Source organism: Aquarana catesbeiana, linkage group LG12 (assembly GCF_042186555.1).
Source record: "Aquarana catesbeiana isolate 2022-GZ linkage group LG12, ASM4218655v1, whole genome shotgun sequence".
Lineage (NCBI taxonomy): Eukaryota > Metazoa > Chordata > Amphibia > Anura > Ranidae > Aquarana > Aquarana catesbeiana.
This window is the reverse complement of record NC_133335.1, coordinates 16,063,276-16,135,364: the sequence shown is the minus strand read 5'-3', so window position 1 is coordinate 16,135,364 and position 72,089 is coordinate 16,063,276.

Sequence of the window (72,089 nt, the reverse complement as noted above, 5' to 3'; positions counted from 1 at the left end):
TTATATATTCTTTCTGCTATAAAACACATAAAAAAAGTAAAAAAGATCATTTCTTCATCAATTTAGCCCAATATGTATTCTGCTACATATGTTTAGTAAAACAAATCCCAATACGCGTATATTGATTGGTTTGACCAAAAGTTATAACCTCTACAATCTATACTTACTAGTAATGGCAGCAATTAAATTGGGAATGCGATATTGTGGCGGACAAATTGGACACTAATTGACACTTTTGACACTTTTTGGGGACCGGTGACAGTGATCAGTGCTAAAAATATGCACTGTCACTGTACCAATGACACTGGCTGGGAAGGGGTTAACATCAGGGGAGATATCAAAGGTTTAACTGTGTGCCTAAGCCAGTGCTTGTGTACTGTGGGGGAGGTGCTTTTACTAGGGAAAGGCATTAGTCCACGTTCCTGCTTTGCAGGAACAAAGGATCAATGCCTTTCATATTGACAGAACGACGATCTGCCTTGTTTACATAGGTAGATCGCTGTTCTGGCTCTCAGCCTAATGGTCGGCCTGTGCATCCACTTTAACCGCAGTCAGCTCCCACTATGTATAATCATAGTGGGAGCGGGTCGCCGGGAGATCGCATGTGCGCCCCAGACCCAGAAGTGATGTACAAGTTACGTGATCCTGAGCAGGAGAGCCGCCTTGCCACCGTATATGTAAGTTATACGGTTGGCAAACGGTTATTTACAGTGACCCTACTCCAATTATAACCAGATTCCAAAAATTGTGGGACGCTGTATAAAATCTACATAAAAACAGAATGCAATGATCTTCACATCTCATAAACCTGTATTTTATCCACAATAGAAAATCAGATGTTTAAACTGAGAAAATGGACCATTTTATGAAAAAATAAGGTCATTTTGAAGTTGATGCAACATGCCTCAAAAAAGTTGGGACAGAGCAATGTTTAGCACAGTGTTGTATCCCCTCTTCTTTTAACAACACCCTGTAAACTGGAACTGAGGAGACCAGTTGCTGGAGTTTGGGGCGAGAAATGTTGTCCCATTCTTGCCTCATGTAGGATTCTAACTACTCAACAGTCCTGGGCCTTCTTTGTTGTTTTTTTTTTCGTTTCAGGATCAGGCGAATATTTTAAATTGGTGAAAGGTCTGGACTGCAGGCAGGCCAGTTAAGCACCCGTACTCTTCTACTGTGAAGCCTTGCTGTTGTCATGAATGGCAGTATGTGGTTTAGAATTGTCCTGCTGAAATATGCGAGGCCTTCCCTGAAAAAGACGTTGTCTGGATGGGAGCATATGCTGCTCCAATACCTGCATATATCTTACAGCATTGATGGTACCTTCAAGCTGCCTATTTCATACACGCTAATGCATCCCCATACCATCAGGAATGCAGGCTTTTGAACCGATAATAAGCCACAAAATTCCTTCTTCTCTTTAGTCCAGAGGATGCAGCGACCATGGTTGCCACAGACCATGTCAAATTTTGATTCGTCTGACCACAGACCGGTTTTCCACTTTGCAACAGACCATTTTACATGAGCCTTGGCCCAGAGAAGACGGCGGCGTTTCTGGATCGTGTTCGGATATGGCGTCTTCTTTGCATGATAGAGCTTTACCTTGTATTTTTGGATGTCACGGACAACTGTGGGGTTGATTTACTAATACTGGAGAGTGCAAAACCTGGTGCAGCTCTTCATAGAACTCAATCAGCTTCCAGGTTTATTTGTCAAAGCTTAATTGAACAAACTGAATTTTGAAGCTGATTGGCTACTATGCACAGCTGCACCAGATTTTGCACTCTTCAATATTAGTAAATCAACCCCTTTGTTCACAGACAGTGATTGAATTTTGGGAGCATTCCTGGCCCCATGCAGAGATGTTCATCACAGAATCATGTCTGTTTTTACTGCAGTGCCGTCTGAAGCCCTGAAGATCACAGGCATCCAATATTGCGTTTCTGCCTTTTCCCTTGTGCACAGAGATTTCTCCAGATTCTCAGAATCATTTCATGATATTATGTACTGAGGATAATAATATATTTAAAGTCTTTTTAAAGCAATTTTACCTTGAGGAACATTATTCTGAAATTGTTCAACAATTTTTTAGATGCAGCTTTTACAGATTTTACAGCCTCTGCCCATCTTTACTTCTGAGACACCCTTACTCTCTATGATGCTCTTTTATACCCAATCATGTTACTGACCTGTTGCCAATTACGTAATTAGTTGCAAAATGTTCTTCCAGCTCTTCCTTATTAGTGCCACTTACTTTGCCAGCTTTTTGTTGCCCTGTCCCAACTTTTTTGAGACATGTTGCTGCCATCAATTTCACAATTACCTTATTTTTTTTCTTAACCATTTGCCGTCTGCACCATAACAGTTTTACTGCTACAGGGTGGCAGCTTTGCGCCGGTTCATGTGTGTATATATACGTGATTTGCCATTCCCGTTTGCAGGGGGCGCACACACTGCTTTTGTGGGTGCCGGGCACTTGGTGCCCTCCCGCAGCCGCCGAACGATAGTAAATTACACAGAACGGTGATCTGCCTATGTAAACAAGGCAGATCGGCGTTTCAATTCAATGGAGGGGGGGATGGAGCTTGTGTCTCTGCAAAGCAGGGACTAGAATCCGTTTCTTCCCCTAGTAAAAGCAGCACACAGTTTACACTAAAACACTGGCTAGACACACATTTAACCCTTTGATCGCCCCTGATATTAACCCCTTCCCAGCCAGTGTCATTAATACAGTGACAGTGCATATTTTTAGCACTAATCACGGTATCACTGGTTCACTGGTCAGTTGTTAATGTCTGATTGTCTGCCGCAATATCGCAGTCCAACTATAGGTCGCTGATTGTTTGCATAAACCAATATGTAGCAGAATATAAATTGGTCTTAATTTATGAAGAAATTCGATTTTTTTTCCAGTTTTTTATTGGATATGTTTTATAGCATAATGTAAAAAAATATATATTTTTTTTAAATTCAAAATTGTCTGGGTTTTTTTGTTTATAGCACAAAAAATGTATTGCCTAAATACAAGAGGAATGTGTATTCTTTTTTTGATGTGTTGAGTCCCTTCCACAGCTCTGCTCTCTGCACAGGCAATGTACATGATTGTGTCACTGCTATTTTTTTACAAAGTAATAACTGGGTATGCAACGGCATTTGATGTACACAAAGTGGATTTATATCCTTTATATTTCATTACACAGAGCAGGTAAGTATAATATGTTTATTAAAAAAAAAAAGAAATAGAAGCCTTTACAATCACTTTAAAGTGGTTATAAAGTCAAAACTTCATTGCCTTAATGCATTTCTTACATTAAGGTAAAAAAAAAAGTCCCACTACTTTTTCTGCCCCTCCCTAAACATCTACCTGTCTCTTCAGGCTTAAACCGGAGTTCCGCCTGGGTAAAAAAAAAAATTAAAAGTCAGCAGCTACAAATACTGTAGCTGCTGACTTTTAATATAAGGACACTTACCTGTCCTGGGAGCCTGCCATGTCGGCTCGCCGAAGCCGACCGGTCCCTCGGCTCTGGGTGCAGGCGCTGGCATCATTACTAAGGGAAACAGGAAGTGAAGTCTTATGGCTCATGCGCAGGCATGTACTGGCCATTGGGACTACCGGGAGATTCCCGGTGGGCCGATGGCTCAGTGGGCCGGTCAGGTGCAGTCCTGGAGCTGCTCCTCTCTGACAGTGAGTGATCGCAATTTCACTCCTGTCACCAAGGAGCAGCTGCCGACACTTGCTGGAGAGAGAATTAGGCTTTCTGCTCCCTCCAGCCTGCAGGGGGAGATAGACAGCCGGCAGACTTTCCTTTCACTCTCCCCTTATCACCTGTCACTTATCACGTGACTGGAGAGAGAAACGAGATGCTGCCTTTAGAACTGTGAGTACACGTGGGAGGGGGAGGAGAGGGGGGACACTGATGTAAGGGGAATGCTGATGGGGACACTGATGTAAGGGAGCTGCTGATGGGGACACTCTGATGTAAGGGGGCTGCTGATGGAGACACTGATGTGAAGGGGCTGCTGATGGGGACTCTGATGTGAAGGGGGCTTCTTATGGGGACACATTGATGTGAAGGGGGCTTTGGATGGGGACACACTGATGTGAAGGGGGCTGATGATGGGGACTCTCTGATGTGAAGGGTGCTGCTGATGGGGACTCTCTGATGGGGACACACTGATGTGAAGGGGCTGCTGATGGGGACTCTGATGTGAAGGGGGCTGCTGGTGGGGACTCTGATGTGAAGGAGGCTGCTGATGGGGACTCTCTGATGTGAAGGGGGCTGCTGATGGGGACTCTATGATGTGAAGGGGGCTGCTGATAGGGACTCTCTGATGTAAGGGGAACGCTGTTGGGGACACTCAAAATTAAAGTGGGCCGGTCATGATGAAGTCCAGGGCTAAATTTTTGTCCCAGTCCAGCCCTGCTTATGCGTGAGTCGCGCTGCGCTTTCTGAATGGTCCCTGCTGTCTTCTGGGACCTGTGCGTCTCCCAGAAGGTAGCGGGGGGAGGAGGAGGGGCCGGACATTACATAGTTTGTCGCACAATGTGCTGCGATCTTTCCCCCGGAAGTGGGAGCAGATACCTGGATTTGACTGCTCCCCCCTCCCGAAAGGTGCCAAATGTGGCAGCGGAGAGGGGGAGGAATCCGATCAGCGGAAGTTCCATTTATGGGTGGAACTTCCCTTTAAGCGCTGTCCCTGGCTACAGCAGTGCTGATTTCTCTTTCTGGTCTCACAGGATACACTGAGAGCTGTCAGTGAAATCTTCGGAGGAGGTAGCGAGGGGCATGGCCGAGCCGTGCTGTGCGTACCTAATGGACGCACCCAGCCCAGCTGGGAAGCGTGCCCACATGGGTGCCCCCATAACACATGGCTTGCTATGGGGCACTTGGAAGAAGAAGCAGTGGACAGTGCTGGTGGGGGATAACCAAAGAAGAGGTAAGGGACAGAGCAGGTTGGTATATCCACTTTATTATTTTAATTTTAAAAAATTGCCTTTAATGGTTGTACAGTACAGTAAATGATTTTTTAATCTGAATATCCTTCTGTAACTCTTATACATAATTTATAAAACAACATTTCGTGTGTTTGTTGAACTACATACTGTAATATTACATAATCTGGAAATATAACATAATGAATACTCCATTAACATATTCTATTAACATATAAATTGCATTAACATATTTTTATTCTAGAGCAAAGTCCCAGGATGATCTAATTTCCTGTCTAATAACAGAGTGAAATATAATCACAAGAACAACACAATAAGAGACAATCTATTACCTAAAGTCACTAAAATTCAATTTCCAGTCTAAACATAGACGTCTCCATACGTTTTCAGGTGAACATGATGGTATTTATTTAGGAATTGTTACAGGATCCCCAAATGGTAGAATGAAAAATGATTTATTGCTATTTTATTATTTTTTTTTTAAAGAGAAACTCCAGAGGCATATGGTTTTAATGATTAAAGTGAGCCCAAAGAATCATTTTAATCCAATTTTCATGGGTCAGCATGAGCTTTCTTTCATCAGCTGCATTACATCGTTGGCCTTGCCTTACCCCATTGTTGACATGATGGGCCGAAAGAACCTTGCCTACACCCAGTGCCAGGACAAGGTCAACCAGTGCCAGGACAAGGCCAAAGATAGCAAACTAACCCGCCCAATTGAAGAAGGGATGGGGATAATTGTGGCGCCTGCAGCACACTGCAGAATTTACTTAAAGTTTGTGGCATGCGTTAAAAATATTACCAATAGTCGCAGCTATCAGAAGAGTTTTAAATTGTAATATAGGGCTTAAAGTGGAAAAGGGAAAAATGTCCCTGCATCAGTGGTATTACTAGAAGGAAAAGATGTCCCTTCATCAGTGGTGTCACTGGAAGGAAAAGATGTCCTTTCATCGGTGTTGTCACTGGAAGGAAAAGATGTCCCTTAATCAGTGTTGTCACTGGAAGGAAAAGATGTCCTTTCATCAGTGTTGTCACTGGAAGGAAAAGATGTCCTTTCATCAGTGTTGTCACTGGAAGCAAAAGATGTCCTTTCATCAGTGTTGTCACTGGAAGCAAAAGATGTCCTTTCATCAGTGTTGTCACTGGAAGGAAAAGATGTCCCTTCATCAGTGTTGTCACTGGAAGGAAAAGATGTCCTTTCATCAGTGTTGTCACTGGAAGGAGAAGATGTCCTTTCATCAGTGTTGTCACTGGAAGGAAAAGATGTCCTTTCATCAGTGTTGTCACTGGAAGGAAAAGATGTCCCTTCATCAGTGGTGTCACTGGAAGGAAAAGATGTCCTTTCATCAGTGTTGTCACTGGAAGGAAAAGATGTCCCTTCATCAGTGTTGTCACTGGAAGGAAAAGATGTCCCTTCATCAGTGTTGTCACTGGAAGGAAAAGATGTCCCTTCATCAGTGGTGTCACTGAAAGGAAAAGATGTCCCTTCATCAGTGTTGTCACTGGAAGGAAAAGATGTCCCTTCATCAGTGGTGTCACTGGAAGGAAAAGATGTCAATCACAGGCAGTGAGCCAATGAGTAGAGAGCAGAGGCGGGGCCGAGCCGTGGCTCTGTGTGTCTTATGGAGCAGGATTTAGGAGCGAGCATGCACCAGTGCCCCCAAAACAAGTGGCTTACTATTGGGGGCACTGGTCAAGGGGGAGGAGCCAACAGCGATGGTGGGGGACCCGAGAAGAAGAGGATTGGGACTGTTCTGTGCAAAACCACGCCATAGAACAGGTAAGTATGACATGTTTGTTTGTTTTGTTTTTTTGTTTTTTAAAAAAGCCAAACCTTTAATACCACTTTAATACAACTTCTATTTCCGCAACTGGACTCTGAGTGTTTACTGCTGCCACACCATGCTGCACCTCCCCACACGCTAATACCATGGATGGAGGTGCCAGCTAATGTATTCAGGCAACCATGGTACCCAAAATTTCTGCAACTGTTGCAGGGCAACCCACATCTCAGATGTGGGTTGACTTGCCAGGAATCGGTCCATCTTGGGGGCTTTAAGAAAATATAGATAGGGATAGATTCTAAAGTTTTTATACCGGAGATCTATTAAAGAAAACTTTGTTGATGCCAATGGCTCCCGCTGCTGTCTCAGCCAATGAGGAGAGTGAGTCTCGAGATGAGCTGAGGCTTTTGTGCAACATCGCTGGATCATGAGGGGGCTCAGGTGAGTATTAGGGGGGCTGCAGGGGGAGCAGCACACAGAATTTTTTTTACCTTCATGCATAGAATGCATGAAGGTAAAAACCCCTCAGCTTTTACAACCACTTTAATGTTAAAGTTCACAATTTACAAAAAGCCCGGCGGGAAGGCACCTGATCGGGTAGACTCATGAAATGTAACACCAATGTGTAGCAGAGCAAGTCTCAGAGGTGCCGACAGCATATGTCTTGAGGGATAGAATGTGGCCTGGCCGGTTTATGCCCAAATGTGGAGGCTTCCAGGAAGGATGGCATATCTCTATCTTTTCCCTACTTGTCTGGAACCTTTCCCTACCACTACAGTATTCACTGTCCCTGTCAGACGGATGACCTGACCCTACACTACCCACAGGCGAAATACGCCTCAAAGCCCAGGAACAAGGGTCTTAAAAAGACACTGCATGTCCGAAGATGGTCACTAGAGTCACATGGAGCAGCAGCATTCAACCAGATAGCTTCCCCAGTGACCCAGGAAACCATAGAGGAACCATGCTCCTCTTGACTTCCTCTCTACAATTTCACTGCGGTTGAGCACCACATGCAGTGGAGAAAGTAGAATGCACGTGCCTAAAAGCTTGCATGGGGAATTTCATTGCTTTTCTCTCATTTAGCCCATGTGCTGAACAAGAGAAAATCGAGCTGTGTATGGTGGCTCTTTTGTCGGGATTTCTGAGTCGTCCTAGCTCTCTAAACTGTCCCACAGTTCCTTGCTTCATACTACCAATGGGCAGTTCCTGCTGCGTACATTGTCTCTTTCGGGACCCCTCCTCTATAATGCTTATACAAATCACTTTCATAGCAGCTGGAGAGCCAGTTTTGGTAACAGACTGCTGTAAGCCCAGTGTTAATACTTGCAGGACCCGGGTTGGTTACATTTCCAGCAAACCCCTCCATACTATATGAATTACCTTAGAGAGGTAAATGTATTGGATCTCTTGTCTCTTGACTGCACTGAAGCCTGTTTGTTTATGTGCGCAGTCCACAGGTGATCGATCTGTGGAGGGATAAAAAAAGAAACCTGATTGAGCAGTTTAATATACAGTAGCGATTATTAATATACATTACCTAATGGGTGAGGCTGGAAACTCGTAATTGAGGTTGGCAGCAATGTAAATAGTTCATCTCACTAAAAGGCTGTGACTGGATGACATAAGTTGTGGTTGAACCAGAGCAATCTCAATTCTTAGCAGGCTGTAATAATACGCAGTGGATTTAAAGAGGGCCTCAGAATGAAATAATAAGTAAGAAGTGAAGCATTTTCCCCGTGTCAGGGGATTCAGTTTACAAAATTTCAAGTGAAAATATTTTGTGATGTCTTGTGTCTATAGCAGGAATTCAGCCTATTGCCTCTGTTAAAGAGTGGCCCGGAGTAAAAAGAAGAAAAAAATGCGCGAAGTGCCGGCATGACAGGGGTTAAAGAGGTTTGGAGCTAGAGTTCTACTAGTTTGTAGAAAAATACGTTTGAAAAGATCTACGTGATTGGTTCATAGGTGTGAGCTGGTGGAGACACAGGGGGTGGTCAGACAGGGTGTGGCGGGGGGTCTTCAGTTTTAAGGAAGATTAGGCAGGGGAAATTTCCCTCCCGCCTGACCGCCCCTTGTTTTTTTTGGTTGTTGGGTGCTTGTTGTCATGCAGCCAGTGGGGTGCAAGGTCCTTGTAGGTTACTGTGGGCACAAAGGTACTTTATAGGGACCCGTTTGAGGTACGGCTCCCAGTTGTTCTAATGGAGGTATCTGCGGTTGGTTGTCTCCCTGTCCGTGATGTTGTGGCTGGAGGCCTGTTTTAAGTAGGACGCAGGTACTTTCTTTTTCTTGATGCCTACTAATAACTTGAGGCTACAGTTATACTGTGTTTACGTTGTCACGATTATATGTTATTTATTAATTTTGTTAACAAAAGGCTGCTTTGGCCATTTAATTCCAGCTTTTCACCCGAGTGGATACTTAATGGTGGAGGGGGAGGTAATGGTCAGAGGGGACTGAGATAAGCCATCTTTAGTACCCTAGTCATGGACTTTCTCAATTCAAAAATGGTGCATTGGATAGAAACTTTTCAGAAGCAGCATTTGAGGGAAAATGTCATTGTAACACCAGTCATGCAGCTTACCCCTCTGTTTGCTTTTTAGTGGGTCAGGTTTGTCGGTCCAGAAGATAGGCAGGGGTCATACACAGACTGGTGGAGGAATGCAGAATTGTCAGGCTAAAGAGTAGTCCAGAAATCAGGCAAAGTCCAAAAATCCAGAAGTGCAGCAGGAGAGCATATACCAAGGGAACCAGGACTGCCGTTAAAATCACAGGGTCTCGTACAGCCTACCTGACAGGGCCACAGGGCTTACTAACCCCCCCCCCGAATTGTGACATCTCACCTATCTCACCTTTGAGACAGAGAAAGGACACTGATTCTTCAATTCCTTTCTCTGTAGCCTCAGCTGCACTGCAGATGAAGATGAAGGAGAATTGAATAGAATTGCTCCTGTGTCCATTCAGTTATGAATGGACACAGGAGCAATTCATACTGATCACTCACTGTATCCAATTCAGAAAAGGAAGGGCCCCTTTCCTCACTCTCCATCCACGCAGCAGCTGGCGGGAGAGAGAAGCCAGTGGTGTGGAGGGGCCAAGGGGGCCCGGGCACACAGGGGGGAATCAGATGTGGGCAGCCCAGGGAGGGGGATCTGTGTGGTGGGATGGGAGGACAATTACAAAACAATTCCCTGTGTCTGGGTCTGTCCCTCCAGAAGCTGAAAGCTGGCGGGAGGGAGAAGGGGAGAAACCGGCTTTCAGCTGCTGGAGGGAGAGTCACATAATGCATCATTCTGTAATCGTCCTCCCGTCCCGGCGCACTGATCCCCCTGCTGTCTGGGACCCCTGTGTGCCCGGGCTCCCTACAGGAGGGCCCGTGGTACTTCCCTGTCGGCGGACCTGCAGGGATTAAATCCAAACGGGCTCAGAGCACAGGCAGTCTTGCTATTTAAAAGATGAGCTGATTACAGATTGACTGCAGCTGGAAGACAGTTGGAGCCAAAGAGCCCCAGGGGTAGAAGCACCAAGCAGAGTATATGCTGCAGAGACTTAGACCTGGTGGCAGAGTGGACAGAGCTGCACACAGAACCAGTAGGGCCCAGAATCAAAACCAGACAGGCACATGACACTCGGCTCATTCTCTTTTCTGAGTGCCGCTTGCTGTGGGGGCATTTATGCAGGCTTTATTACTTAGCTGGGCTGTGTGCATCTATAGACACACACAGTGCAGCTCAGCACCGCCTCCTGCTCCCTCCTCACAGGATTTGACTGACAACAGCAGGAGCCAATGGCTTCATAGACATACACAGCAGTGGTAAACCACGCCCCCACTCCCTCGTCACAGGTGGTTGACTGACAGCAGCAGGTGTGTATGGCTCTGCTGCCCTCAGTGTCTCCTGTGTGACAAGGAAGTGAGGAATATGAGATAACAACTAAGAAATGACAACTGAGAAGAAATAACTAAGCAGCTTACTGATGCAAATATGAGAGGTGAAGGGATATTGCTCCAATCCCTTTGGCATCGCCCCTCCTCAGCTGCGAGCAGGACAGAGAAAAGGGGGGAGGCAGTTGGAATGGGGGCTTTGGTGTTTTACCACCTGGGAGGGAGGCAGTGGCACCAAACCTGTGACCCAGAGGGGACTTGTTATCACACAATATGGTTTAAAAAGGTATGTAACTATGAATTTTGGTGAAGTATATACTTTAGCTCAGAGACTATGGATGGATCAGAAGCTAAGGAGAAACACATAGAAGGATAGGGTACCAGGAAGGTCGTTGGTTGGTAGTGTTGTACTGAAGAAAGCGGACCATTTGTGCTGGAATTGGGGTGTTGGTCCATGCCTAGATAGGCATGCATCAAGTTTTTCTTTGTCCAACAGGGATGTGAGGTCATTTTCTACATCCTGGATTGTAAGGGGGCTTGGAGAGGCCATTTTTTTAAGAATCACTCATATAGCTGGCATGGAGCATCTTGACAGCCTGGCCTAGTTATGCCGACCAGTTGTTTTTTGAATGTTGCAGAATTTTGAGGTGGGGGAATCCAGGTGTCCAAAGAGCAATGGGAAGATGTTATGTGAAGGGGGGTGCCCCATTACCCTTAAGGCAAGTTGTTCTACTTATTTCCAAAAGGAAGAGATATGAAGGCAAAGGCAAAGTCTATAGAGCAGAGAGGGTCTTTCCAGGCATCACAAAGGACATTGGTGTTTGTGAGGTTGATGTGTTGGAGACAAGAAAGGAATGTAGGCACAGTGCATTATCTTGAACTATTGTTCACGCCAGAATTAATTGTTAACAAATGAGCAGGTAGAGTTGTATCCGTTTATGATGCGACTCACTGCATCTGGTGAGATGAGATCAGAGTTTCAAATGCGACAGATGTTGCCAATAGGGAGTTGCAAAGAAGTGCATTTAGAGGCTTGTAGATGTCCGAGATCTTGAATTGTAGTGTTCCAGTAGGGTGTCCAGAATGGAGTTGCGAAAGCGTTGAGGTTTGTTCGGGCATAGACTTGAGACATGTTGAACGTTGAATCTTGATGTATAAACAGGAAGTGGTGCTGTGGGAGCTCAAATTGGGCCAAGATTTGGGAGACCTGTCTGACATGACCTGTGTTTGAGTCGAAGAGTTGTGTAAAGTGCAGTAGCTTCTGATGAGCCCAGGTTTTGTATTCTGAGTGAGACGTGGTATGTGATGGATTTCCGTGGATTGGAAGGTGTAGAGATACCCCAGGGTAGAGGTTTATTTGGCGTTGAGCCTCACGCCATGCAATCAAAGTGTCTCCAAGTAGCAGGTTTTGTCCGAGGTGAGGGGGAATGGACCACATCTTGCAGTGAAGAATAGCCAGCAGACTGTAAGGGGTAGCCAATTGGGCTTCCAGGGCATAATTGGAGTATCTGGAGGTTTGCGAAATCCAGTCTAGACATATTCTAAGGAGGCAAGATAAGTTATACACTCTAAAATTTGGGGGGCTGACACCCCCCTTGCTTCTCAGGAGGACTAGTTTGTTCAAAGAAATACAGGAGCGACGTCTCTGCCAGAGAAAATGGGATAGGGCTTTTTGTAGGTATTGGATATCTTTATGATGTTAAATAGGGGTATGGTTTGGGGGGGGTATAAGAGTCTGGCAAAACTGACCATTTTAAATAAGTGGTACCTCCTGAAGAGCGAGATAGGGAGATCCATCCATGTCTCCAGTTCGTTGATGATTCTAGAGATCACTGGAGTGAAGTTATGATTATAGAGAGATGAAGGAGTTTTACTAATTTTTATCCCTAGATAAGTAATGTGGTTTTTAGCTACAGTGAAGATGGAGGAGATAGCCCATGAGGGGGTTCTACAGTGAAACAGCGTAAGGATCTCACTTTTGCCGAAGTTGCTGCATAGGCATAAAAGACCTCTGAACTTAGTGAAAACATCTTGGATAAGAAGCATGTAAGAGGCAGGGTTGGAGGTAGTTCAAGGGCTAAGTTAAAAAGTAGTGGGGAGTACAGTTTCACAGATTTAGAGATGCGGCCTGCTGCCACAATGTTTGCTGTAGGGACTGCGTACATGATGCCAATTAGGTGGAGAAAGTGACCTGAGAAGCTGAAATGTTGCAGGGCAACAGCTGACGTTGTCAAAGGCTTTTTCCATGTCAAGGGAATTTATGTCATTATTGGTGTTGGATTTGGAGTGTTTGAGTACCGTCAGAACTTTACGGATGTTTGAGGAGGCAGATCAGCCCTGGGTGAAACCAGCTTGAGCTGGGTGTATAAGGGTGGCCATAATTTTGGCCAGTCTATTGGCAATAATCTTAGAGAGGATTTTAGAGTCTAGGTTGAGTAATGAGATGGGTCTATAGGAACCAGACTCTGATAGATCTTTATCTTTCTTGGCTATCAGTTTAATGTGGGCTTGGTAGCTGGACAGAAGGTAATTGACGAGGACCATCTCAGAGCAAGTTGGGGTCAGAGCGATGTGGGGCGTTGGTTGACTCGTATTCAGACCATGTCTAATGTAAGGTTTTCTGGAGGTCAGGATTTCTGGCCAGAAATTGGAGGAAGCGCCAAATTTTCATGGGGGGTGAGGTGCTAAAGTCACGCAATGTTATTAATACCGGGGCATGGTCAGATATAGCAATGTTGCGTATTAGAGTTTCTGAGGTATTGGTTAACAACGCAGAATTGCATAATGGGTAGTCAATCCTGGACAGAGTGGTGGGGGCAGAGAAGAATGTGTGTTCTCTGCCTTCTGGGTGGGCTAAGTGCCATGGGTCATTGCGCTGGAGAGCTGTGGCAAAGGAAGTTAGAAGAGTTGTGGTGGATTGGGACGGAGAATGTGATCTCTGGGAGGGGTGTGGAGTAATGTATGTGTATTGAGTACAATGATAAAGAATAGAAAAGGTATAGAAAAATTAACTCACAATTTATAGGAAGCCTTGACTTCGCTTTTCTACCACACATAGCAATCACCATAGGACAGCGTTACCGGAGAAGGGGACTTGGTTGGTTAGCCAGTTTGCGTCCGCCAGGTGGCCAAATCAGCGGAAGTGGCTAGGCATTAGAAGGTTACCTAAAGGTGCAGGTCATTGCTTATGAATACTGTATCACACATCTACAGAAGGCTGTCATAAAGGACAATAAAATAGTATAAATTAAATAACCAGAACTTAAAACAAGCAACCTGAAACATTCAAATATCTATGTTGAGCATTTGTTTTCCCAGGAGGTTAGGAAGAGGCTCTCAGGTTCTGTGAAGGGCTCTTCAGTGGCGTTTCGGGGATCCTGGGTTATTGGAGTAGCATATCCTTTTTTTGTGGATCCTTGCGGGGGGCTGCGCTGCTCCCTGGGACCTTCGAGGCACCGATTCGTATCCATAGGGGAGAGCTCCTGGGGTATGTGCAGATGTGCCGGAAGGTACGTGGTCGCTTCCTCCGGGTGGGTGAAAGATTTTGTCTCCCCTCCCTGGTCAATGATGCGTAGAATAGCTGGGTATGCCAGGGTGAATTTCACCCCCCATGTGATGGAGGGCTGAGTAGATAGGCTGAAAAGCTTTACACTTGCGTGAAACTTCTTGGAAATAATCTGCAAAAATTAGCAGCTTATGCCCCTCAAATTGAAAGGAGTTAGCATTTTGGAAGGATTTTAAGATGGCTACTCTATCCGAGTAGTTTAGACTTTCCACTACGCAGAGTGAGGAGATGCCTAGGGCCGCAGGGATACGGGTGTTGCACAGGTCTGTCAGTGAACACGAGTTGTAGGTCTCCAGGAGGCCTATAATTCTAAGGTTGTTATGGCAGGAATGGTTTTCCAGGTCATCCATCTTTTCCAAACGGTATTGCGAGGTTTGGGATGCTTGGTGTGCTGATACTTGGGAGCTCTATACTTTCCCTTTTAAGTATGACAGGCGTTGCTCCACTTCAGTAATCCTGCCTGCCTGCCGTCTTCACTCTCTCCGGAGCTGGTCAATAACTGAGGTGACAGCTCTGTCCACAGCAGCAGTGATTGTGGAGAAGAGCAGAGCCGCCTCTGCCCCACCATCTTGACATATTGGTCATCTGCAGTAGCCTGTGATAGTTGTGCAGTGCGGGCTGCATGAGAGACAGAGCCTGTGAGAGATCCATCTGCCATCTTGGCAGCCTGGGGGACTAGCAAGGAGGGAACAGGCTCTGCGGCTTGTCCAGGGCCACCCGAGATTAGGTAGCGATCTATCGGCGGGTGACCAGGAGACGTGCCTGGTGGACCGATGCCGGTTTTACAATCAGTCCCTGCCAGAGCGGCCATTTCGCGCTTCCACTACATGAGGCCCCAGAAACCGAAAGGTGCTTTTTTTTTATATCTTAATACAAAGAATGCATTAAGGTAAAAAAAAACTTAATCTTTATAACCACTTTAAATTGTAAGTTGGAGTTTCATCATCTACATGCTTCTTACAAGGGGCAAATGTTTTTTATAGATATTTAGAAATGTACCATCTAATAAACCAGTTTTTCCCTAGCTGATTGTGTCGTTCTTTAGCATTTCATTAATTTTCATTTACCTCTCCTGAACGAGGTGGGGGTAAAAAACCTTGGGGCTTTGTCACTCTACATAATACGCACATGTATACATGGTTTTGCTTTTAAAAAATGACAGATCCTCTGGGAAACCCACTTCTCCCAGGCCAACAAATAGTTATTTTCATAAATTTGAATATTCATTTATTCGCTGAATGGGACGGCGAAGAAATTAGCTGCACATTTTCATTCCAGCAGGCTCACCCTCTGCAATAGTGCTAATTACTCTTGTTTGTATACGCCGAGGGTTTTTAAATTTTCTCCCATAAGATCTACAAATTGGTATTCGAAATGAAAAGGTGAAGACGTCTTGCAGATACAAATTGATGAGGAACGAAGCAGAGAGCTAATGCGGAGGGATGATCGCCTGCTATTAGACTTCTACAGTCTTAAACAAACATGAAGTTGTTCATGATGGTAATTGCAGGAATTCAGCTCAGAAGTGTTCTGGTGATGGTGTTGTAAAGATTTTTAAAGGAACTTCGGGCAAATTCATAAAAACTCAATTTAGACCTTCTATTGATATTTCTTGAAAATAACCCTAAGGTGCCTTCAGAATCATTTATTAGCCAAAATATTGGTTGATACTGGGAGGTCACACATGAAAACATTAAAGTAGTTCTAAAGGCAGAAGGTTTTTTTATCTTAATGCATTTAATGCATTAAGATAAAAAACCTTCTGTGTGCAGCAGCCCCCCTATTACTTACCTGAGCTCCATCTCGATGTTGCACAAGAACCTTGGCTGCCTGGTACTCTCCCTTCTGATTGGCTGAGTCATTCAAAGTCAGTGAGCCAATGGGGAGAGAGAGAGGACGGGACCGAGCCGCAGCTCGGTGTCTGAATGCTGCTTGCTGTTTGGGCACTCGGCAGGAGGGAGGGGCCAGAAGCAACAAGAGGGACCCAAGAAGAGGCTGATCTGGGCTGCTCTGTGCAAAACCACTGCACAATTAATTAGAAAAAAAAGGAAGTAAGTATAACACGTTTGTTATTTTTAAACAAAAAAACACAAGACTTTAATATCACTTTAAATGTATATTTTTTAAATGCAAGCAGTGTAAGTATCTGATTTGGTATACGCCTTTCTTTAGATATGCCAGGACCTACATGCACCACTTTAATAACTTCAGACCAGAAGCAGATCTGGAGCAGTTAACATAACTTTACTGAACAGACTTTAACATTACAGCCAACAAGAACAAGTCCAATTCCTAACCCTAACTACAGTTGTGTGGCTGCCCGGGCATACCTTCTGTCAGGTGGTAGTCCATACTGGTATTCTCCATGGCTTGGATGTCCCCCGGAATCCTCTGTGTTTTTAGTCGACAGCAGTCTCAGTACCACAGGTTGAGATCGGGAACAGAGCCACCTGAGTTCCTGGACCTCAGCCTTCCCACACATAACACATAACTTAATCCTTTCTCTCAGCCTGGGCTAGCCACTAACTCCCTGAGCCAGCTTACACAGTTTCTAATACACAGGTGTGAATGGACCCCAATACAGTGCCTTGAAAAAGTATTCATATCCCTTGAAATTTTCTACATTTTGTCATGTTACAACAAAAAACGAAAATTTATTTTATAGGGATTTCATGTGATAGACAACACAAAGTGGCACATAATTGTGAAGTGAAAGGAAAATGATCATTGGTTTTTAACATTTTTTACAAATATATATCTAAAAAGTGTGATGTGCATTCGTATTCAGCTCCCTTTACTCTGATACCCCTAACTAAAATCTAGTGGAGCCGATTGCCTTCAGAAGTCACCTAATTAGTAAATAGAGTCCACCTGTGTGTAATTTCATCTCAGTATAAATACAGCTGTTCTGTGAAGCCTTCAGAGGCTTGTTAGAGAACAATAGTGAACAAACAGCATCATGAAGGCCAAGGAACACACCAGACAGGTCAGGTGTAAAGTTGTGGAGAAGTTTAAAGCATGGTAAGGTTATAAAAAAATTATTCCAAGCACGGAGCACTGTTCAATACATCATCCAAAAATGGCAAAAAAGCCAAAAAAGCCAAGAGTATGGCACTGCAAACCTACCTAGAGATGGCCGTCCACCTAAACTGACAGGCCGGGCAAGGGAAGCCTTAATTAGAGAAGCAGCCAAGAGGTCCATGGTAACTCTGGAGGAGCTGCAGAGATCCACAGCTCAGGTGGGAGAATCAGTCTACAGGACAACTTACTTGTCGTGCACTCCACAAATCCAGCCTTTATGGAAAAGTGGCAGGAAGAAAACCATTGTTGAAAGAAAGCCATGAGAAGTCCAGTTTGCAATTTGCGAGAAGCCATGTGGGGGACACAGCAAATATGTGGAAGAAGATGCTCTGGTCAGATGAGACCAAAACGTAACATTTTGGCCTAAAAGCTAAACGCTACATGTGGCGGAAAACTAACACTGCACATCACCCTGAACACACCATCCCCACCATGAAACATGGTGGTGGCAGCATCATGTTGTGGGGATGCTTTTTTTCAGCAAGGACAGGGAAGCTGGTCAGAGTTGATGGGAAGATGGATTGAGCCAGATACAGGACAATCTTAGTAGAAAACCTGTGAGACTGGGGCAGAGGTTCACCTTCCAGCAGGACAACGACCCTAAACATACAGCCAGAACCACAATGGATTGGTTTAGATTTGAGATGAACCAAGACCAGCTTTTTAAGACCGAGTACGAGTACTGATACTTTTCCTCCAGTACTCGCAGATACCAATTACTGATACCTATTTTTAAAATTGTATTATTTATTTTATTATAATTTTTTTTTTTTTTTAACACTGTACCTTTTAACTTTTTGTTGATCAACTTTATTGCTATTACAAGGGATGAACAACATCCCGTGTAATAGCATGGGCTGTGAAAGTTCCCTTTAGGGAGAGATCTGGCCTCCAATGCAGTCAAGTAAAAAGGGAGAGAAGTTATAGGTGCAATGGTTTGATCAATAATCTGCTATGAACAATGTTCATGAAAGTATAATGTGTGAGTCAATATTACGTCCAAGCAGATCCAACACTAGGGCAAGCTTCTTGTAGAGCTGTAGCAGACGCCAAATACATGAAGGACAAAAACAAAAGGAGAGAAGCGCCTCTAAGTGCAGCAGAACATGTAAATGCTTTAAAGGGGTTGTAAACTTTTGTGTTTTTTCACCTCAATGCATTCTATGCTCTAGCTGGTGTCTAGTGTCCTGATTGGCTAGATTGATAGCAGCGCAGCCATTGGCTCTCGCTGCTGTCAATCAAATCCAATGACGTGGGCACCAGGGGCGAGTCATAGATTTGGCGGCTATGGCTGCCGAATGCTGGACTCCGGAGCACACCCGCAAGGTAACCCCCTCAGGGAAGCGCTTCCCCAAGGGGGTTATCTGATGCGGGGAGGAGCCATGAGAGCTGCCAGGGGAACCCAGAAGAGCAGGTTCGGGGCCACTCTGTGCAAAACGAGCTGCACAGTGGAGGTAAGTATGATATGTTTGTTATTTTAAATTAAAAAAAAACTAACCCTTACAATCACTTTAATCACCCCAATAGAGGGCTACTCACAATTCAACAGTTAAAACAGGCACATCATGTAGTGTAGGTCCAGAACGCCAGGTGAGGTGGGTCGCGGGAGCTGCTGGTGCCGTCGGATGTCAGATGAAAGATGCCCCAGGACACCTATCCCTACATGCGGCAATGGGTTCTCCTCTCCAGCTCCTTCTCTTCATGGTCAGATGACCTAGTCTCTGCCCCACGGCCCTGATTGCCGTGCAGTGTATTGAATGGGTGGCCGGCTGGCCGAAGGGACGAGCAACCCAGTTACCGTAGCTGCCTGGGACATGCGGGTAGCGGGTGTCACCCGGGTGTGGCCTGCACCCACCTAGTGAAGCCACTGTCCGCCCCCAAGGTGACGTCACTTCTGGTATCTGTCTTAGATATCGGAGCATTTTCGCGAGTAGAAAATGCTTAATATTGGCACCGATACTGATACTGGTGTTGGTATCGGTACAACCCTAGTTTAGATCAAAGCAGACTGTGCACTTTACAAAATGCAATTGCGCTCAGCAAGAGCAGTTGCTCCAGAGCTTAGTAAATGAGGTAAAGTTTCACTTTGCAAAGAATACCCAATCAGGTGCAGGGAAAAGGAAAAAAACAGCATTTTTGCTTGCACATGATTGGATGATAGAAGTCAGCAGAGCTTCTCTTCATTTACTAAGCTCTGGAGCAACTGCACTTGCCGAGTCCAACTGCCCTTTGCAAAGTGTACAGTCTATTTGCCTTTAATAAATCAACCCCTTTGTGTTGGTCTACCACATATAATCCCAATAAAAAACATTTACGTTTTTTGTTGTAACATGACAAAATGTGGAAAATTTCAAGGGGTATGAGTACTTTTTCAAAGCACTGTAGAATACATATTCTGCCCATTCCCATATTATATAAGTCCCAGATATAAATAGTCTTGTATTTCATATCCTTCATTCAAGGGTTCCAGCTCAGTGTTTCCATAATATCAACCCCGAAGAAGTGGTATTTGCAAACCCTTAAATGGATTTTTCTTATTCTCAGTAGACATGACCTGATTTCAGTTGTTTCAAATCTATTCATTGTCCTTATTCTACATACATTTAGGGACCTTTAAGTTGTGGAGCAATGGACACGTGGATTTGAGTAAAAGCAGAGGAAAAATGGGACCAGGTCCTTACTGACAAATTCAATCTGTCAAGTATGGGACTTTCCAAAGAGGGCTGTTGCATCTGAGAGGATGTCTTGGTTGGTCTGAGCTATCACTCTCTGCTGATTCTCAATTAAGCCTTTTAAATGATCCTCCATACAGCTAAACATAGTCAAATACGTAACCACTACTGGTCCACAGGCTTAGCAAACTTTTGTTACACACATATGCAGGGTCAGGACAAAGGGTGGGCAGAAGGTGAGGCTGCCCCGGGCACAACTTATATTGTAGGGATGGAGGTGCCGCAAGTTCCTTCTATTATAAGGCTGACAGAAGTAGTGACAGCAGCATCACTACTTCTGTCACCTCAACGCTAGAAGCTGCAAGGAGGGAGCCGGGAGGAGGTGCGGGCTGTGCTTTTTCTCTCCCCCCTCTCCACATAAGCGCACACATAATGGGGGGGGGGGGGTCAATTTAGCATTTTTGCCCTGGGCAGTGGATGACCTTGTCCTGGCACTGCACATATGTCCTCCACTTTCCAAGCTTGAACTATACTGTTAGTATAGATGTGAGTGGAAGCTATACCTCTTGGTATGGATGACAGGTGAGCCCCACCTAGACCAAGAACCAAAAACCTTTTATTCTCACCGATATTAATGTTGTTTAAAATCAGTTTGTCCCAGCTGTGATTTAAACATGGTGTTAAATCTTTGCATCCCTATAGAATCAATGAACTTTCTCAGGTACTGACTGTTCTCCCCTCTCACATGGCTAATGAAAAGATGAAAGATTAGATAGGAGACAACTTGATGGATCTGAGCAGCTTCATGGCCACTAGGAGACTGGAGAGAAATATAGAAATTATACTGGTTGAAGAACAGTCTCTGTTGCTGCATGATAAAGGCAGATTGTAATCCTGTGAAGTCTAGAGTTCTTGTCTGTGTAGGGATCTGCCCCATTAGTAGATCTGTTACAGCTGGTAGATCTCTGTTTCTCTGAGGGGCTTCTACTATGAAGACTTTACAGAAACTTCCTTGATTTTATTTATTTTTTTCTATTGTTTTGTTTTTTCGTTTTTCAGCATGCTATTGCAGGTGTGTGTCTACATTCATATGCATTTACTAGATCTATTGTTATTTAACCTTGTTGTCCCCGCCCCCCGGCCAATCCACTGCCAGTGTGCTTGTATATATCCTCCCCAGCCATCAGTGTAATCCGAGGTTGAGAAAGGAACGAATGACGGTTCCGAAACGCGTCCCTCATTGATGACATCACATCCCCTCTCTGGCCTTTCGTTTGCGGTTCAGGCTGGTCACAGAGCCGCTCATCGGATGACATCACTTCCGGGTTCGCAGCCCTCACACGCTGACGACGCCGGCTTCCCAGCTGTTCCCTGTGTTTTACACCGCTGCTGACAGTGACTACATCCATCCTCCTGAAGGCTTCCTTGATCGTGACCCCTTCCAATGCAGCCTTACCCACGATGTGCCTGTTTTCTACTCCTATTTTGTAAGTGTTTTTAACCCAGTTGGGGTATTAAAATTGTTTATCTTCTGCACTTAGAGGCGCCTTTGTTTGTTTTTATGTCATTTTAGACCCTGCTTCAAGTCTTTTAAAGTTGCAGCCCTTTTTGCTGAAGATTATCATCCTTTCATCCCTTCCTACCAACATTTCTTCCGTTCATTTTTGGACTGCCGACCCCTAATAGAGACATCACTTGGACTACGCTAGTCCTGTGCGCCCTATACTACTTTTTATTTCCACTGTTTTCATATGAAGCTAATTTTAGGTTGACGCACGGACTCCTGTATTCAGCATTAGATTGTTGGTCTCTTCTTACACATATATCCTGAATTTATATGCCACCTGCTTACATGTGTCTCCCATATGCATATTTTTCGTTTATGTAAGTTTATTTACTGCACAGCTGTTTTTTAATAATTTTTTAACAATTTTTTTTTTTTTTTTTTTAATTAATTTTTCATTTTTTATATCTAATCCTTTTTCATTTCTTCGGTTTTCCACCTATTTTCTTTTCTGAGTCATGGATTTTCTGTCCGAAATAGATTCTTTAAAATACTCTAAAATAAATGACATTTTAGCAATCATACCCAAAGGTTTTTTTACACCTATACTACAATTTTCCCATGTAGAATATAAATCTCTCTGTTCACTGTTCCGAAAATTAGAAAGACTAGTTATCTTTGCTAACCAGCAGTGGTGGGATGAATTTTTTCTTCTCAAATATCTGTCTGCCCACATTACCCCTAGAGGCCTGAGAATTTTAAAAACATGCTCTTTCCTAGACCCAGAGTCACAGAGAGAATGGTCCTCCATATCTGAATTCTGCACCAACAAATGGATCAGAATTATCTCTGCACAGAGACATATTAAATATGAACAATGTCTCCACCAAATAAAAACAGTATTTTCCCACATTGCAGATCTCACCACCCACTTACCTTCCTCATGGCTGTCCATCTTAACCAAACTTTCCCACAAAAAAGAAGACGCTCTGATAAAACAAAAATTGGGGAAATTTAGCAGAGACTTGAAAGACTATAGTAGTAACAACGTTTTTTCTTGGAAACGCAAATCCGTTCACAGTCTTCCATCCCTTATGGATATCAATCCGTTTGCTCACATTGTCCCTCGTAAAATATTCCCCTCCAATAAAACAACAACTTCCAACACAGCAGCTGCTGGTGGAGGGAGTTTGCAGAATAAGGTAATCAATACCACTGCCCTGGCACCCACGACACCACCCTCTACTGACAGTTCAATTCTTGTTCAGCCTATACAGGTGACACAAGTAACCCCCACTTCCACTGCACTTAACATCGCCAACGCCCTTCCTTGTTCTACTATTACTTCAGATAGCCAACAGAGTACTGGCAATACTGTTAATAACACATGTGTTCCACCTATAACATCCCCTGTTTCTTTGGTATCCTTTGGCTCCAACTCCTCACTTATCACACCCCTTGCAACTACTTCATCTTCAGAACTAACTGCGGTCCCTTTTTTAGTGTTCGATCTCCCTCGGACAAAACCACAAAAAAGAAAACACACAGAAGAGGATGTCGAGGCAGAGGCAATAAGCAACACTCCAGACCCCAGCAAAAAGAGAGTACTGTTAAAATCTTCAACCTCTCCTCCCATGTCCTAACTAATGACGAAATCTCCTTACTTAGTCGAGGTCTTAATTTTGCTCCATCTGCTGCTCCCAATCCCTTCCTTCTCTTCAAAGATTTGAACAAATTTGTCCGTCTCCTTACTTTAAAAAGATTTTTCAACATCCAATCGAATAAACATCGTTCACATGTTGATTCAAACATACTTGAAGTGTCCCATAATACTACTGAGGCTCATACTGACAGTGATTCCCTTTCCATTTTAGAAGAATTGTACAATCATCCCCCCATCTTATCCTCTCCTTCAGCAGATCACGATAATGATTTTGTGCTGTACACGCAACATCTGATAACTTCTCCACCCATTCAAAACACCACCTTCAAACCCACATCGGTCTTTTATCCAACCCAGTCCAAAGGCTCATGTATCGATGCGTTTTATCGCATCGTTCATGCAGAAATACAGGAGCTGTGTAATAACAATAAAAACAAGAATAAAAACTCCATCTCCAACCTTACCCATCATGAACAAAGAGCTCTTGACACACTCACCAACAATCTAGAACTGGTTATAAAGAGTGCTGACAAAGGGGGAGGTATAGTGATACAGAATAGAGCTGATTATGTCTCTGAAGCTATGCGACTATTATCTGACACCAATACATATATCAGACTCAATAAAGATCCCTTACCCGTATTCACCATCGAAGCTTCTTCTCTGGTTAAAAAAGCACTGAAGGAAAACATCATCACACAACAAGAGGCCTCTTTTTTAGTTAAAGAAGTACATTTCACTCCCTACTTTTACCACCTGCCCAAGGTGCATAAAGACCTTAAAACACCACCTGGGCGACCGATTGTGGCCTCTATGGATAGCATCAGCAGTGGACTATCACAGTACATAGATCAATTCCTCCAGCCACTGGCCCAATCTCTCCAGTCACATATTAGAGATGGCATTCATCTGCTGGAAACTTTAACCACCTATTCCTGGGACACAAACTACCACTGGGCCTCTCTAGATGTTCAATCCCTTTATACATCTATACCTCATGAAGTGGGCCTCAATGCCCTACAGTTTTTTCTCTGTCAAGATCCCATGCTCAATCCAAGGCAAGCTTCCTTTATTGTTGAGGCCACTTCCTTTTGTCTTACACACAATTATTTTAAATTTGAGGACAACTTCTTTTTGCAGCTACAGGGGACAGCTATGGGGGCGCATTTTGCGCCCTCATATGCGAACCTTACCATGGGGCATTGGGAGCATCAATATATATGGAACAAAATCCATTTTTCTCCCATATTGTTTTTTATGGCCGCTATATAGATGACGTGATCATCATTTGGGATGGCAGTGTATCAGTATTTTCAGACTTTGTCACATATTGCAACACCAATAATATGGGCCTTACCTTTACCTCTGTCATTGTCCCAAACAAATTAGCCTTTTTGGACCTCGAACTGTTTTGGATAGGTAAGGAGATACACGCCAAAAACTTCACCAAACCAACAGCTGGAAATTCCTTCCTCCACTATAAGAGCTGCCACCACCCTCTTTGGCTAAACAACGTACCTAAGAGCCAGTTCTGTAGGCTTAATAAGAACTGTACATTACAGGGTGATTATGATACTGAAGGTCTCATCCTAAAAGAAAAATTTCTTGAAAAGGGATTCCCCGTTGATCTCGTGGATACAGCGTATCAAAAATATAAGAGTAAACCGCCTACTGATAATTCCCATCCACGCCAAAACACTGACAATAATAATCCACGATTTATTACCCAATTCCATACCCAACACAAACAAATGGAAAATATCGTTAAAAAACATTGGCCTCTACTATTACAAGACGAACATCTACTTCCCACTCTGTCTAATAGACCCCAATTTGCCTATAGGAAGGCACCCAATATTAAGAGCAAGGTAGCGACCAGCAAACTCAGGGCTAGACCTCCACCTCCTGGTCACCATATGCCCACCTTCCTAGCTATTTCTGGGATGTATCAGTGCCGCAAACCCCTCTGCAAGACCTGTCGGTTTGTGACACATGGCCAGAAAGATTTTCACGTCAAAGGCAAAACATATCCAATAAAGGGCTTTCACACATGTTCCTCTGACCATGTCATATATTGCCTCACTTGTCCCTGTGGTCTATTTTATGTAGGGCGCACTATCCGGCCACTACGGAAACGGTTTGGTGAACACCGTCGCTTTATTGAAGGCGGACTAGATAATCACAGTGTCCCCAAACATTATTTACACGTCCATGATAAGTCCACTAGCGGCCTCAGAGTATGGGTCATTGAGGCAATGTCAAAAGATCTCCCCCCAGCTGAACGTTACCGACGACTATGCCATAGAGAAATGTATTGGATATTTCTATTAAATGTTTTAGCCCCTGGAGGGTTAAACGAGGACTTCGAAGTTAGTGCCATACTTTGACAATACATTTCTTTACCACACTTATCTAATCTCCCCCCCCCCCTTTTTTTAGAATTTTTAATAAAAAGATGTTTTATTATTACTAATACTTTTATTTTCACATACCTTCTTTTATTCGAATCTATGGGCGTTCTCATGTCACATTCTTTATATATATCTTTTATATATTTTTATATGATGATATTTTAATGTTACTAATGTCATGCATGGTCCCCTTTTTTCTCCCCCCCCCCCTCCCCCCCCCCCCTTTCTTGTTACCCATTTGCGGACAATTTGTTATGTGCAGCATTTTTTATGATCTGTCAGACCCACACATTGGGTATTTTGATTCTCATACAGATCGTTTTTAACCTTTATTATTACCATCCTTGATTTTATTTATTTTTTTCTATTGTTTTGTTTTTTCGTTTTTCAGCATGCTATTGCAGGTGTGTGTCTACATTCATATGCATTTACTAGATCTATTGTTATTTAACCTTGTTGTCCCCGCCCCCCGGCCAATCCACTGCCAGTGTGCTTGTATATATCCTCCCCAGCCATCAGTGTAATCCGAGGTTGAGAAAGGAACGAATGACGGTTCCGAAACGCGTCCCTCATTGATGACATCACATCCCCTCTCTGGCCTTTCGTTTGCGGTTCAGGCTGGTCACAGAGCCGCTCATCGGATGACATCACTTCCGGGTTCGCAGCCCTCACACGCTGACGACGCCGGCTTCACAGCTGTTCCCTGTGTTTTACACCGCTGCTGACAGTGACTACATCCATCCTCCTGAAGGCTTCCTTGATCGTGACCCCTTCCAATGCAGCCTTACCCACGATGTGCCTGTTTTCTACTCCTATTTTGTAAGTGTTTTTAACCCAGTTGGGGTATTAACATTGTTTATCTTCTGCACTTAGAGGCGCCTTTGTTTGTTTTTATGTACAGAAACTTAGCAGATAAGGAGAAGAAAATAATCACTGGTTATGTATTGTTCTTTCTGCTGGAATTATCACCAGGTTGTCACTATCATTGCAAATTGGGAGCAAAGATGTTATTAGTTACATAGTTACATAGTTACATAGTAGGTGAGGTTGAAAAAAGACACAAGTCCATCAAGTCCAACCTATGTGTGTGATTATATGTCAGTATTACATTGTATATCCCTATATGTTGCAGTCGTTCAGGTGCTTATCTAATCGTTTTTTGAAACTATCGATGCTCCCCGCTGAGACCACCGCCTGTGGAAGGGAATTCCACAACCTTGCCGCTCTTACAGTAAAGAACCCTCTATGTAGTTTAAGGTTAAACCTCTTTTCTTCTAATTTTAATGAGTGGCCATGAGTCTTATTAAACTCCCTTCCGCAAAAAAGTTTTATCCCCATTGTGAGGTCACCAGTATGGTATTTATAAATTGAAATCATATCCCCTCTCAAGCTTCTCTTCTCCAGAGAGAATAAGTTCAGTGCTCGCAACTTTTCCTCATAACTAATATCCTCCAGACCCTTTATTAGCTTAGTTGCCCTTGTTTGTACTAGCTCCATTTCTAGTACATCCTTACTGAGGACTGGTGCCCAGAACTCGACAGCATACTCCAGGGGCGGCCGGACCAGAGTCTTGTAGAGCGGGAGAATTATCGTTTTATCTCTGGAGTTGATCCCCTTTTTAATGCATGCCAAAATTCTGTTTGCTTTGTTAGCAGCAGCTTGGCATTGCATGCCATTGCTGAGCCTATCATTTGTTCATATCTTTTTGCAAGGTTTCCACATCCTGCAGAGAAGTTATTGCCTTTAGCTTAGTATCGTCCGCAAATTGCTATTTATTTTTTGCTCCATGACATATTCCATCGTGTATACAGAGAACACTAAGCCATTCAGATACGTCTGCGAGCCATAGGCACTTACATTCTGTCCCCCACCTCCACAGTCACAAACTATTATTATTATTCATTTATATAGCTCTGACATATACCGCAGTGCTGTACAGAGAACACTGAATCGGTCACACCAGTCTCTGCACCAGAGGAGCTTCTCCACCAGGTGGTGCTGTTCTGCAGGGTGCTGTTGGCTCACTCTGCTGTGATCTCAGCTGAGAGAAGCAGCAAGCCTGGCGCCTCTCAGGCAGGCTTTTCCCAAGCAAGCATGGACCATGTTTGGGAGGACGAAGGTGGAGGCTCTCCAGAGGCACTGAGGCCTACTCCATGTGCTCAAGCTGCAATGGATCTTGGGCCTGTCCCTATGCAAGAGGAATCCTTACCAGTCCTCCAGGATAGAGTGGTGAACAGACTTTGCCGCATAGCTAAAGAGGAACAGAAACTTGCTGTCATGAAAGAGGATCTCAGGAAAAAGAAATCCCTACACAGTAAGTCTGGAAACAGTAAGAGGGAAGTCTCCAAGCTGAAGTCTTTGAAAGAGGCATTGAAAAAGCAGGAGAAGTTGATCGCCTCTCTGAAGGAGAGCAGCGGTGTGTTCAGAGAAAAGTGTGAGAATGAGGAGCGATTCAAACAGATATAGGAAAGTGCCTGTGCCAGTACCAGCCAGAGGGTGGATACCAGAGCAACGGCGACAGTATGGATGGGGGGTAAGGAAGTGACTTCACATGGTGGCCCCAGTACTACCCCTGTCTCAGCATCTGTCATGTCTGAGTCAGTATCTGCCCCCCTCCCTCCCCAGCAGCCTGGGTCATCTCAGGAGGAGGTTGAGGAAAATGGCGGTTCGCTGCAAGCCATTACAGAAATAGAATCTCCCTTGAGCGGCACCGACCCATCAGATGAGGATCATGATAATGGAGTTCTTGCTGAAAATCTTTCTCAATGTGTGGAGGACTTTCCAGAGATTGCATCTGTCAACAGATCCTTGCAATCAGCAGGGAATGCAGGAGGAGCTGGCTGCAAGGAGTCACACATGGACAGTGCAGAGCAGGAATGTTGCATGAATATTAAAACTGCAGAGCAGGAGGGCCGTATGAACTGTTTTTTTTGTCTAAACAGAAGACTTTACTTGATGACAGGACTGCTGGTATCTGTGGTACTTCTGGGACTATGTTGAGCGGGACTGTTGTGCTGGAGGGGAGGAGGGAGGATCAAGTGGTGGGTAATTTACCAATCCAGATTTCAGAGGTTCCTATGCAGCCAGTTAATATTCCTATGCAGCCCGTTAATGTGTCATCTGTCCCAGTAAGGAATTATGCTAAGGCTGTGTCGGGACAAAGCCATGCTGCTGGTGGTGGAAGGGAGCCAGTTGTGCGACTTTCACCTAACGCATCTTCCATTAAACGCAGGAATGTGGTACAGCTCAGGTGGGATGGAGGAGGTATTCCACCTATCAGGAGGGTGGTTGTGGATAAGATCCTAGCCATGGGATTTAAGGCGGAGGATATTTAAGCTCTTATCGGTCTGGGTGGTTCCTTTGAATATGATTTGTCATTTGTGCGTCCAGAATCGCTGGATCTGTTTTGGGAGCGGTTTGAGCATGTATATAGGGGCAAGCTGGACTGGAAGGGGCTTGTCCCCAAAGTTGTCTCACGAAAGCCCTTGATTAAGAATGTGACTATCCTGACTGAGGACCTGAGGATTTATGGGTCAGCTTGAGGAGGTTTGGTGAAACGTTGTGTCCCCTAAAAAAGATTGTGGATGATAGAGGAATCTGGACAGGTGGGTGGTCAATGTCAATGAGGTTGAGTGTGTATGGTAATGTGGTCCAGCCAGGATTGTTTTTAAGGCAGGGCAAAAGGGGCAGCTGCCCTGGGGCCCATCATCGTTGTGGGGCCCAAAGCAGCTGCCTCATACTTGCCAATTATCCCTGTTTAAATTCCCTTGTCCCTTGAAGTTTTAGTCCCGTGCTGTGTCCCGATATCTCTGTGTGAAGTTCTGTTACCAATGATACTCAGCTCTGTCCTATTGCCATGTACAGATGACTCACCTGCAGACCCTGTGTTTACATGTAAATAACCTGCATTAATATGTAAATAGAGGCGACATTGATATGTAAATAGCCGTGGACGGACAGCATTGATATGCAAATAGAGGCGACATTCATATGTATATTATGCCCCCTTGAGGTCAAATTCAGCATCACTTCTGCTAAATGCTGCCCACTGGGGCTGCAAAGGGGCATGCTGGAAAGTCTTGCAGGGAGGATCACACATCGCCGACTGGAGACACTACATGTTTCAGGGACACGTCCCTTCTTCAGGTTAGCCTGTGGAAGGGGCTTGTCCCTGAAACATGCAGTGTCTCCAGTTCACAATGTGTGATCCTCCCTGCTTCTATGGCACCAGCAGCTTCTGATCGGCCCCAGCAGCAGGGTTTGCCCATAGTCTTTGGATTCACTTGGCTGGCTTCCGTCAGGATGTAACATCACTTCCAGGCACCGGACGCAGTCCGAGCGGCCGTTGGACACTGGCCCCTACAGTTCCCGCGGGTACAATTGCAGTTACCCCTTCATTGGACCCCTGGCCCTACGGTTCTGGTTGGGGCCCCTGCCAGTGGCACTCCTGTACTCCCAGCTCCATGGCTCTGCATTGGTTTTCCCTGAGCCCCTTTGACATCCATGTGGCTCCAGCCTTCAGGTACTGCCAGCTTCTTATCCAAGTCTCTGTATGACCATTCACAGACTGCTGCATGCCTTGTTGATTATCTTCACTTTCAACTTAATAAAGAGTCTTTGCTTTGTACCTGAGGATTTTGTCTATGTCTGTTGTTCAGCGCTGTTTTTTCCCCTAATTGTTTACAATCACAATCACTGTCTGATCTGATTCAGTAAACTGAGTCTATGTGCTATTTATTGTATGTTTCAGAGCAGATGGAGAGCGAAGTTGCATGGAAGGGGAGGGGGGGCCCCAAGAAAATGTTTTCCCAGGGTCCAAGTAATATTAAAGACGGCCCTGGGTCCAGCATTTGCCCTCCTCAGCCTTTATTGGTAGAGATAGAATTACTGTTTTCTACCCTGGTCAACCTAAGCTGTGCCATAAATGTGGAGTCAAGGGACATTTCTCCTCTAACTGTCCAGAGCAGAAGTGCTCTTTGTGCCAGGAACTGGGGCATCTGGCAAGGCACTGTAACATCAATAAATGTAACCTATGTGATAAGATTGGTCACCCTTATAGTCGGTGGCCTGAGGCTTTGCACAATAAGCCAGAGCTGGTGGAGGAATTCTTCCATCTGGATAGAGAAGAGTCTGGGTTGATGGAGGTTGTACCATGGAATCCTAGTGTCTGTGAGGCCGTCTGTGGTGTCAGTGTCCCCCCAGTCTGTGGACTCCCAGTCAGTGTCAGAAAGTGTGGTTGTCAAGTCTGTGTCTGCACCTATTGTTTTTCCTAGTGTAGTGAAGGCAGCGGAGGGTGCTGGACCAGAATGTATGGTGGTGCCAACCCCTCCTCCTCAGCGTGGCAGAAGTCCGGCTGGAGGTCGGCAGACACCGAAGGGTGAAGTGAGGGATGGATTGGATGATGGTGGAGGGGGGGGGGGGTGGGAAGGGAATGAGGGTGGCTGGTGCAGAAGAATGCAAGGTGAATGATGTGGAAGTCAGGGGTGAATGATGTGGGGGGAGGGGTTAATGGAGGGGTTTTAGAATCGCATCCTGATGCGATTAAATCTCAAAAGGTTTCTTAGCCTGGATTGTGTTTAAGTTGAGGTTTGGGGTTTGTAGTCTTTTTTGTTGTCATTAAAATATGTTTCTTTCTATGTTAACTTGTCAGGAAACGGTTTTCTTTACTTGCTGATGTAAGCACGCTTGTTTTTGTTTAGTTGTTATCTATTTTTGTGTAAATATGTTTTTATTAATAAGCTGTATGTTTGTATGATTTTTTAATTAAAAAAAAATTTACACTCTAATGTCCCCCACAGTCACACACTATTATTATTATTATACAAAATGGAGACAATAGGTGCAACACCCTTAATGTATGGCAGTGATTTAAAAGTTTTGATAGCAGGGCATTTTGTATGCTGCAGCGAATCGAAGGGATATTGGTAGTGAACTTAGGCTTTGTTCACATATATGCGGTGCGGTAAACACAGCCAATCCTGAGCTTTTCCCGCACCGCACTGGAATAGCACTCCGTTCAAGTGATCTGCCACCGGTGTCAATGTTAAATCAATGACACCCCAAAACAGATCACAAAATACATTGTGATTGCAAGAATCAGATCGCATGGATGTGAACACCCATGTGATCCGATTCCGGTGCGGCAAAAGAAATGCTTGCTCTTTTTTTGGGCGAATTGAATAGGAATGCGGTGTGATTCCTGTCCAAATCACATGCTGTGTCCTGTACCACATACAGTATCTTAATGACTTTTCTACAATGTAAAGTAGTGAGCGTACAGCTTGTATAAAAGTGTAAATTTGCTGTCCCCTCAAAATAACTCAACACACAGCCATTGTCTACACTGCTGGCAACAAAAGTGAGTACACCCCTAAGTGAAAATGAGCCATTTTCCCTCCCCGGTATCATGTGACTCATTAGTGTTACACGGTGTCAGGTGTGAATAGGGAGCAGGTGTGTTAAATTTGGTGTTATCGCTCTCACTCTCTCATACTGGTCACTGGAAGTTCAACATGGCACCTCATGGCAAAGAACTCTGAGGATCTTAAAAAAAGAATTGTTGCTCTACATAAAGATGGCCTGGGCTATAAGAAGATTGCCAAGACCAAGACCCTGAAACTGAGCTGCAGCATGGTGGCCAAGACCATACAGTGGTTTAACAGAACAGGTTCCACTCAAAAAAGGCCTTGCCATGGTCGACCAAAGAAGTTGAGTGAACATGCTCAGCGTCATATCCAGAGGTTGTCTTTGGGAAATAGACGTATGAGTGCTGCTGACATTGCTGCAGAGGTTGAAGGGGTGGGGGTTCAGCCTGTCAGTGCTCAGACCATATGCCGCACACTGCATCAAATTGGTCTACATGGCTATCGTCCCAGAAGGAAGCCTCTTCTAAAGATGATGCACAAGAAAGTCCGCAAACAGTTTGCTAAAGACAAGCAGACTAAGGACATGGATTACTGGAACCATGTCCTGTGGTCTGATGAGACCAAGATAAACTTATTTGTTTCAGATGGTGTCAAGTGTGTGTGGCAGCAACCAGGGGAGGAGTACAAAGACAAGTGTGTCTTGCCTACAGTCAAGCATGGTGGTGGGAGTGTCATGATCTGGGGCTGTATGAGTGCTGCCGGCACTGGGGAGCTACAGTTCTTTGGGGTAACCATGAATGCCAACATGTACTGTGACATACTGAAGCAGAGCATGATCCCCTCCCTTCGGAGACTGAGCTGCAGGGCAGTATTCCAACATGATAATGACCCCAAACACACCTCCAAGACGACCACTGCCTTGCTAAAGAAGCTGAGGGTAAAAGTAATGAACTGGCCAAGCATGTCTCCAGGCCTAAACCATATTGAGCATCTGTGGGGCAACCTCAAACGGAAGGTGGAGTAACGCAAGGTCTCCGACATCCACCAGCTCCATGATGTCATCATGGAAGAGTGGAAGAGGACTCCAGTGGCAACCTGTGAAGCTCTGGTGAACTCCATGCCCAAGAGGGTTAAGGCAGTGTTGGATAATAAAGCTGGCCACACAAAAAATTGACACTTTGGGCCCAATTTGGACATTTTTACTTAGGGGTGTACTCACTTTTGTTGCCATCGGTTTAGACATTAATGGCTGTGTGTTGAGTTATTTTGAGGGGACAGCAAATTTACACTGTTATACAAGCTGTACACTCACTACTTTACATTGTAGCAAAGTGTCATTTCTTCAGTGTTGTCACACGAAAAGATATATAATAAAAATATTTACAAAAATGTGAGGGGTGTACTCACTTTTGTGAGATACTGTACATGTGAATCCAGTGTGCCACAGTAAATATATGGGACCAAAAATGACAGCAGTAAAAATCTTCCAGCACTGTAGTGTCATCCGGATTACCCAGCAACTGCAGCCAAAATCCATAGTCCCCAGCTATGACCATTGCACTTTTGGTTTCTTGTCTAAATACTGTAAACCATTTTCAGAAATGAAAAATCCTCTCATGTTTTACATAATGAATCAGCAAAGTCTTCTGAGGATAGCGAACAATAAAAGTACATTATAAAATGCTAATTTAACAAAGCAAACACAAATAATACAGATAAATAGCTGGTTCATGCCTTATAAATTACTGTAATCATGCACGGGGGACAAAACAACTCCCATTTTATTGCCTGTGTAACAAGACGGAAAGTAAATAAAACTGTGAGGATGTCATATTTGCATCTTCCAGGATAAATGGGCCATCTGCGAGGAAAGATCTATGTCAGAATCGCAGTGAGCAGTATTTATGAGGGAATGATCAGTCTGGGAATATTGATACAATGGAGCAAAGGGAAGAGGCTGCAATGCTGTAATACATGGCGGTGATGTACCGTGATGCAGGTATAGCACAGACCCACGACTGATCTGGCTGTTTGGTCCCAGGTTCAGTTCCCTGATAGGCACTTAGCAGCCAGGCACATGGTGGCTCACAGTCACTCGAGTCAGAGAGCAGGCTGTAGATGTCTTTTTGCAGTTTATTTCTGCTGAGAGAACTGAGACAGGGTGAGGGCGAGCCTTGGGTTACTCCAAGATAACTTCTAACAAACTGTAATGGAGGACTCTAAATCTGAATCTGCTCTTTCAGGGTGAGAACCACCCTCTTGAATGTGAAGGGTAACATGATTCCAAACAGGAACTCCTCAACAGGAGTATAATCCTGGATGTACTGCTGTGAGTTCTCCCAATCAGAGCAAAGAAAAGTTTCTGGAAACCACATGACAGGTACTCACTGTGTCCCGTATACTGTGTTGCCACCTGCAGTACCAATCAGCTTCTGTATTTGTTGCCTGTGTCCTAGGTCCTCAGATGAGCTTTCTGCATGCTATCAGGAGGCTAGGCCAGAGCTGGGACCCCAAAACAAATGATTTGAAGCTGGAGGTAGTCTCCCAGAGAAGCCTCAGCCCTCAAGCTGGGTCTTACTACCCCAAGAACAAGAGGATGCTGTCCAGGCCCCAGCAGAAGCTAGAACCAACACTAACAAACAATACCTGCTCTCCCTTATTACAAGGAGGCCAAAAACTAAATTTACCTAATACTAGTGCCTACCAAGAGCCGCTACATACCCCCCCCCGCCCAAAAAAATAAAATAGGCCCTGTCCTTATGGAGCAGAGTATCCTGTAGCAACAAGCAAAGGGAGAAGTCAAAGGCTAAATAACAGAATTACAAAATTTGTACGTTGCATACCGCATAGTAACTTCTCAGTAGAAAAATTAATTTAGAAGAATAAATAACATATTTACAAAGAAGTGGGAGACTGGCTTCTGGCCTGGTAAACTAGCCGTTCGACATCAGAACTCCAACCATAATTTATACAAATGTACATATATACAATCCTAGCAAATCTACCTAGTGCCATAACACTAATTTAGCAACTTTAGTATGCAGGGAGAATACTTCAGCCGAAGTAGTATCTTCTTGTACCTGTGGAAGGAATAGCAAGGGTAAATATAACCTAATTTTGGGATACTACCTCCGGGGAGGTGGCCCTCCAACAAACCAACCCTCTAAACATTCTACACCTAAGCTACTGTACAATATAACCATAATCCCAGAGCTTATACATTATGTCACATAACCCTAACCTAATCTTGACTCACCATTGATCCAAAATCCCTGGAAACAGAGAGAAAGGTAACCTAACTAACTAACTAACCCTATATATCCTAATTAAAACAGTATAAAACGCCCTATACAGAGAGTCTAGTAACTTTTGCAAGACCCAACTCCATACTTTAGAGTCCTCATGAGGCACTTACACGTGAAAGAGGATCTTGTGCTAACTTGAAAGGCCTACTTATTAGATTCCCTAGCCTTCATTAGCACTCTGTCCTTGAAGATAAATCTGCCCCAGCTCCAACTCTTGTCCCAGAACACTTTGGGCCCTGAATGAGGCTTGGGCACATGTCGAAACTCCCAGATCTCTTCTGCACAACACCCATCCCTGAGAGTTTCTACCTTGGACATGATATCAGGGGGTACATAGGGATACTCATGCCTGTATTCAGGGCCACTCGTCTTTGTACATTGTGTTGCATCCTTGAGAATCACAGTAACTTTTCTTTTTCCCCTCTGAAGTTGCACATGTCACTGGCTGTGTTCTCTTTACACAGACTTCCTCTGTGATCACCCTTAGTATCAGCTGCCTGTGCCAGGCGGCAATCCCAGATGTGCCCCACATATAGCACAGACCCGGGACTGGTTTGCTGAGAGAACTGAAACAGGGTGAGGGTGAGCCTTGGGATACTCCAAGAAAACTTCTAACAAACTGTATAGCACAGACCCACGACTGATCTGGCTGTTTGGTCCCAGGTTCAATTCCCTGATGGACACTTAGCAGCCAGGCACTTGGTAACTCACAGGTTTACTGAAAGAACTGAAACAGGGTGAGCCTTGGGTTACTCCAAGATAACTTATAACAAACTGTAACGGAGGACTCTAAATCTGATCTGCTCCTTCAGGATGAGAACCACCCTCTTGAATGTAAAGGGTAACTAGATTCCAAACAGGAACTCATCAATAGGAGTATAATCCTCAATGTACTACTGTTAGTTCTCCCAAAAAGGGCAAAGAAATGTCTCTGGAATCCACATGGCAATTACTCGCTGTGTCCTGTATACTGTGTTGTCACCTGCAGTACCAGTCAACTCCTGTACTTATTGCCTGTGTTCTAGATCCTTGCATAAACTTTCTGCAATGCTTTCAGGATTCTAGGGCAGGGAGCACCCAGCCCAAGCAGGAGCTGGGACCCTAAAAATAATTATTTGAAGATGCAGGTAGTCTGCCAGGGATACCTCAGCCCTCAAGCTGGGTCTTACTCTCCCAGGAACAAGAGGAAGCTGTTCCAGGCCCTAGCCTATTTATACCCCTCTTAGCTCCCTTCCGGTCACTTTCTCTCCTGACCAGGGATTGGCTGAAGAGACATGAATATGCAGGCCAGGGTCTAAGCTCTTTTGTCCACTATATCCCAGAGGTTAGTGGGGTGCAGAGGAAAGTAGCTGAGCTTGAACCAGAAGAACCCAGAACAGACATTAACAAACAAAAACTGCTCTTCCTGAATACGAGATGGCCAAAAATGAAATTTGCCTAATGCTAGTGACTACTGAGGAGCGCTACTTAGGCAAAGGTGATGTATGGCTTTCAGTGCATTAAAAACATTTTCTAAATACAAATGTAAGTACTTGAATTTCAAGTGGTATCAGCCTCTTGAACTCCCTGTATGGCTGTGCTCAGACTGGGAGAACGGAGCACAGTACAAGCAGACAGCTTTGTTGCAGTGTTTATTTAATAAAAAAGGAGCATGCTGATAAGAGGAGAGAGCAGAGTGACAGAGAGATGACCTCATCAGTCTGCAGTTTCTTCTTTCACTGTCTAGACCAGGGGGCTCCAAACATTCTAAATAAAGGGCCATTTTCTTTCCCTCAAATTTTGGGGGGGCCGGACTTTGGCCCTTGGGAGTCGAAATTGTCCTGGAGTCAGTGGGAGGAATATTGCCCCATAACTGGTGTCAGTGGAAGGAATGGTGCCCCATTGTTGGTGTCAGTGGAAGGAAAAGTGCTCCATTGTTGATATCAGTAACAAGAATACCCTATTGTCGGTGTCAGTAGGAGGAAAAGTGTCTTGCACCAGTGGGAGGAAAAATTGCCCCAAGGGCCAGGTAAAAGCAAGCAAATGTGAAAATCCTCCCTTACTGTGGGCCTGCGACCACACTCCAAGGGTTAACTGCTTTTTTATGTGTAGGGGACTTGGTAAAGCACTTTTACTTACCTCCTATCCTGCAGGATCCTCTGCACTGCTAGTCTCTGCAGCCTCATGTCCCCTGTGCTCCAGCGGTTACAATTACAGTATTTATTCTTCCTTAAGTAAAATCAGTCAGGAACAGATGAAAATGGCCTTTAATAGGGGTCAGATGCCACATGCAAGGGCCCCAAAAGCTAACTGGTCATCCAGCAGCAGGAGACAGGATAAGTACAAACAGGCTCACACTTCTTTTTGTAAAGTGACTTGTGGAGAATGAAAGTGGGTAACACAGACACTTCTTCAAACACATGATATATTCTCAAAGTTGTAGGAATAACCGAGCTGTTACCTGTGGTAGCCAATCCCATTCTTTTTAAAGATGTAACCCCCTTATCCTGGACAGGGGCTATTATGTCATTTTTGTTTTTGGCTGGGCTGCGGTTAGCTCAGACTGATTTTAATGTTTTTCACCTAATTTTCCCCTAAGCTTAAAGTCTTAAACCCTAAAATGCTACTGTCCCTTTAAGGCACAAGATAAAGCACAGTGCTTTTACAATGTCAACTGTCCCTTTCTATGTTGTACAATACCTGGTTGGTCCTGCCTGTTCCTGTGTTCCCCTTTTTAAATTGACCACATTTATCATGGTTGATGATCCATGATAGCGTGGTCAGATTACGTGCTTCCATCTTCCAGTTCTCTCCTCAGCATCTTTGCATCTCCCTCTCCGTCGCTCCCGGTCATTTCAGTAGTCTGTGTGTGAGCCATTCTCCTCCCTGCCCTTCCCCTCTCCTCCTGTCTCATTGCAATCCTATTCCTCTGCAGCTGCTCCTCCCCTTCTCTTGGTTGTTGGCTTGCTGATTCTCACTGTGGCCAGCAGATGTCACCGGTATTATTATATTATGAATATTTATATTTACTTCAGCCAATCTAGTAGGAGGTTTATGCCACTGGTATACTAATATTTAGGGCTGGCCATGTACTTGCAATCTTTCCCTGGGCTGAGGACTAGGGAGGTGTCATGGTACTACTTACAGCAAGCCCTCAGGCGAGCAAGTGACACAGGATCCCCCAGGGCCTGGAGTTTAAGGGCCAGCCGTTATTCTGCCAGGGACCCCCTCACGAGGGTTTTGGCTTAGCTGCGGGCTGACCCCAGGTCACGACCCCTCTCGCTAGGGAAGTACCAGAAGACACTGTCATACAAGGATGGATAGATGAAGCAAAGGAGAGCCGGATAGCGAGCCAAGGCCAGGGCGGGCTGCAGACAACGTAATCAGAACACCAACAATTTTATTCAAGTAGCTTTAGGTGCACACTGTGCAGAGGACACAGTACATTAACTGTAAAAACTATAGCTGCCTGTCTGTGGTATTAATAGGATCAGAAGAACACCACCAATTGTCTTCAGGTAGCTTTAGGTGCACACTGTGCAGAGGACACAGTACACTAACTGTAAATACTGTAGCTGCATGCCTGTGGTATTAATAGGATCAGAAGAACACCACCAATTTTTTTCAGGTAGCTTTAGGTGCACACTGTGCAGAGGACACAGTACACTAACTGTAATAATTGCAGCTGCCTGCGGTGCTAATAGGATCAGAGGAACACCACCAATTTTCTTCAGGTAGCTTTAGATGCACACTGTGCATAGGACGCAGTACACGAACTTGTAAATACTGCAGCTGCCTGCGGTACTAATAGGATCAGAAGAACACCACCGATTTTCTTTAGGTAGCTTTAGGTGCACACTGTGCAGAGGACGCACAACACTAACTTGTAAATACTACAGCTGCCTGTGGTACTAATAGGATCAGAAGAACACCACCAATTTTCTTCAGGTAGCTTTAGGTGCACACTGTGCAGAGGACGCACTACACTAACTTGTAAATACTGCAGCTGCCTATGGTACTAATAGGATCAGAAGAACACCACCAATTTTCTTAAGGTAGCTTTAGGTGTACACTGTGCAGAGGACGCACTACACTAACTTGTAAATACTGCAGCTGCCTGCGGTACTAATAGGATCAGAAGAACACCACCAATTTTCTTCCAGTAGCTTTAGGTGCACACTGTGCAGAGGACGCAGTACACTAACTTGTAAATACTGCAGCTGCCTGCAGTACTAATAGGATCAGAAGAACACCACCAATTTTCTTCAGGTAGCTTTAGGCGCACACTGTGCAGAGGACGCACTACACTAACTTGTAAATACTGCAGCTGCATGCGGTACTAATACGATCAGAAGAACACCACCAATTTTCTTCAGGTAGCTTTAGGTGCACACTGTGCAGAGGACACAGTACACTAACTGTAAATACTGTAGCTGCCTGCCTGTGGTATTAATAGGATCAGAAGAACACCATCAATTTTCTTCGGGTAGCTTTAGGTGCACACTGTGCAGAGGACACAGTACACTAACTTTAAATACTGTAGCTGCCTGCCTGTGGTATTAATAGGAGCAGAACAACAGCAATTGTCTTCAGGTAGCTTTAGGTGCACACTGTGCAGAGGACACAGTACACTAACTGTAAATACTGTAGCTGCCTGCCTGTGGTATTAATAGGATCAGAAGAACACCACCAATTTTCTTCAGGTAGCTTTAGGTGCACACTGTGCAGAGGACACAGTACACTAACTGTAATAATTGTAGCTGCCTGCGGTGCTAATAGGATCAGAGGAACACCACCAATTTTCTTGAGGTAGCTTTAGATGCACACTGTGCATAGGACGCAGTAAACGAACTTGTAAATACTGCAGCTGCCTGCGGTACTAATAGGATCAGAAGAACACCACCGATTTTCTTCAGGTAGCTTTAGGTGCACACTGTGAAGAGGACGCAGTACACTAACTTGTAAGTACTGCAGCTGCCTGTGGTACTAATAGGATCAGAAGAACACCACTAATTTTCTTCAGGTAGCTTTAGGTGCACACTGTGCAGAGGACGCACTACACTAACTTGTAAATACTGCAGCTGCCTGCGGTACTAATAGGATCAGAAGAACACCACCAATTTTCTTCAGGTAGCTTTAGGTGCACACTGTGCAGAGGACACACTACACTGACTGTAAATACTGTAGCTAATAGGACTAATAGGATCAGAAGAACACCAGTAATTGTCTTCAGGTAGCTGTAAATACTGTAAAAACACCTGCCTGCCTGTCAGTAGGAAGAGAATAACAGGAACGGATCTAGCTAAACTGAATACAGTGTGTATATATATATATATATATATATATATATATATATATATATATATATGTACACAACACCTAGGATGCATATATATATATATATACACAATACACTGTAAGTGCAGCTAACTGACTCGCCTGCCTACTCTATCTTACTTAAATCAAATGACACTGTCTCTCTTTCTCTCTATCTCTCTCTCAACGCCGGAACACACTACACAGGGCCGACGTGCAGGCGGCCTTATATAGTGTGGGGCGTGTACTAAACCCCTTGAGCCATAATTGGCTTTGGCCAATTACGGCTCTCTGTACAGACGGCGCTGTGATTGCCCAAGCATCATAGTGCATGCTTGGCCAATCAACAGCCAGCAATGCACTGCAATGCCGCAGTGAATTATGGGCCGTGACACGCCACTCGAATTTGGCGCGAATGGCCCATATAGTTCGTAATTCGACCAACTGTCGAACATGGGTTCGACTCAAACTCGAAGCTCATCCCTAGTCATGACTCATGATTTTAGCAGCACCTTGTTTCCCATTAACCGGATTCTTGGAAAAGACTCTGTTAATCCCCCTCACTAAAAAGAAATGTCATTGTCCAGCCGTCTATTAGAGGAAACAAGCCGGGACATGTGCAGAGAAGGCTTATTATGATGAAATAAAGACAAGTTACACCAAACATACCCAGGGGATTCCGCTAAGCCGCAGTTCACTACTCCTTATTATTGGCCTGCGACTCCGAAGGAAAAATTAATTGAAGCTTCACGCAGGAAGTGGCTGCAGGGACTGCGCTGCGCCGTCCCAAGCAAGTCTAATGTTGACACTGAAGGTTAACTGTTTCCTGGGTGGCTTGTAAAGACTGCAAACCTCATAAATGATGTAACTGCAAGGCTAGTTCTCTATAATACAGGCGCAGCCGGGGAATGCAACGTGGTAAATCTATCAGAATACAAATGAAGAGCAGCCTCTTCTGCAGTCTCCTCTGTAGAGTAAATCACAACACTGTGGAGTACAGTGCAGAAACTAGAAGAGGGACAGATTATACAGAACCCTCCAGAGGGTTGACTGACTACTTCAATAAGTTCACTCCTGTCTAACAGGCAGGAATACTTACCATAAACGTAAAGCCAAAACGTATTTTTTTTGTTTTGTGATGGAGGAGGGGAACTCTGTCATAATTGTGAAGTGAAAGGAAAATGATAAATGGTTTTCAATTTTTTTTTTACAAATAAATATGTGAAAAGTGTGGGGTAAATTTGTATTCAGCCCCCCCGAGTCAATCCTTTGTAGAACCACCTTTCACTGTAATTACAGCTGCAAGTTTTTTTGGGTATGTCTCTACCAGCTTTGCACATCTAGAGAGTGACATTCTTCTTTGCCAGATTGGATGGAGAGTGTCTGTGAACAGCAATTATCAAGTCTTGCCACAGATTCTCAATTGGATTTAGGTCTGGACTTTAACTGGGCCATTCTAACACATGAATATGCTTTGATCTAAACCATTCCATTGTAACTCTGGCTGTATGTTTAGGGTCGTTGTCCTGCTGGAAGGTGAACCTCCACCCCAGTCTCACGTCTTTTGCAGACTCTAATGCCGTGTACACACGGGCAAACTTTTTGACCGGACTGGTCCATTGGGACGAATCCGTCGGACAATCCGATCGTGTGTGGGCTTCATCGGACCTGCAGCGGACTTTTTGGGTCGAAAATCAGATGGACTTTAGATTTGGAACATGTTTCAAATCTTTCCAACGGACTCGAGTCCGGTCGAAAAATCCGCTCGTCTGTATGCTAGTCCGACGGACGAAAACCGATGCTAGGGCAGCTATTGGCTACTGGCTATCAACTTCCTTATTTTAGTCCGGTCTACGTCATCACATACGAATCCGTCGGACTTTGGTGTGATCGTGTGCAGGCAAGTCCGTTCATTCCAAATCCGTCGGAAGTCCGTCAAAAGTATGTCGAAAGTCCGTCGGAAAGACCGTCGGACCTTTGATGCCGAAAAGTCCGCCCGTGTGTACACGGCATTACAGGTTTTCTTCTAAGATTGCCCTGTACTTGGCTCCATCCATCTTCTCATCAACTCTCACCAGCTTCCCTGTCCCTGCTGTAGAAAAGCATCCCCAGAACTTGATGCTGCCACCACAATGTTTCACGGTGGGGATGGTGTGTTCAGGCTCATGTGCAGTGTTAATTTTCTGCCATACATAACGTTTTGCTTTTAGGCCAAAAAGTTCAATTTTGGTCTCATCTAAGCAGAGCACCTTCTTCCACATGTTTGCTGTGTCCCCCACATGGCTTCTCGCAAGCTGCAAACGGCTTATGGCTTTCTTCTTGCCACTCTTCCATAAAGGCCGGATTTGTGGAGTGCACCCATAATAGTTGTCCTGTGGACAGATTCTCCCACCTGAGCTGTGGATCTCTGCAGCTCCTACCAGAAGCTTGGCTGCTTCTCTGATTAATGCTCTCCTTGCCCGGCCTATCAGTTTACGTGGACGGCCATGTCTTGGTAGGTTTGCAGTTGTGCCAAACTCTTTCCAGTTTCGGATGATAGATTGAACAGTGCTCCGTGAGATGTTCAAAGCTTGGGATATTTTTTTACAACCTAACCCTGCTTTAAACTTCTCCACAACTTTATCTCTGACCTGTCTGGTGTGTTCCTTGGCCTTTATTCAAATATACACAGGTGGACTCTGTTTACTAATTAGGTGACTTCTGAAGGCAATTGGTTCCACTAGATTTTAGTTAGGGGTATCAGAGTAAAGTGGTAAAATTTCAAGGGGTATGAATACCTTTTCAAAGCACTGTATTATTTAAAAGTAATCGGCGAGTATACAAATATAGAATATCTCACTGCTGATGCATTAAAATGTGTTGGGTTAGGGAAGCCTATTTATTTGAATGGTAAGTCTACCCAGCACAATGTATCAAAATGTGGACACGTCTCTTTTTGTGGTACACTGCAATACACTCCTATCACATTTGCATGGTGCTTTAGGATGCCATTCAAAGCCTTACTGCCTGAACGGGAGAAATCACTCAGTTCCCCCATCCATTCTAACAAGTGTGGATGGAGGAATCTCCATTTCCGGCAGTTGTGTTCAGACAGCTGCTGCACCTGTGGCTGTCCAGATCCCCAAACATTGACTGCATCTGATAGCTTGCACTGACATTCCCTGTTTGGCTGACAATTTTCCACCTGACTCAAGTGATTTTTCAAGTGCCAGGTGGTGCCAGCTCAAATTTTGGATGATTGTGCAAATTTGAACCATGTATGGCCAGCTCAGGGTTTGTCGTCCTTGCTTTGCACCTGGTATTGTGTGTGTGATCCACAATCCCTACTTCACTTGTTCTAAGACAGTGAACCACCATGGTGTGAAGTAAGGAAAAAGCTGACAACTCTACAGCCGTGGCCAAACGTTTTGAGAATGACACAAATATAAATTTTCAGAAAGTCTGCTGCCTCAGTTTTTATGATGGCAATTTGCATATACTCCAGAATGTTATGAAGAGTGATCAGATGAATTTAATTTTTTTGCAAAGTCCCTCTTTGCCATGAAAATGAACTTAATCCCATAAAAAAAAAAAAAAATTCTATTACATTTGTGAAGAAGGCTTCATGGCACCCAAGAAAGTCCAGCAAGCGCCATGACTGTCTCCTACAGTTGATTCAGCTGCGGGATCGGGACACCACCAGTGCAGAGCTTGCTCAGGAATGGCAGCAGGCAGGTGTGAGTACATCGGCACACAGTGAGGCCTGGTGTCAAGAAGGGCAGTAAAGAAGCCACTTCCCTCCAGGAAAAACATCAGGGACAGACTCATATTCTGCAGAAGGCACTGGGATTGGACTGCTGAGGACTGGGGTAAATTCATTTTCTCTGATGAATCCCCTTTCCGATTGTTTGGGGCATCCGGAAAAAACCTTGTCTGGAAATGAAAAGCTGAGCGCTACCATCAGTCCTGTGTCATGCCAACAGTAAAGCATCCTGAGACCATTCATGTGTGGGGTTGCTTCTTAGCCAAGGGAATGAATGGCAAAGAATGGTACAAAAACATCCTCCAAGAGCAACTTCCCCCAATCATCCAAGAACAGTTTGGTGAGGAGCAATGCCTTTTCCAACATGATGGAGCACCTTGCCATAAGGCAATAGTGACAACTAAGTGGCTTGGGGAGCAAAACATTGAAATGTTGGGTCCATGGCCAGGAAACTCCCCAGACCTTAATCCCATTAAGAACTTGTGGTCAATCCTCAAGAGGAACAACCCCCCCCACACACAAAATCTAACAAATTACAAGCACTGATTATGCAAGAATTGGATGCCATCAGTCAGGATGTGGCCCCCCAGAAGTTGACTGACAGCATGCCAGGGCGAATTGCAGAGGTCTTAAAAAAAGAAGAGTCAACACTGCAAATATTGACTCTGCATAAACTTCATGTTATTGTCAAAAAAAGCCTTTGACCCTTATGAAATGCTTGTAATTATACTTCAGTATACCATAGTAACATCTGACAAAAAGATCTACAAACACTGACGCAGCAGACTTTGTGAAAATTAATATTTGTGTCATTCTGAAAACTTTTGGCCACGGCTGTAGACCCTCTGCCTTTATAAACAAGAAATTGTATCTATGCTCCTTTCCTGACTGATTTCTACATGTACTCCATGTGAATTCAAATAGAAAACTATGCTATCTTGTAACATACATGTGAATTGATGTTTTTTCTTCCAGATTAAACTGAGATTCTGTGATATTATGAAGCAGTGGAGGGCTGGGGAGTGCAATAATGAATAGGACGGTAACAATATACCGCAGTGTGCATGGATTGCATTGTGTTATAGTGTCCATTGTGTGTTCAGGAACAACCTGGCCCTACATAGTTCACGTTTTCCTTTCCTATCTGCGTCTGGCCATCAAAATGAAGTGTTGAATGACTCCTGGTTTATTTTTGGAGACTATAGATGCAATTACTGTGCAGCTTGGCTAAATACAGAAGGGTTTAATTCAATTTCAGCTTGAACAAGGGGCTTAACTGAATGAGGACACAGTAACCTGATTGAAAACTGATCTTATTATGTGAGCAGTCAGGAGCCATGCACACTGCAAAATATTCTGCGATCAGTATCATCGCACCGCCATAAGGCAGACAAGGGGAGAACTATCAGACACCATAATCGCATTAATCCTGCTTTTTATATACACCTCTCTATAGAATTACCAGCACCATAAACGTCTAGGCTGGACCTTGTCCTTTTACAGAAACTGGCTTATTGACCTTTACTAATTACCTGTTTGGAGTTCCAGATTGTTCTGGTTTTTTTTGTGATAGCATAGGAGAACACACGAACATCTCTATGCACCATACAAGGGATGTACCCCACTCTGTGGTCTATGGGAAGTCTGTAATCACATCACCCAGTGGGGGCACTCAGTGGTGGGTCTTCCATAGGATATGATCACACAGCATCCATTGACCCTTTGGCGACCGGACATCAGCGGCTCCTTAGTGGGGACTTTCTAGGGGCCCGGGGGCGGTGACACCCCAGTGGTTCCTCCATCCAGACAGAGTCAGTATTTCTTTCTTTTAAATACCAACACGGCCATACAATACCCTAATCATCTGTGTTGAATAGATGCATCTCCTTTAAAATATCCCTGAAGAAAGATTGTTGACCTGAAACGCGTCGGGTAGAATGGAAACAGCATAACTCCAGATATATGCATCAATGAACATAATGTCTGTATAATAAGCCATGTATTTTATTGTTTGTCTTTTTGTCCTTTACATTTTGTAATCTTTTTAACATGCAATATTACATTGTTATTTTTTTAACATATGATTGTGGTGTACTGGTTGCCCTTTAAAGTCCCAATTTTCAGTGGGGGTTCTGTTTTTTTTTCTATAAATAAATAGTGATGTTTTATGCAAAATGGATCCCAGGGCAGAAATCAAAGCCAGGCCTCCACTGGTGCATTATTGTCACAACTGAACTGGATCCAGAACCGCAGATGTGCTGACAACAGAGATGTATTAAGAAGAGCGTTAATCATTTCAGTGTGCAGGGTGGTAGAAATGTATTTTATTCATAGCTGCACTGATGCCTTCTTACTAGACAGTGCCAGGACATAGAATGGGATAGTATAATAGAATAACTGTTAAAGTGAAGTTAACGCAATGTATTGTAAACAATTGCTATTTTTTTTCTTACTAAAATAGGTATTTTTTCAACTTTAGTTTCATCTCATGCAGCCGCTTTACAGCCCCGTCCTGCCTACATGCATTCCAGTGATGGCTGTTTTGCGCCATCCTAGTTAGGCTGCTAGGTAAATAAAAAATTTGGCTTTTGCTGTAATCACTGTAGCAGTGATTGTTTGGTTTGGTCTGCTGAGACGGGCTGAGAATTTGATTGCTTCCCCCTGCCTCTAGAAGACGTTTCTAGAGTTTAGGACAGGAGAATTCAAATGTTCAGTCTGAATATTTAACAATCTCCTCAAGGCTCCGGACTATTTAATAGCAACCTTGCTCCATCTGGGCACACCTTCTTAGGGATTGGCCAATCCCTGGGAAGGTGTGCCCAGATGGAGCGAGGTTGCTGCTAAATTGTCTGGAGCCTTGAGGAGATTGTCTGTTCCCCCTGTGGTGATGGATCTGTGAGCTGAGAGGCGAGGGGCTGGGTGTCACTGGAGCGCTTGAACTGGGAGATGGACTACTTTACAGGAGCCTGCATCTATGGACTGTCTGTGTACCAGGATCCAGTGAGTAAAGCCTCTATTTGTGCTCATACTACTTCATGGTCCCCAGTTGTAAACCGTGGACTGTTACAGTCTGCCTCTATTTGTGCTCATACTACTTCATGGTCCCCACCTGTAAACCGTGGACTGTTACAGTCTGCCTCTATTTGTGCTCATACTGCTTCATGGTCCCCACCCGTGAACCGTGGACTCTTACAGTCTGCCTCTATTTGTGCTCATACTATTTCATGGTCCCCACATGTGGACTGTTGCAGTCTGCCTCTATTTGTGCTCATACTACTTCATGGTCCCAACCTGTAAACCGTGGACTGTTACAGTCTGCCTCTATTTGTGCTCATACTACTTCATGGTCCCCACCTGTAAACCGTGGACTGTTACAGTCTGCCTCTATTTGTGCTCATACTGCTTCATGGTCCCCACCCGTGAACCGTGGACTCTTACAGTCTGCCTCTATTTGTGCTCATACTATTTCATGGTCCCCACATGTGGACTGTTGCAGTCTGCCTCTATTTGTGCTCATACTACTTCATGGTCCCAACCTGTAAACCATGGACTGTTACAGTCTGCCTCTATTTGTGCTCATACTACTTCATGGTCCCCACCTGTAAACCATGGACTGTTACAGTCTGCCTCTATTTGTGCTCATACTGCTTCATGGTCCCCACCCGTGAACCGTGGACTGTTACAGTTTGCCTCTATTTGTGCTCATACTACTTCATGGTCCCCACCCGTGGACTGTTACAGTCTGCCTCTGTGTGCTCATACTGCTTCATGGTCCCCACCCGTGGACTCTGACAGTCTGCCTCTATTTGTGCTCATACTACTTTATGGTCCCCACTTGTGAACCGTGGACTGTTTCAGACTACCTCTACTTTTGCTCATACTGCTTCATGGTCCCCAGTCGTGAACCATGGACTGTCCCAGTCTACCTATGCTAGTGCAATAGCTGCTAGCAATCCATTCTGGAGCATCCTGCATCACCCCAATCCCCTCCCAAGTTTCTAATAGCAACTAAACTTCCAAAAGACAACCCCTCGAGACTGATTAATGAGCCAGAAAGAATGGACTGTTGTTGCCGTGTGCCTGGCTGCCTCTGCATTGTTTTGGGAAAGACCCCATCTATTCTTCAATGGCCCTTAGGGAGGTAGTGCTATAGCTGCATGGAATTTTTAGGGACGGGTTTTCTGATGGTGTTAATAGTAGACCATGTCTCTGTAATGTGTGTTGAAATGGCCACTTGTAGTCTCCAAGACATGGTGGTAATACCGGAGCAAAATTGGGAGACAGGGACAGAGGGTTGTCACCCTTTAGCAGGAAGTAACCGAACAAGGGCCTTCATGTCAGAATCACCAGGGACTACTTTAAAGAATAATTCCAGGCATCGGTATGTTTATACAAAGTTGCATTTGTGCAGCTTGGTAACTACAGTATGTATATACCATATTGGACCGGTGGCCCTGGAAGCTGGAAATCACTAGTAGACACTGCAATGCAAAGCATTCTCTGAAAGGTGCCCATGCGGAGCGGCTACCCTTCTGTGTTCGCAATGCAGGAGAGCAGCCACTTGGTACAGGACAGTGAAGCAAGTGGAGATCATGGATTAGTCTAATTTAGGAACTTTCAGCTTCCAGAGGCATCAGTCAGGTATGGTATGTACATAATTACATTAGTCCAAGCTGTAACTATGTATAGCATGCCAATGCCTGGAATTCTTCTTTAATTAAATCTGCAGATTTAAAAAGATTGAAAATGATTGTTGAAATTAATTTATCACATTAATGATTACATGAGGTTTTAGTAGTTGGGAGTACATCTAGATTATGATGAAATGAGCCAGAAGAAACTGAATACAAAAAGGTTACAAGAAGCTAAGAAGTACAATGCCAATGAAGGTGACTGGAATGTTGCTAGTAAAAAAAAAAATAGGTTTAGGTAGAATGCCTCACGGAAGGTTTCACAGTTGTGGACAAGGAAGAAAACAATTTGATGAGTGGTTTAATCCCATTCTATCTGAATTAGTTTAGAGTGAATCTTGTCTCTACAGGGTCAGTCTGATCAGAGTAGATTTTTTAGATTTTGGTAGATGTTGATCTGTTTTTATTTGATCTCAGGGAATCTTTTGGTGAGAGCTAAAACCCAACTCTGTCCACATGCCACAGCCTCTTCAAGGCTAGGATACCCATTTCTGGTGTAGCACACCCCATGCAGGAGCTGCAGATAAATAGGTATCCCCAACTGCTGCACAGCCAGGCACACCAAATATTCACAGGCACAAAGTCAGAAAACAGTCCGTAGCTTTGTTTTTGTTGTTTATTAGGGGATTAACTGGGATAGGGAGTTTATGGGATGCCCACCTGGCGGTAACAATAACTATAACGACGACTTCCTATATACAGACTATTCTTCAGCTTTCCTTCTGCACAAACTTCTGCTGATTCACTCCTGATGAAACTGACAGACTCCTTGTCAGTTCATTAACAGCCCATTACAGGCAGGAACTCACATTCCCTTGAAGTAGCACAAGTGGAGTGAAACAGTGTATAACCTTTCCTTCTGCTTTCTCTGTGGCCACTGATCCCAGCACCACTTTTTCAGGCAATGCTATACCACCTGGCTGCATCTGCCCCTTTCACCAGCCCTCCTGGCTGTTTCTCTACGCCAGGCTGACTTTCTGGAGATCTCTCAGGGGAAAAGGTAGAAGACTTAAGCCCACCGCTGACTTCAAGAGAGCCTGGCTACACGTGGCAGTTTTCCCTTCTTTTTAGTCCCCACCAGTGTTGAATTACTCACTCTGTCCTCTCTTTGCTCCTGTGTCACCAGGAAAGCTTCCTCCCTTGTGTCTTTAGCATGATCCTTCCAGCATCTGGGCCCAAGGCAGGACACCCCCCACCCCCAGACTAGGGGGTACCCCCTCAGGGCCACCGAAAGCCTCCTCAACACTGCATCTCCATCTTCCACTCGACTGCTCCTGCTGGCATGGATCATCAAAATTTAAAGGCTCCCTGCCAGGCCCACTGATGGGGATGGACCAGAAACCTCTAAATATGCTGAGCAGCCCCTCCTAACTTTCACCCACTATCTTCCAGAACGTTCTCCAACTCTCCGGAAACAGGGGGAGGCACCAGAGAGCTGCTGAGATGAGTCATCCAGCCCTGAACTCCAATAACCCTGACTCAATTATAGACTTTCAAATTTACAGCATGAATCAGAATATGGTTTGCCTACTCTATTTCTAGCGCACACTATAGGGTGCTACACTGTGTTGTTTTGAGGAATGCAGTATGAGGAGTAAAACTTCAATGGCTGCAACAAGAATAGTAAGGGTGTCGCTCTCCCTCCAAAAATAAAGCTACACCCTTGAGGAAAAATGTAAAAAATACTCACTGTGCACCCCTGATCCTGGCGAGGGCAACATCAGTGGACCGTCTTGTGGAATAGAGCTAGAGCATCCTCTTGGGAGCTATGGGATCCTTCGCTTTCCCGTGATTCTACACTGAGGCATTGCCTCCCCTTACATCAGGTATCTCCCAGCGGTGTCCCCCTTACATCAGGTGTCCCCCTTACATCAGGTATCCACCAGCGATGACCCCCTTACATCAGGAGTCCCCCAGCGGTGTCCCCCTTACATCAGGTATCCCCCAGCAGTGTCCCCCTTGCATCAGCTATCCCCCAGCGGTGTCCCCCTTACATCAGGTGTCCCCCAGCTGTGTCACCCTTACATCAGGTGTCCCCCAGCGATGTCCCCCTTACATCAGGTATCCCCCAACGGTGTCCCCCTTACATCAGGTATCTCCCAGCGTGTCCCTCTTACATCAGGTATCGCCCAGCGGTGTCCCCCTTACAAATGGTATCCCTCAGCGGTGTCCCCCTTACATCAGGTCTCCCCCAGTGGTGTCCCCCTTGCATCAGGTGTCCCCCAGCGATGTCCCCCTTACGTCAGGTATCCCCCAGCGGTGCCCCCGTTACATCAGTTGCCCCCCTTACATCAGGTGTCCCCCAGCGGTGTCCCCCTTACGTCAGGTGTCCCCTTTACATCAGGTATCTCCCAGCGTTGTCCCCGTTACATCAGGTATCCCCCAGTGGTGTCCCCCTTACATCAGGTATCCCCCAGCAGTGCCCCCCTTACATCAGATGTCCCCCATCGGTGTCCCCTTACATCAGGTATCCCCCAGTGGTATACCCCTTTACATCAGGTATCACCCAGTTTAGCCCCTCTTACATCAGGTATCCCCCAGTGGTGTCCCCCTTACATCAGGTATCCCCCAGCGGTGTCCCCCCTTACATCAGGTGTCCCCCAGCGGTGTCCCCTTTACATCAGATATCCCTCAGTGGTGTCCCCCTTACATCTGGTATCCCACATCAGTGTCCCCCTTACATCAGGTGTCCCCCCAGTGGTGTCTCCCTTACATCAGGTATCCCCCAGTGGTTTCCCCTTTACATCAGGTATCTCAGCAGCAGAGTTTCTGCCGCCATTACAGAATTCCACAAGTAACAGGCTGAGGGGTTCAAGGTAGAGGCGGAGCCTGCTGGGTGGCTACAATAGAAATGGAGCTGCAGCCTCGCCCACCTCTTTTCACAACAGGTCACAAACAGACCGGCAGTGGGGCGGGGGGTGGGCTGTGCCGCAGCTCAATTTCTAGTGTCAGCCACCTTGCCGGCTCTGCTTCTTGTTTTTTATTGGTGTTACCTCTTCTGGTCTTCTGTAAAATTGCGGACCTCTAGCGACGGCAAAAAATCTGTCAAAAACGGATTTCCTGGGACATTTTCCGGAAAACGCTAAAATCTGTAAAAAGGTCCAGATCCCAGAAACGGCCCAGGAAATTCAGAACAGTTGGCAAGTGTGCTCATCTTATGCTGTGTACACACGGGCGGACTTTTTGGCATCAAAGGTCCGACGGTCTTTCCGACGGACTTTTGACAGACTTCCAACGGACTTTCGAATGGCCTACACACGATCACACCAAAGTCCGACGGATTCGTACGTGATGACGTACACCGGACTAAAATAAGGAAGTTGATAGCCAGTAGCCAATAGCTGCCCTAGCGTCGGTTTTCGTCCGTCGGACTAGCATACAAACGAGCGGATTTTTCGACCGGACTCGAGTCCGTCGGAAAGATTTGAAACATGTTCCAAATCTAAAGTCCGTCTGATTGTCGACAGAAAAAGTCCGCTGCAAGTCCGATGAAGCCCACACACGGTCGGATTGTCCGACGGATTTGTCCCGTCGGACCAGTCCGGTCGAAAAGTCCGCCCGTGTGTACACGGCATAAGTCAACAAATTCAACTGGCCTTTCTCTTCAGTTTTGAGGCCTTTGCAGGTTTTTGAAAGCACATAAAAGAAACATGAAACAGAGCAAATTAAACTTTTTCATTAAAGCAAAGCTCAACCGACTACTGTGCAGTCAATATCAATTCCTATAGAAAAAGACAATGAATCAAGAGCAAATCCAGCTGCTAGTTGTTGTAGTCTCACAACTCAACTGCCATAACAACGAAGAGGAAAAATGATGGTGATGCTGACAAGACCTCTAAAAAAAAACGCCCTTTTAATACGCATTGGCTGGAACAATTTTCGTGGATTATTTTCTCAGAGGGTACGGATACAGTTACATGTAAAGTTTGCAAATTCCCCCAAAGTTCTGATGCAAAATGGTAAGACGGGATAAAAGCTCCTTTTAAAAGGGAAACCTTTGTATGGCACAAGAAAAGTAATCAGCACAAGGAGAATGCTGATAAAGTAAAGGCTAAAGACTACCTGAAGAGAGACCTTTAGCTGTGTGTGTCAGAAGAATGGATGCTGCAATGTTTCAGCACATGACACACATGTTTAACATCGCTTATTATGTAGCTAAATATGAAAAGCCATTTCGAGATTTCCCTGATTTATTAATATTGGCTGCTAAACTTGATGTGCCAGTTCTGCAGAAGCATGGAAATGATGTGCAATGCAAACAATTAATTCATTTCATTGCAAAAAACAATCAGAGAAAGTCTTGTGGCAAACATTAAAAAGTCAACTTTTATTGGCATCATGATGGATCTACTGATCGAACCTCCACTGAACACTAAACATGCAAACATTTATGTCCATTATATTTCAGAAGGAGAAATAAAAGAAGATTTTTTGGGTACTTTTGCTCTAGAAAGTGCTACAGCTCAAGGTTATTTCAAAGGATTGACTGCCTTTGTGGATAGTCTGCAAGTTGATGCTTTGCATGCTTTTCTTCAAAACTGGAAAACAGTGGTGAGGCATTTTAAGCAGGCATCAACTGAAGGATCAATTAATTCTGCTAAGGTTAACGGTATCCTGAAAGACCTAAAACAAAGTTTGTGAAACTTTTTTTTTTTTTTACTGGATTTTTATGGCAATCTAAAACCATTGTCAGAGGGTCTTCAAAACAAAGAACTTATGATCTGTCACATGAAAACCAAACTAGAACATGCAGTTAAAATTCTCCAGGGTCTTTGTAAAGGGAGAGGAAAAAAAACAAACTTGAATTTCTAGATAGGTTTACAGGTGATGAAACACTTTATGGGCTACAGCTGACCAACTTTGAAGCCGGTGAAAGAGAATTTCAGTCTATATGCCAAACTGTATTGGCTAAAGCTGAAAGATATTTAATTTTGAAGCTTTTTTCAGTTTCTTCATATACTGTGCAATCTTTTAATATATTTGACAGCCTGTCCTGGCCAGACAAAGCGCACATCCTCAACTTTAGATTGACTGAGTTGCACAGAATTGCAAAGCATGTTTTGCATGAGTCTGAGGACAATGTTGACCTTTTAGAAGCAGAGTGGGATGACATGAAACTCTCCATTCAAAATGGACTTTCTTTCAATGAGACTTTGAAAAGAATCAACCAGCAGAAAGAGAGATTCCCCACAATACTCCCTCTGGTCAACTTCTATGCTGTATTGCCGCCAACCATGGCATTGTGTGAACATGGCTTTAGTTGCCAAAACAGAATAAAGACTGTGTATCGTTCATCACTGATGGGGTGTAGGGATGTTTTAGGAGCAAATGAATCCTCACATGATATCCTGCCTAGAGTGTACCTTGAAACCCAATCAGGCCTGGAGACCACTTTGATAAGAAGTTATGACACGCAGTTCTCAAAATAATCTGCCGGTTTATTTCCGTGTTTCCACTTATATAATGAGAATGACATCACAACAAAAGTACAACCCTTTCATTAATATATGGTAAAGATACAGACATACAGGATGTTTTAAAACAAGCAAAAATAGAATATTAATAACTCATATAGAAACTAACAACAGGAAAAGGCTAACAGGAAAGGACTTTGTACATCATTTTGGGGAAATCAAACCATTTATAAGAAATTGAAACTTAACTTCTCATAGACGTCACATATACATATTATTCTAAAATGGATACACATTTTTACAGGGGTGTATAGCTAAAATGGTGGACAGCAAGCTAAAATATCCCTTCAATCACTGGTGTTGGAGACTTTGGACAACCATTTGATGATTGCTGTTGATGGAACACCATTTACGGATTACAATCCAAACACAGCCATCATTGATAAGTGTTTCTTTTTTCATCAGAAAAGGGACGTTACAACGCCTACCATAGAAAATCTCTATCTGAAATTGGCTTCCTATTCTTATGCCATACCACACTTTCACTTAGGGGAAAGCACTTATTTTCCTTTTATGTTTACGTTCTTTTATATTAATATTGTTAATAAGTTGTTGTTGTTGTTAATATTTATTTTTGCAACTTAATTCTGAATAAAACGTTTAACAGCGTCATTTCATGAGCTAATCTATGAGGTTGTGTTTTGGGGGCGGAATTAGGGGCGGGGCAGGGTAGGATTTGGGTGGGGCAACAGGTGGCGAGTTATGCCGCGTACACACAACTGGTTTAGTCGTTGGAATAAACTCCGAAGGTTTTTCCAACGTAACTCCGACGGAATTCCATTCAAGTGGTCTTGCCTACACACTTTCAATCCAAAGTCCGACCGTCCAGAAGGCGGTGATGTACAGCACGTTCGACGAGTCTAGAAAAAGGAAGTTCAATAGCCAGTAGCCAATAGCTTCCGTCTCGTACTTGCTTCAGAGCATGCGCCGTTTTTGGTCCGTCGGAACAGCATACAGACGAGCAGTTTTCCCGATAGGAATTGGTTCCGTCAGAAAAATTTAGGGGATGTTCTATTTCTTGGTCCATCAGGATTTTCGAAAAAGAAGTCCGATGAGGCACACACGGAATAGACGATGAAAAGCTTCCGTCTGACTTTTTCTGTCAGACATTCCGCTCGTGTGTACAGGGCATAACTCTTAAAGCCTAGATAGAAGCTCAGGACTTGAAATTTTGAGCCCTGTACTTATGATAATGTGTATTGTACAGTATTTTGTATTCAGGGTTGTAGGTGCTGAATGGTCTGGTCACCTAGGCTGGTTTAAGTGACTAGTTAATTAGCTCATGTTAAGCTATTCTGCTTACTGTTATTCTGCTATACTGTCGGCTATTACTACTTGAATGACAATTGTCTGAACCTATGGTTTACTGGGCAGATGAATGGCGAATCAATCTCCTTTTTGGATATTACACTTTTTAGTGAGGAAGGCTATATTCAGTCTAGTATATATAGGAAACCCAATTCTAGTAATGCGCTACTTCGTGCTCACTCGGGACATCCCCATGATGCCACGCGTGGCATTCCTGTAGGCCAATTTCTCAGATTGCAGAGATTATGTAGTAGAGATGATCATTTTCTGAGGGAAAAGAGGAGCATGAGCGATAGATTTTTGAGGAGGATGTTACGGTGAGAACACGCTTCACAGGGCTATCAATATTGCAGTAGGGTACAGAGAGAGAGAGAAACTTCTGTGCGATAAAATACCTAGATGAGAAGGTGAAATATTCCAATTTTCTCAACCCCCTATAGTCTTGAATTTCGGAAAATTAAAAATATTTTGACACGGCGTATTTCTATCTTTTTTGAGGATGACATTTTTGCCAAGGTTTAGTCAAGGGGTTTTAAAGCAGTGTTTCGTCGAGCCCCCTCTTTAAGTAATTCCTTATCACCCAGTGAGTTCGGATCAGGCTCTACTAATAGGACTTGGTTGGATTTTAAGGGGGTTTACAAATGTGGCTCCAATAGCTGTCCGTGCTGTCCTTGTGTTGCAAAAGGGGACAAATTCCAGTGCACTACTAATAATAGAATGTTTAATATTACGATTTTTATTAATTGCAACACAAGGTATGTGATCTATTTGATTACATGCAAGGCTTGTAGCTGTCCAATATGTGGGCCGCACTACAAGAAGATTGAGAGATCGTTTAAACGACCATATTGGGAACATTGACAGGAAACAAACCACTTATGTAGCCCGACATTTCAATCATGTCCATGGTGGTGATACTAGTTTGCTACAAATACAGGGTATAGAGAAGATCAACACGTCCAGTGGGGGGGGGGGGGGGGGGGGAGGGGGATAAATTCAGAATCCTGTGTGAACGGGAAGTATTCTGGATCTTTTCTCTAAATCACAGAATTCCCCAGGGGTTGAACTTCGAGTGGGACTTAACTCACTTCTATGATTGATTAGGTTACCGTAATTTGGGAATACCTTATTGATTGACATGTGGTGATTATTTATTTTATTTGTTGTTTCACTTCATGTCAAGTTTCTGTTTACATGGTTTCTCATTCCTTTAGTTAAGGAACGTCCGCTAGACATGTGCACAGCCAAAAAAATTCGTTCATTTTCGTTTTCGTTTCATTAGTTTATTATTTTTTTCGTTTTTCGGGTCATTCGTTATGATTGCGATTCGTAAATTCGTTCATTCGTAAATTCGTAAATGCGTTCATTCGTACATTCGTACATTCGTAATTCGAACATTCGTAATTCGAACATTCGTAATTCGAACATTCGTTCATTCGTACATTCGTACATTTTTACATTTGTACATTTGTACATTCGTAAATTCGTACATTCGTAAAATCGTACATTTTGTAAATGAGAAAATTCGTAAATTTGTAAATTCGAAGTTTGAAAAACCAAAAACCCCGAAAATTCAAAAATCTGAAATAGTAACTAACTATTAAATTATAGGTATTGTAATTTCCTTTCAAACTTGACTGTCAGTGAACGTAACAAATACAAATTTATCCGAAGTTACGAATTATCCAAAATTAAGGCTGCATTTAAACAAATGGAATGGAACAAATTAATAATAAATAATAATAATAAAACATTGTTATTATTATTATTGTTATTTATTATTATTAATTCATTACGTTCCATTCCGTTTTTTCGGATCATTCATAACTTCGGATAAATTTGTATGTGTTACGTTCACTAACAGCCAAATTTAAAAGGAAATTACAATACCTATAAATTCAAAGTTACTAGTAATTACTAATAGTTAAGTTATTATTAGTTAACTATTATTTCAGATTTCCGAATTTTCGAATTTACAAATTTACGAATTCACTAATTTACTAATGTATGAATGCACGAATGTACGAATGTACGAATGTAAATTGCGAATGTACGAATGTTCGAATATACGAATGTACGAATGTAAATTGCGAATGTACGAATGTTCGAATGCCCGAATTTACGAATGTCCAATTTTATCGAATTTACGAATATTCGGAAAAAATTAGTTAAACGGGTTTTCGTTAATTCGGATATTCCCGAATTAACGAATTTGTCGAAATTCGTTAAAAAACGAATTCGTAACGAAACGAATTGCACATGCCTAACGTCCGCATTATCGCATTGTGTAGTGTGTAACCTCTTTAGATTCATAGGGAAACATTCTTTTTCCCTTTTTATTTTTTGAGGTTGCTATATTGAATAGAATCTTTTCTGTGTTCTTGTTTTTTTTTTACAAATATCCTTTCTCAACAGGAGATTTTATTGGTTTGTGTTTGCAATTGCTGAGTTCAATCTGATGATATGCACCTGTGCTGTCATGTGACTTACAGTGGGGACGGAAAGTATTCAGACCCCCTTAAATGTTTCACTCTTTGTTATATTGCAGCCATTTGCTAAAATCATTTAAGTTCATTTTTTTCTCCTCATTAATGTACACACAGCACCCCATATTGACAGAAAAACACAGAATTGTTGACATTTTTGCAGATTTATTAAAAAAGAAAAACTGAAATATCACATGGTTCTAAGTGTTCAGACCCTTTGCTGTGACACTCATATATTTAACTCAGGTGCTGTCCATTTCTTCTGATCATCCCTGATCAACCCTTCCTGGAGCTGGCCGTCCGGCCAAACTGAGCTATCGGGGGAGAAGAGCCTTATTGAGAGAGGTAAAGAAGAACCCAAAGATCACTGTGGCTGAGCTCCAGAGATGCAGTCGGGAGATGGGGGATAGTTGTAGAAAGTCAACCATCACTGCAGCCCTCCACCAGTTGGGGCTTTATGGCAGAGTGGCCCAACGGAAGCCTCTCCTCAGTGTAAGGCACATGAAAGCCCACATGGAGTTTGCTAAAAAACACCTGAAGGACTCCAGGATGGTGAGAAATAAGATTCTCTGGCCTGATGAGACCAAGATAGAACTTTTTGGCCTTAAGTCTAAGCGGTATGTGTGGATAAAACCAGGCACTGCTCATCACCTGTCCAATACAGTCCCAACAGTGAAGCATGGTGGTGGCAGCATCATGCTCTGGGGGTGTTTTTCAGCTGCAGGGACAGGACGACTGGTTGCAATCGAGGGAAAGATGAATGCGGCCAAGTAATAGGATATCCTGGATGAAAACCTTCTCCAGAGTGCTCAGGACCTCAGACTGGGCCGAAGGTTTATCTTTCAATAAGACAATGACCCTAAGCACACAGCTAAAATAATGAAGGAGTGGCTTCACAACAACTTTGTGACTGTTCTTGAATGGCCCAGCCAGAGCCCTGACTTAAACCCAATTGAGCATCTCTGGAGAGACCTAAAAATGGCTGTCCACCAATGTTTACCATCCAACCTGACAGAACTGGAGAGGATCTGCAAGGAGGAATGGCAGAGGATCCCCAAATCCAGGTGTGAAAAACTTGTTGCATCTTTCCCAAAAAGACTCATGGCTGTATTAGATCAAAAGGGGGCTTCTACTAAATACTGAGCAAAGGGTCTGAATACTTAGGACCATGTGATATTTCAGTTTTTCTTTTTTAATAAATTTGCAAAAATGTCAACAATTCTGTGTTTTTCTGTCAATATGAGGTGCTGTGTGTACATTAATGAGACATTTAATAAGAGTTCTGTAATTTCACAAGTTGCCAGTAAAAAATGTGCTCTGCCAGTAAAGTTTCCATGTTTTGTCAGTAAAAAATGCTGCGGTAGGGTGGCAACACTGCTGGGTGGGCTGCGGGATCTGGTAACATTCTGTTACCTGGCAAGGGAAGCTTATAAGATGGACATACACCTCTTGAGTACTGGGGTCCATCACAGAATCCCATTTTTATAATGTGAATTATGGACCCGGAATGAATACATGAAGGCTGTACTTAAGGTAATACAAAAGTGTCCGTAACTTTTTAATGAAGTTACATAGGTTGTTCAAATTTACCATATTGATAGAGTAACTCTTCCTCTTTAAAAATATTCAGATGTACACTGTTCTACCCACTTCTTCACAGCCACTTTCACCTTGTCTGTGTCATCAAATCATTGTCTCCAAAGACTGTCCTTCATTGGACCAAACCATTGGAAGTAAGAGGGCACTTAATCTGGGCTGTACCGTGGAGAGGCAATTGCTGACCAGCCAGATTTGCCAATCACTAGATTTGTTGTGCGTGGTTGCACATTGTCATGGTGAATGTGGGGGATGTATTAAGATTTTTTTTTGTTGGTTTATTCAGCCTAAGGGCATCTCTCAGCTTCTTAAAGTGGATGTATACCCTTTTGTTACATTTTTTACCTACAGGTAAGCCTATAATAAGGTTTACCTGTAGGTAAAATGAATATCTCCTAAACCTGTACGGTTTAGGAGATATCCACTTTGAATGCAGCCACTGACGTCAGCGGCGCATGCGCTGTGAAGGTTTGGCAGACGCTGCCGGACCTTGCCGGAAAGACGTCATCGCGGCTCCGGCTACTCATAGCCCTCCCTCGTCGGTGACCTGGATCAGATGCCTCATTCTAAGGTAAGTATTTCATAATGAGCTAGTATGCGATGCATACTAGCTCATATACCTTTTGCTTTATAGGTTTTTTTTTTTTGTGTGGGTATACAACTGCGTTAAGTGTCTCAATATATTGCTTGGTCATAGTACGACAATTTTCTAGAAAATCAAGGCGAATGATGCCCTTGTCATCCCAAAAAACAGTCCTCATGACTTCCTGTGCTGATCGCTGGCTCTTGAACTTCTTAGGCTTAGGGGAAGAGGTGTGATGCCATTCCATGGACTGATTCCTTATATCCGTATCATAAAGATACGCCCACGTTTCATCCTCTGTCACCAGATCAGCAAAAACTTGTGTTCATTGACTTAAAATGCTTCTAGCAGGTCAGAACAAACTTCCACTCTTCTTATCTTCAAATCTGGTGTCAACTGCCGAGGTACCCACTTCTACTTACTAACGATTTGTGTCAGAGGTTGCAATTGATGGACTCCCACTGCATGGTTTTGCCTTCAAGGTTGGTTTCCTTAACCATTTAAGGACCGAGCCTCTTTCTGAGATTTGTTGTTTACAAGTTAAAAACATTTTTTTTTGCTAGAAAATTACTTAGAACCCCCAAACATTTCTTTTTTTTCTGACACCCTAGAAAATAAAGTGACGGTTGTTGCAATCCTTTCTGTCACACTGTATTTGGGCAGCGGTCTTACAAGCGCACTTTTTTTGGAAAAAATACACTTTTTTTAATTGAAAAATAAGACAACAGTAAAGTTAGCCCAATTTCTTTTTTTATATTGTGAAAGATAATGTTACGCCGAGTAAATTGATATCCAACATGTCACGCTTCAAAATTGCACCCGCTCGTGAAATGGCGACAAACTTTTACCCTTAAAAATCTCCATAGGCGACATTTAAAAAATTCTACAGGTTGCATGTTTTGAGTTACAGAGGAGGTCTAGGGCTAGAATTATTGCTCTCGCTCTACCAATCGCGGCGATATCTCACATGTGTGGTACTCAAGTATGCGTTCACTTCTGCATGCGAGCTCATCGGGACGGGGCGCGTTTAAAAAAAATTTTAATTGTTCTTCTTAATTATTTTACCTTTTATTTTTTATTTATACACTATTCTTTTTAAACAAAATGGTGTCACTTTTATTCCTATTACAAGAAATGTAAACATCCCTTGTAAAAACAAAAAGCATGACAGGACCTCTTAAATATGAGATCTGGGATCAAAAAGACCTCACATCTCATATTTAAACTAAAATACAAAAAAATTTCCCTTTAAGAGCTATGGGCGGAAGTGACGTTTTGACGTCGCTTCCTCCCTGCAATGATATGGAGACGGGTGGGGGCCATCTTCCTCTCACTCGTCTCCATGTCACACAAGGGACAACATCTGATTCGACTTTTATTGGCGGCGGGAGAGGGGCCCCCCTCCCGCTGCGCTCTGGTGCCCTCCGCCGCTGCTGACGGCTCCGTTAAGCAGCGGCACCAAAGCGCGGCGGGAGGGGGGCCCCTCTCTCACCGCCGATAAAAGTGATCTTGTGGCGAATCCGCCGCAGAGACCACTTTTATCTTGAAGCAGACCACCCGCTGAAGAAGAGGATACCGGGGTTTTCTGCCATAACAACGATATTCCTCTTCAAAGTCCCGAAGTATAACGACGGTGGGCGGTCCGGAAGTGGTTAAACTTTTTCATCCATTTGTGCACATTGCTCTTCTCAATGATGTCATTATTGTGGCTTTCTGTAGATGTCAGACAGCCTGCACCCTTCCTTCGTCAAGAACTCAGTGACGGCACATTGCTTTTGCTTGGGACCCATTATTTACCTGCAATGAAAAAGGAGAGGAGTTGCTATAGAGGAAGAGTTACTCTACCAACATGTAAAATTTGAAAGGTAATAAAAAAGTTGTAGTGCTGTTGGTACAGCCCTTGCAGTTTGCCCTTAATGACTAATTGGTGTCCAGAACCCACAAAAAGTGGATGGATAAAGTCTTTATTTCCTGATACAGGCCTCAATGTCTTGTAAAGCATTTTGTCACAATCAGGGGTCAGGCTCAGAGACCAGTAGCTATAGCAGTAGAGAAGCTCCCACCGTCCAGCTGAATAAATACAGAAGCAGGTCACCTTGGCGGATGACACAAGCTCACCATGGTGCGAGTCTGAGCATTAACCGGTGTTCACCAGAGCTCCTGATGATGGAGGTTTTGCTGCGTGTTAGCACCAGGTATTGGTCCTCAGGATCGCTCCACTTGGGGTGAGTAAGCTGGGATCCAGTAGCAGATATAGCAGGTTGGGATCAAGCAGAAGCGTAGTCAGTAAACAAGCCAAAGGTCAGTAACAAGTGGTTGCAGGTTGGGATTAAGCGGAAGCATAGTCAAGGAACAAGCCAAAAGTCGGTAGCGAGTGGTAGCAGAGATACAGATGGCAGCAGGTGTGACAAGAGTGAGATGTTGGCTGGAGAGAACACAATAATCTGGCAAACAGGAAGTGCATGGGAGGAGCAAAGGGTTCAAGGTTCAGCAGAAACAAGGCACAAGGCAGGATTGTCCAATAGATCAGTCGGAAAGCTGTTTCAGCACCTCAGGTGGCACAGCAAGAAGAGACATTGCCAGACACAGCAGAGGTCGTAGGTTCAGACCTGGGTCCTGACACATATTTTGAACAACCCAACCAAAGACAAAAGGCCGGGAAGTTATTTATTTCACTCGTTGTTCTCCCCAGCCTGAAAGAATTGCAGATGGATTTTGTAAGCTGCACTTTAACATAAAAATCTGCATTTTATATCTAGCTGTTACCTGTTCTAAATCTTCCAGCTGTCCAGCAGAAGTGCCATTTGAATGCAGCTTCCGGAAGAGTGGCTGGAATAAGTACCTAATGGAAAGCTTGTGATTTAATGCAGCCGACTTCTTTATTTGGGCCTGAACATAACGAGCGACATAAACCTTCGCATCGCTCCCTGCTAAGTTTTAATCTTCAGAAGTTAACGGTGAGTTATAGAACTTCCTTTGGGAAAAAAAAAAAAAAAAAAAAGCTGATGCAATGTTATTAACCTAAATCACTTTTTTCTTTCTGGAAGCCTGCGATCTATATGACTCAATCCGCGCCGCGCTGTGCAGTAATGCTTTTCAGGAAGCCGTTGTAAATCTGGGAAAAAGTCAATGCTTAATTTTCTTTCAGAGAGTAAATTTCAGCGACGCCTTTCCATTCTTCCACGTGAATGCGGTGAGAGCTGGAAGTTAGTAGAAAGGGTAAGCGTGCGTCTCTAAACAGTCCAACGCTCGGCTGCTCCAGGGCTTCATTTTACTTAAGAAACTGCTCTTAGCTTGCTTAAGGAACAGCAAAGAAAACCAATTACTGCTCGTGGCCTGAACTCTTAATCTGAATGGCCTGGATTTCCAGATCATTCGAGCTGTTTTTTTATAGTTAGCTGCTTTCTCGTGCACTCCATTAAAGGGTCAGTCCACTCAAAACGGATATTTCACTTCTTCGTAGACACTGAATTAACCCTTTGACATGGCTGTACCTTTTACTGGGTGGCCAGTGACTTATGTATTGCCTAATGGTGTGGCGCCACTGTGAGTTTGCTTTAAAGTGGTTGTCAAGGCACAAGGTTTTTTTACCTTCATGCAGTCTATGTGCAGCAGCTCCCCCAGCTCCCCTAATACTTGCCTGAGCCCCCTCTCGATCCAGCGATGTCCACGAGAGCTTTGCCTCTCCAGAAACTCACACTCCTGATTTGCTTTTGGCAGCAGCAGGAGCCAAATGCTGTCAATCACAGCCAGTGAGCCAATCAGGAGACAGAGGGGGGCGGGGCTGAGCCGTGGCTCCATGTGTGATTGGGCTGCACAGTGGTGTAGTAGTTAGCAGCAAAGGGGTCGCTGGTTCGCATCCCAACCACAACACTATCTGCCAGCTTACCAGCTCTGTGCAGTGGTTTTGCACAGAGCAGCCCAAATTCTCCTCTTTTCGAGTCCCCCGACAGCGCTCCTGGCTCCTCCCCCCTGCTGGGTGCCCCCACTTCCTATACCTGCGTGGGTTTCCTCCAGGCACTCCAGTTTCCTCCCACACTCCAAAGGGAAGTTAATTGGATCCTGTCTAGAATTGGTCCTAGTATGTATATGTATGAATGAGAGCTTGAGAGACCTTAGATTGTAAGCTCCATGAGGACAGGGATTGATGTGAATGTACAATGTATATATGTAAAGCGCTGTGTAAATTGACGGTGCTATATAAGTACCTGAAATAAATAAATAAAAAAAATAATGGACACACAGAGCGGCGGCTCGAAAGCGCACCTGCATGGGTGCCCCCACAGCAAGCTGCTTGCTGTGGGGGAACCCAGCAGGGGGGAGGAGCCAGGAGCGCTGTCGGGGGACTCGAAAAGAGGAGAATTTGGGCTGCTCTGTGCAAAACCACTGCACAGAGCAGGTAAGTAATCTTTGTTATTTTTTTTTTTTTTAAACAAAGGCTTTAATATCGCTTTAATTACAGTCATTCACCTGTCTGATAAATATAGAAGTGATTTGGTTGGCTACAAAGCCATTTGATCTCTTCTATATACTTTAATTACCTCCTTCTTTTCCCCCACTCCTCCTGGCCATGTGCTGGATTCCCCTTGATCATCATTTTTATTGAAGTTTAATATAACACAAACATCCTCCCCCAAACAACGTTACTATACAAAAATTTAAGATATTAACCCATAACAATTAGGTTTGCACATGTTTTTTATAACTGTAGCGCTACACCCCCCGTCAGAGCCACTAGAAGACTGCCCCTAAAGGTTGCCCTGACCTTTGCAAGCCTCCCCACACCGCTGACACCCTGGGTTCGGACATAGTTCAAAGAAAGGATTGCACAGACACCAGGAAAGATTCAGCCCAGGCCTGGCTCTCAGCAAAGCCAATTTACCTACACTAACAACTAAACTATGTACACTAGCACACTAGCTAGAGGGTGCTACACCTCTATTGCACCTACTGTCTGCTTATGTCAATACAGAAAATCTGCTGAGTTCGGTATATATTGTGTCTGTGGTTCATTTAAAGGGGTGTACGTTATGTCCGAACCTAGAGTGTCAGAAGGGTTGGGGAGTTGCCAGGGTCAGGGCAGCACAAGACAAAAAGCAACATCCAGTGCCCCCTACGAGGGTGGCGCTACATTACACTTAAAAAGATTGGAAAAGTATGATCTGTACTGCAATTAACTAAAGTAAAATTGAGTTGGATTCAACTTCTGTGTCTTGTGGAAGAGTTCAGCCGCCTGTGGATGGAGCAGGTGACCATAAGGTACAGAGAGACTGGGTCTAAGAAGGCTTGTCAATGCATAAAGTGACATTTGAAACAGAACACCTTTGACATTTGTCACTGGAGACGGCGTCCCCATTGGAGGCATTTTCCTCTACTCTGGTGATAACATTTTGAATTTATCATCACCTTCTATCCCAGTGACGGTGGTCAAATAAAACAAATGAAAACCTGACCATTGTTCTATCCCTGAACAAGTGAAAAGAACTTTTGTAAAAAGTTTTGCTGTCCTCCATTAAGCCTGTACAACCTATTGAAGTCACTGGAGGGGAAATGTTCATATTGTGTTGGGTGAAACAGTTTGCACACGGGAGAAAGATTTGTGTAGGCATGATGGGTCCAACAATCCTATAAAGGTGGAAGTCTGGCCACACAACCTCTAATAACAGCTCGCTGCTCCTTGAGATATCTGTTTATCTGTGGGAACAGGCTACATAGTGAAAATGTCAGATGATGCTCCATAAAACAATATAACACTTGTATGTTCTGAACTCTCTGCAGTAGTCTAACCTCATTATCTATCTGCTCAGTACCTGCCTGGCAGGATTGCTGGACTTTATTATTATCTGCCGGCAAGCACTCAGGCAGGTGGGTGTAGTGCGATGCAGAGAGGCTGGAGGACTTTGCCTTCTCTTGCTGTTTCTAAGATGAATTTACTGCAAATGGGCTTTCTGGTTGTTACACCTGCACAGCGGCATTACGGTGACCCACGTCTCTCCCCCTCGCTGAGCCTTCTGCATTGTAAATGCCTTCTCGGTGACCAGCATGCTAAGCAGACACGCGCTGCCTTCTGCATATGAAATACATTACCCATACATAATGCAAGACAAGGTTAAACACTTACTGCAGAATACAGCTGGACTCTTGGCTTCATACATAACACACTGCAAACATTTGAAAAGTTTGATTGGCAATGACAACTTCAATACATTTCTTGATAATACTACCTCTGGACATATAAAATGTTTTTTTTTTGGATGAAAGATAAGTTGTGGGCATGTGTTAAAGAACAACTCCTTTCAGTCAATTCAGATGGTCACTGAACAAAAACAAACGAAAAAAAGATACTATGACGTAGACTGGGGGGGGGGGGGGGCATACAAAAATGTATCCCAATGATGATCTTGGCTAGAGATACGTAGGTTCATCCAGTTGAAGTTTTTTCCACTATGCATATTATACCCCTCAGAGGCTCTCCCTTATTTACCCCACAGCCAATAAATGCTGCCTTAGGTGTAGGACAGAGGTGGGCACGTTTATCCATAAGGTCTGGCCTTGTCCCGGTCTTCAAACCTTTTGGCAGAAGGTGGTAATGGAGCTTAGTGCTCTCCTGAATCAGCGAGTCCCATGGGATCCAGCTTCTCTTCTGCTGGGTGTGGGTACAAATCTAGAAGTTGTCAGGGCTGGGCTCAGCCCTTCCTTTTCTGGGCTGGCCACTCAGCTGTCGGCTAATTGCCAGCTCCCATCTCTCTCCACAGTTACTCAGCTGTTGATGATATCCTGCTCGTCAGTCCTGCCTAAGCCGTCCAGTCCAGAGGAGCTCTGCCTTCGCCTTGGTCAACGTCACAGTGTCGATCTCCTGTGTTCCTGTTTAAAAACTTGCTTTGCTGACATCCCTTGTGGCTCCAGATTCTGCTTGCTGTTTCTCTACGTTGATCCCTGACTTCTGGCTTGGCTGACTACCCGTTCCGGTTACTGAACTTTGGCTATATTTTGACTACGTTTGTTTTTTTTTTAACTTTTATTATTAAACAAGTGTGATTTAACTGTACTTCTGTCTCGGTCTGATTTCATGGTTTCTGACAGAAGTGTCTTTTCATCAACGGTTCTTCCTGTTTTATGTAACGCTTTATGCATGGAAGTTCATCCTACCTAACCACTTCCTGCCCACGCTATAGTTGAAAGATGGCTACAGCGCGGGCTTCGTATGCGGGTGCAATGCAGGACTCCTGTTGACTATCTGTGTAAGTGTCTGCTCGAACCTCGTACAAGCAGGCAGTTACACACTGACAGAAAGAAATAACAAACTATCTAGGATACTCAACAGCGCCCTAGTAGTTCATTGAGAACTACAAGCCGATAGCCGCAAAGGCTGTTGATAGTTGTAGTTCTCCCATTCACAGAACTCTGTGAATGAATGACGCATCTGGGTAGGCGAAGCCTCACACAGCCATGTTTTTTTGTGACAGCAAGTGCGAGGATAAGATCCCTGACTCACTGTCACTAGAGGTAGCGGGTCTGGTAACTTATCCTTTAAATGATCTTTTAACACCTTTATTTTAATATTATGCGAATAAAAAAAATGCTATACTGGCAAACAACTTTGAAGTCATGTGGATTTATGGATTATTTATTATTATATTATTATTTATTATTTATATTATTTATTATTATTTATGGAAGTCTGGAAATAAAAGAAAAAAAAACATATGCAGAACAGAAAAATTTGTTTAATTTCGGATAGATTCGTTATGTTACTAATTTTGTTTTGTTTATTCATTTCAGAATTCGTTTAGTTTTGTTTCATTTAGTTTTGTTTATTAATTTTCTAAAGAATTCCACATTTTCAGAACGATTAGAATTTGGATCGGTTCGAAAAACGATCGTCCTTAACAACTGATGACTCATCAGCTTTCAGTGGGCTTCCCCGCTGACAGATGAATGTAAACAGAATTGCTGGAAAATAAAAATTTAGAAAAAAAAAAACAGCGTGGGTCCCCCCCCCCCCCCCCCCAGCCATACCAGGTCCTTCGGGTCTGGCATGAATTTTAAGGGGAACCCCATGCCAACATTTTTTTTAAAAATGGCGTGGGGTCCTCACCAAAATCCATTCCAGACCCTTATCCTAGCATGCAGCCCCACAGGCCAGGAAAGGGGAGGGGGACGAGTGAGAGCCCCCCCCTCAGGACCTATACCAGGCCACATAACCTCAACAAGGGGAGGTGTTTTGTGGCTGGTGTAGAGCCCCCCACCTCCAAAGCACCCCCCCATGTTGAGAGCATGTGGCCTGGTATGGTTCAGGAGGGGAAGGGGAGCTCACTCATCTGATATGGATTTTGGGGGGACCTCATGCCATGGTATGGATTGCTGTGTTTTTTTTTTCTAAATTTTTTCTTAATTTGCTGGCAATTCTGTTTACATTCAGCTGTCAGTAGGGAAGCCCGCTTATGAGTCATCAAGTGTTGAGGACAAGGGGGCCGGCTTCCCGGCCCATTCCTTAAAGAGGAACTGCAGTCTGCTCACATAATTTGTAATAAAAACATCTTTGCCATTCTGAAGCTTCCCTCCAACCACTTTGAATATTATTTTATATATACTGTAATTCTGTACTTGCCAAATATGCTACAGAAATCTCCCTCCGCTGAGTCTGGCTGCAACCATTTTAACTGTGGGCAGCTGAAGCAGCTGCCTGTTCACTTCCTGGATTTACACAGACACACACAGAGGCACACCTCCAGCTCTGCAGCTTTCATTGGCCCTCCTATGACTCATCCCCCTTCCCTTCCTGGCAAACTCTCACTAGAGTGAGAGAGAGAGCTGTGCATGATGTCTTAAGCCTAGGCTTTTTACCAGACAAGTAACAGGAAGTGGGCTGTATAAAATATTTACTGGCAGAAAAAAAAATGTTTTACTATCCAAAGTTAAAACAACAACAAGGGCAGAATATTTAATAGATGGAAAGATGAAAAAATGACTGAAGGTCCGCTTTAATAACCAGCTATTGTTCACACAGATTGTTCCGAAATGTTGGAATTCGTTAGAAAACGAATATATGAAACAACACTAAACGAATCAATAAAATTTGTTACTATTTAATTTGGAGATTCGGATATATCTGAATCTCAGAATAACCAAAAATGTGTCAGAATTTATATTTGAAGCGAACTGGTCCAGTGCTGCATCTGCTCCCCGCTGCTTCTAGGACAGAGAACTGAGCATTCAAAGATCGCTTCTTGCCCACTTCTTGGTCGTTAGTGAGCAGAGAGCTGATGACAGTGCCAGTCACCAGTCACCAGCTCTTTGCTCTGCCCCTCCAGCGCTCACTGGAGAGCCTGGCTGTGGAGGGGGCGGGAGCGGCTGGCTCATGGTCTCTGCGGCTCACTGAGAGGCTGAGCCAGCTGCTGGGCAGGAACCTTAGTGGATCCTGACTTTAAAGTCATGATCTTTCCAGAGCCTGGACCCGGCTGGACAGGAGTACCCTCCTGTGATCAACAGAAGCAGGGCCAAAAGAGCTTTGGCCCTATGTCTTCTTTGACCAAATTGCAAGTTTATAAGAATATTTATCATAATGAAAACATTATTCTCATTATGAAACAGTCAGATAAATCATGGAGTACACCGATAGAAGCAGGAACTTACTGTACACAACAAGATATCACAGCTAGGCTCAAGACATTGTAAGAGCTTAGAAGAACATCATCATTCTTTTTGAGCTGAAGTTGTAAAGTAAATGATCCTTCTCGGTGGACTGAGCAGCCACAGCAGCTCAGACTCCTGTCTTTGAGTCAACAGATGGAGTTATAATCTTCCGTCACCCGTAATAACCTTATTAACATATAAATGAATTCACTAAATGAAGGGTAAACAAAAGTATTCTCATGTCACCTCTTATAAATGTGGTCAAGTATAGGGCAATGGGTTCATTATGGTCAGAAAGGCATAGCTATGCAGTTTTTTTTTAATATTTTGAATAATATGAATAAAAAGAATAAAATTTTTCCTTGAGATTAAAGTGGCGTTCCGCCCGCCCCCCGTGAAAAATTCTAAATCAGCAGCTACAAATTACTTTTACTATGAAGACACTTTTTTTTTTTTTTAAATCAGATTTTATTTTTGAAAATTTTTATAACAAATTACAAACAAAACAAATATTAAACAACAACAAAAAACAAAAAAAAAAGAAATTCACAAATACAAAAATACATAATAAAATTTTAAACAATAAACAATTTCTTTCTTTTCCTTCTTCCTTCCCCTTAACCTCCCTGGCGGTATGATTATTTCGGATTTTAGGTGCTGAAAGCGGTACAATTATTTTGCATGGAAATTTGGCGTTTTATATTGTAGGTCTGTAATTCTTAACAATAACACACTTAAATCTGTCCAAACAAGAGTCTAGTAGATATCCCGGGTATGATAAAGTTTGAAACACAAAAACATAAATTATAATATCATAAATAAATAATTAAAAAAAATAAAAATAAATAGTAATAAAATAAATTTCCCCACGATTCACTATCGCTCAATTCTGCAAGTGTTCTAATTTACTATCGCTGTTTTCTAGCTGGTCTAAAGCCACTTTTGACGTAAAGGGACACTTTTTGGTTGCTATGGACAATCTCCAGTTTCCAGGCAGAAAAAACAGTATATATCACATAAAACTGCATGCAGGGCATGGGCCAAAGCACTGGGGACAAAAGGGATGTGAAATAATTTCATACAGTACTGTAATCTGTAAGATTACAGTACTGTATGTGTTATGATTTTAACTTTTTTTTTAAATTTGCCGCCAGGCTCCGCCCCCGTGCGTCGCGACGCTCGCAGGGAACGGAGCCTGGCAAGGAGAGGCTTCGGTGGAGGACGGAGCCCACGGACACTGCGGGGGACATCGCAGGATCCCGGGGACAAGGTAAGTAAAGCCACACCAGAATCCTGCGATGTAATCCCGAGTGTGGCTTGGGGTTACCGCTAATGGTCCTGAATTTTAACCCCGAGCCACACTCGGGAAAACCGCCAGGGAGGCTACGCAGATAAAAAAGGATCAACAACAGTATCTTTTATTTTGTTTATCGTCCATTCCCTTGAAATGTTTTCGAGAGAGGGAAGATAAAGAAACAACCCAAAAGAAAAAGATAAGAGAAAAAAAAAAAAAAGGGAAGCAATTTCCTTCTCTCTCTCTTCCCTTCCCCGTATCACCCAACATTAAGTCTTATGCAGAGCACACACTCAAATTTTCCGACCGGAAATGTTCGATGGGAGCTTGTTGGAAATTCCGACCGTGTGTAGGCTCCATCGGACATTTTCTGTCAGAATTTCCGTCAAACAAAATTTGAGATCTGGATCTCAAATTTTCCGACAACAAAATCCGTTGTCGTAAATTCCGATCGTGTGTACACAATTCCGACGCACAAAGTTCCCTGCATGCTCGGAATCAAGCAGAAGAGCCGCACCGGCTATAAAACTTAATTTTTCTCAGCTCGTCGTACATGTTGTACGTCACTGCGTTCTTGGCCATCTGAATTTCTGACAAGATTTGTGTGACCGTGTGTATGCAAGACAAGTTTGAGCTGTTGTTGTCGGTATGTGCGATTGTGTGTACGCGGCAATAGGATACAATACAATATCCCAGAGCAATGAGGACACTTACCTGTCCAAGCATCCAGCGGTGTCCTCACCCGTGGTGATTCTCTAATCGGCTCTCGGGTGCTGGGGCCGCCATCTCAATTCGTGCTG